This window comes from Phyllobates terribilis, unplaced genomic scaffold, assembly GCF_046119375.1.
Source record: "Phyllobates terribilis strain yellow unplaced genomic scaffold, ASM4611937v1 Scaffold_1__5_contigs__length_1240528914, whole genome shotgun sequence".
Lineage (NCBI taxonomy): Eukaryota > Metazoa > Chordata > Amphibia > Anura > Dendrobatidae > Phyllobates > Phyllobates terribilis.
The window spans coordinates 774,329,042-774,400,010 of NW_027362761.1; positions in this window are offsets into that span (position 1 = coordinate 774,329,042).

Consider the following 70,969-nt stretch of genomic DNA (forward strand, 5'->3'; position numbering starts at 1 on the left):
GGTTTTAATGCCCCTTGGAAAAGTGGTGGAGGTCACAGTAGCTTAACAAGACGGTTTTAATTCCCCTCGAAAGAGACGTGGAGGACACAGTAGCTTAACAAGATGGTTTTAATGCCCCTCGGAAGAGACGTGGAGGTCACAGTAGCTTAAAAAGACGGTTTTAATGCCCCTCGGAAGAGACGTGGAGGTCACAGTAGCTTAACAAGACGATTTTAATGCCCCTCGGAAGAGACGTGTAGGTCACAGTAGCTTAACAAGACGGTTTTAATGCCCCTCGGAAGAGACGTGGAGGTCACAGTAGCTTATCAAGATGGTTTGAATGCCCATCGGAAGAGACGTGGAGGTCCCAGTAGCTCAACAAGATGGTTTTAATGCCCCTTGGAAAAGTGGTGGTCACAGTAGCTTAACCAGACGGTTTTAATTCCCCTCGAAAGAGACGTGGAGGTCACAGTAGGTTAACAAGACGGTTTTAATGCCCCTCGGAAGAGACGTGTCGGTCACAGTAGCTTAACAAGATGGTTTTAATGCCCCTTGGAAAAGTGGTGGAGGTCACAGTAGCTTAACAAGATGGTTTTATTGCCCCTCAGAAGAGACGTGGAGGTCACAGTAGTTTAACAAAATGGTTTTAATGCCCCTTGAAAGAGACGTGGAGGTCACAGTAGCTTAACAAGACGGTTTTAATGCCCCTCGGAAGAGACGTGGAGGTCACAGTAGCTTAACAAGACGGCTTTAATGCCCCTCAAAATAGACGTGGAGGTCACAGTAGCTTAACAAGATGGTTTTAATGCCCCTCGGAAGAGACGTGGAGGTCACAGTAGCTTAGCAAAACGGTTTTACTGCCCCTCGGAAGAGACTTGGAGGTCACAGTAGCTTAACAAGACTGTTTTAATGCCCCTTGGTAAAGTGGTGGAGGTCGCAGAAGCTTAACAAGACGGTTTTAATGCCCCTTGGAAAAGTGGTGGAGGTCACAGTAGCTTAACAAGACGGTTTTAATGCCCCTCAGAAGAGACATCGAGGTCACAGTAGCTTAACAAGACGGTTTTAATGCCCCTCGGAAGAGACGTGGAGGACACAGTAGCTTAACAAGATGGTTTTAATGCCCCTCAGAAGAGACGTGGAGGTCACAGTAGTCTAACAAGATGGTTTTAATGCCCCTTGGAAGAGACGTGGAGGTCACAGTAGCTTAACAAGACGTTTTTAATGCCCCTCGGAAAAGACGTGGAGGTCACAGTAGCTTAACAAGACGGTTTTAATGCCCCTCGGAAGAAATGTGGAGGTCAAAGTAGCTTAACAAGACGGTTTTAATGCCCCTCGGAAGAGACGTGGAGGTCACAGTAGCTTAACAAGACGGCTTTAATGCCCCTCAAAATAGACGTGGAGGTCACAGTAGCTTAACAAGACGGTTTTAAAACCCCTCGGAAGAGACGTGGAGGTCACAGTAGCTTAGCAAAACGGTTTTACTGCCCCTCGGAAGAGACTTGGAGGTCACAGTAGCTTAACAAGACTGTTTTAATGCCCCTTGGAAAAGTGGTGGAGGTCACAGTAGCTTAACAAGACTGTTTTAATGCCCCTCAGAAGAGACATGGAGGTCACAGTAGCTTAACAAGACGGTTTTAATGCCCCTCGGAAGAGACGTGGAGGACACAGTAGCTTAACAAGATGGCTTTAATGCCCCTCAGAAGAGACGTGGAGGTCACAGTAGTCTAACAAGATGGTTTTAATGCCCCTTGGAAGAGACGTGGAGGTCACAGTAGCTTAACAAGACGTTTTTAATGCCCCTCGGAAGAGACGTGGAGGTCACAGTAGCTTAACAAGACGGTTTTAATGCCCCTCGGAAGAAATGTGGAGGTCAAAGTAGCTTAACAAGACGGTTTTAATGCCCCTCGGAAGAGACGTGGAGGTCACAGTAGCTTAACAAGACAGTTTTAATGCCCCTTGGTAAAGTGGTGGAGGTCGCAGAAGCTTAACAAGACGGTTTTAATGCCCCTTGGAAAAGTGGTAGAGGTCACAGTAGCTTAATAAGACTGTTTTAATGCCCGTCGAAAGAGACGTGGAGGTCACAGTAGCTTAACAAGATGGTTTTAATGCCCCTTGGAAAAGTGGTGGAGGTCACAGTAGCTTAACAAGACGGTTTTAATTCCCCTCGAAAGAGACGTGGAGGACACAGTAGCTTAACAAGATGGTTTTAATGCCCCTCGGAAGAGACGTGGAGGTCACAGTAGCTTAACAAGACGATTTTAATGCCCCTCGGAAGAGACGTGGAGGTCACAGTAGCTTAACAAGACGGTTTTAATGCCCCTCGGAAGAGACGTGGAGGTCACAGTAGCTTAACAAGACAGTTTTAATGCCCCTTGGTAAAGTGGTGGAGGTCGCAGAAGCTTAACAAGACGGTTTTAATGCCCCTTGGAAAAGTGGTAGAGGTCACAGTAGCTTAACAAGACTGTTTTAATGCCCGTCGAAAGAGACGTGGAGGTCACAGTAGCTTAACAAGATGGTTTTAATGCCCCTTGGAAAAGTGGTGGAGGTCACAGTAGCTTAACAAGACGGTTTTAATTCCCCTCGAAAGAGACGTGGAGGACACAGTAGCTTAACAAGATGGTTTTAATGCCCCTCGGAAGAGACGTGGAGGTCACAGTAGCTTAAAAAGACGGTTTTAATGCCCCTCGGAAGAGACGTGGAGGTCACAGTAGCTTAACAAGACGATTTTAATGCCCCTCGGAAGAGACGTGGAGGTCACAGTAGCTTAACAAGACGGTTTTAATGCCCCTCGGAAGAGACGTGGAGGTCACAGTAGCTTATCAAGATGGTTTGAATGCCCATCGGAAGAGACGTGGAGGTCCCAGTATCTCAACAAGATGGTTTTAATGCCCCTTGGAAAAGTGGTGGTCACAGTAGCTTAACCAGACGGTTTTAATGCCCCTCGAAAGAGACGTGGAGGTCACAGTAGCTTAACAAGATGGTTTTAATGCCCCTTGGAAAAGTGGTGGAGGTCACAGTAGCTTAACAAGATGGTTTTAATGCCCCTCAGAAGAGACGTGGAGGTCACAGTAGTTTAACAAAATGGTTTTAATGTCCCTTGGAAGAGACGTGGAGGTCACAGTAGCTTAACAAGACGGTTTTAATGCCCCTCGGAAGAGACGTGTAGGTCACAGTAGCTTAACAACACGGCTGTAATGCCCCTCAAAATAGACGTGGAGGTCACAGTATCTTAACAAGACGGTTTTAATGCCCCTCGGAAGAGACGTGGAGGTCACAGTAGCTTAGCAAAACGGTTTTACTGCCCCTCGGAAGAGACTTGGAGGTCACAGTAGCTTAACAAGACTGTTTTAATGCCCCTTGGTAAAGTGGTGGAGGTCGCAGAAGCTTAACAAGACGGTTTTAATGCCCCTTGGAAAAGTGGTGGAGGTCACAGTAGCTTAACAAGACGGTTTTAATGCCCCTCAGAAGAGACATGGAGGTCACAGTAGCTTAACAAGACGGTTTTAATGCCCCTCGGAAGAGACGTGGAGGACACAGTAGCTTAACAAAATGGTTTTAATGCCCCTCAGAAGAGACGTGGAGGTCACAGTAGTCTAACAAGATGGTTTTAATGCCTCTTGGAAGAGACGTGGAGGTCACAGTAGCTTAACAAGATGTTTTTAATGCCCCTCGGAAGAGACGTGGAGGTCAAGGTAGCTTAACAAGACGGTTTTAATGCCCCTCGGAAGAAATATGGAGGTCAAAGTAGCTTAACAAGACGGTTTTAATGCCCCTCGGAAGAGATGTGGAGGTCACAGTAGCTTAACAAGACAGTTTTAATGCCCCTTGGTAAAGTGGTGGAGGTCGCAGAAGCTTAACAAGACGGTTTTAATGCCCCTTGGAAAAGTGGTAGAGGTCACAGTAGCTTAACAAGACTGTTTTAATGCCCGTCGAAAGAGACGTGGAGGTCACAGTAGCTTAACAAGATGGTTTTAATGCCCCTTGGAAAAGTGGTGGAGGTCACAGTAGCTTAACAAGACGGTTTTAATTCCCCTCGAAAGAGACGTGGAGGACACAGTAGCTTAACAAGATGGTTTTAATGCCCCTCGGAAGAGACGTGGAGGTCACAGTAGCTTAAAAAGACGGTTTTAATGCCCCTCGGAAGAGACGTGGAGGTCACAGTAGCTTAACAAGACGATTTTAATGCCCCTCGGAAGAGACGTGTAGGTCACAGTAGCTTAACAAGACGGTTTTAATGCCCCTCGGAAGAGACGTGGAGGTCACAGTAGCTTATCAAGATGGTTTGAATGCCCATCGGAAGAGACGTGGAGGTCCCAGTAGCTCAACAAGATGGTTTTAATGCCCCTTGGAAAAGTGGTGGTCACAGTAGCTTAACCAGACGATTTTAATGCCCCTCGAAAGAGACGTGGAGGTCACAGTAGCTTAACAAGACGGTTTTAATGCCCCTCGGAAGAGACGTGTCGGTCACAGTAGCTTAACAAGATGGTTTTAATGCCCCTTGGAAAAGTGGTGGAGGTCACAGTAGCTTAACAAGATGGTTTTATTGCCCCTCAGAAGAGACGTGGAGGTCACAGTAGTTTAACAAAATGGTTTTAATGCCCCTTGAAAGAGACGTGGAGGTCACAGTAGCTTAACAAGACGGTTTTAATGCCCCTCGGAAGAGACGTGGAGGTCACAGTAGCTTAACAAGACGGCTTTAATGCCCCTCAAAATAGACGTGGAGGTCACAGTAGCTTAACAAGACGGTTTTAATGCCCCTCGGAAGAGACGTGGAGGTCACAGTAGCTTAGCAAAACGGTTTTACTGCCCCTCGGAAGAGACTTGGAGGTCACAGTAGCTTAACAAGACTGTTTTAATGCCCCTTGGTAAAGTGGTGGAGGTCGCAGAAGCTTAACAAGACGGTTTTAATGCCCCTTGGAAAAGTGGTGGAGGTCACAGTAGCTTAACAAGACGGTTTTAATGCCCCTCAGAAGAGACATCGAGGTCACAGTAGCTTAACAAGACGGTTTTAATGCCCCTCGGAAGAGACGTGGAGGACACAGTAGCTTAACAAGATGGTTTTAATGCCCCTCAGAAGAGACGTGGAGGTCACAGTAGTCTAACAAGATGGTTTTAATGCCCCTTGGAAGAGACGTGGAGGTCACAGTAGCTTAACAAGACGTTTTTAATGCCCCTCGGAAGAGACGTGGAGGTCACAGTAGCTTAACAAGACTGTTTTAATGCCCGTCGAAAGAGACGTGGAGGTCACAGTAGCTTAACAAGATGGTTTTAATGCCCCTTGGAAAAGTGGTGGAGGTCACAGTAGCTTAACAAGACGGTTTTAATTCCCCTCGAAAGAGACGTGGAGGACACAGTAGCTTAACAAGATGGTTTTAATGCCCCTCGGAAGAGACGTGGAGGTCACAGTAGCTTAAAAAGACGGTTTTAATGCCCCTCGGAAGAGACGTGGAGGTCACAGTAGCTTAACAAGACGATTTTAATGCCCCTCGGAAGAGACATGGAGGTCACAGTAGCTTAACAAGACGGTTTTAATGCCCCTCGGAAGAGACGTGGAGGTCACAGTAGCTTATCAAGATGGTTTGAATGCCCATCGAAGAGACGTGGAGGTCCCAGTAGCTCAACAAGATGGTTTTAATGCCCCTTGGAAAAGTGGTGGTCACAGTAGCTTAACCAGACGGTTTTAATGCCCCTCGAAAGAGACGTGGAGGTCACAGTAGCTTAACAAGACGGTTTTAATGCCCCTCGGAAGAGACGTGTCGGTCACAGTAGCTTAACAAGATGGTTTTAATGCACCTTGGAAAAGTGGTGGAGGTCACAGTAGCTTAACAAGATGGTTTTAATGCCCCTTGGAAGAGACGTGGAGGTCACAGTAGCTTAACAAGACGGTTTTAATGCCCCTCGGAAGAGACGTGGAGGTCACAGTAGCATAACAAGACGGCTTTAATGCCCCTCAAAATAGACGTGGAGGTCACAGTAGCTTAACAAGACGGATTTAATGCCCCTCGGAAGAGACGTGGAGGTCACAGTAGCTTAACAAAACGGTTTTACTGCCCCTCGGAAGAGACTTGGAGGTCACAGTAGCTTAACAAGACTGTTTTAATGCCCCTTGGTAAAGTGGTGGAGGTCGCAGAAGCTTAACAAGACGGTTTTAATGCCCCTTGGAAAAGTGGTGGAGGTCACAGTAGCTTAACAAGACGGTTTTAATGCCCCTCAGAAGAGACATGGAGGTCACAGTAGCTTAACAAGACGGTTTTAATTCCCCTCGGAAGAGACGTGGAGGACACAGTAGCTTAACAAGATGGTTTTAATGCCCCTCAGAAGAGACGTGGAGGTCACAGTAGTCTAACAAGATGGTTTTAATGCCCCTTGGAAGAGACGTGGAGGTCACAGTAGCTTAACAAGACGTTTTTAATGCCCCTCGGAAGAGACGTGGAGGTCACAGTAGCTTAACAAGACGGTTTTAATGCCCCTCGGAAGAAATGTGGAGGTCAAAGTAGCTTAACAAGACGGTTTTAATGCCCCTCGGAAGAGACGTGGAGGTCACAGTAGCTTAACAAGACAGTTTTAATGCCCCTTGGTAAAGTGATGGAGGTCGCAGAAGCTTAACAAGACGGTTTTAATGCCCCTTGGAAAAGTGGTAGAGGTCACAGTAGCTTAAAAAGACTGTTTTAATGCCCGTCGAAAGAGATGTGGAGGACACAGTAGCTTAACAAGACGGTTTTAATGCCCCTCGGAAGAGACGTGGAGGTCACAGTAGCTTAACAAGACGGCTTTGATGCCAGTCAAAATAGACGTGGAGTTCACAGTAGCTTAACAAGACGGTTTTAATGCCCCTCGGAAGAGACGTGGAGGTCACAGTAGCTTAACAAGACGGTTTTAATGCCCCTCGGAAGAGACGTGGAGGTCACAGTAGCTTAACAAGACGGTTTTAATGCCCCTCGGAAGAGACGTGGAGGTCACAGTAGCTTAACAAGACGGTTTTAATGCCCCTTGGTAAAGTGGTGGAGGTCGCAGAAGCTTAACAAGACGGTTTTAATGCCCCTTGGAAAAGTGGTGGAGGTCAAAGTAGCTTAAAAAGACGGTTTTAATGCCCCTCAGAAGAGACGTGGAGGTCACAGTAGCTTAACAAGACGGTTTTAATGCCCCTCGGAAGAGACGTGGAGGTCACAGTAGCTTAACAAGACGGTTTTAATGCCCCTCGGAAGAGACGTGGAGGTCATAGTAGCTTAACAAGACGATTTTAATGCCCCTCGGAAGAGACGTGGAGGTCACAGTAGCTTAGCAAAACGGTTTTAATGCCCCTCGGAAGAGACGCGGAGGTCACAGTAGCTTAACAAGACGGTTTTCTTGCCCCTTGGTAAAGTGGTGGAGGTCGCAGAAGCTTAACAAGACGGTTTTAATGCCCCTTGGAAATGTGGTGGAGGTCACAGTAGCTTAACAAGACGGTTTTAATGCCCCTTAGAAGAGACGTAGAGGTCACAGTAGCTTAACAAGACGGTTTTAATGCCCCTCGGAAGAGACGTGGAGGTCCCAGTAGCTCAACAAGACGGTTTTAATGCCCCTTGGAAGAGACGTGGAGGTCACAGTAGCTTAACAAGATGGTTTTAATGCCCCTCGAAAGAGACATGGAGGTCACAGTAGCTTAACAAGATGGTTTTAATGCCCCTCGGAAGAGACGTGGAGGTCAAAGTAGCTTAAAAAGACGGTTTTAATACCCCTCCGAAGAGACGTGGAGGTCACAGTAGATTAACAAAACGGTTTTAATGCCCCTCGGAAGAGACGTGTAGGTCACAGTAGCTTAAAAAGACAGTCTTAATGCCCCTTGGTAAAGAGGTGGAGGTCGCAGAAGCTTAACAAGACGGTTTTAATGCCCCTCGGAAAGTGATGGAGGTCACAGTAGCTTAACAAGACAGTTTTAATGCCCCTCGGAAGAAACTTGGAGGTCCCAGTAGCTTAACAAGACGGTTTTAATGCCCCTTGGAAAAGTGGTGGTCACAGTAGCTTAATAAGACGGTTTTAATGCACCTCGAAAGAGACGTGGAGGTCACAGTAGCTTAACAAGACGGTTTTAATGCCCCTCGGAAGAGACGTGGCGGTCACAGTAGCTTAACAAGATGGTTTTAATGCCCCTCGGAAGAGACGTGAAGGTCACAGTAGCTTAACAAGACGGTTTTAATGCCCCTGGGAAGAGACGTGGAGGTCACAGTAGCTTAACAAGACTATTTTAATGCTCCTTGGAAAAGTGGTGTAGGTCACAGTAGCTTAACAAGACGGTTTTAATTCCCCTCGAAAGAGACGTGGAGGTCACAGTAGCTTAACAGGACGGTTTTAGTGCCCCTCGGAAGAGACGTGGAGGTCACAGTAGCTTAACAAGACGGTTTTAATGCCCCTTGGAAAAGTGGTGGTCACAGTAGCTTAACAAGACGGTTTTAATGCCCCTCGAAAGAGACGTGGAGGTGACAGTAGCTTAACAAGACGGTTTTAATGCCCCTCGGAAGAGACGTGGCGGTCACAGTAGCTTAACAAGATGGTTTTAATGCCCCTCGGAAGAGAAGTGGAGGTCACAGTAGCTTAACAAGATGGTTTTAATGCCCCTTGGAAAAGTGGTGGAGGTCGCAGAAGCTTAACAAGACGGTTTTAATGCCCCTTGGAAAAGTGGTAGAGGTCACAGTAGCTTAATAAGACTGTTTTAATGCCCGTCGAAAGAGACGTGGAGGTCACAGTAGCTTAACAAGATGGTTTTAATGCCCCTTGGAAAAGTGGTGGAGGTCACAGTAGCTTAACAAGACGGTTTTAATTCCCCTCGAAAGAGACGTGGAGGACACAGTAGCTTAACAAGATGGTTTTAATGCCCCTCGGAAGAGACGTGGAGGTCACAGTAGCTTAAAAAGACGGTTTTAATGCCCCTCGGAAGAGACGTGGAGGTCACAGTAGCTTAACAAGACGATTTTAATGCCCCTCGGAAGAGACGTGGAGGTCACAGTAGCTTAACAAGACGGTTTTAATGCCCCTCGGAAGAGACGTGGAGGTCACAGTAGCTTATCAAGATGGTTTGAATGCCCATCGGAAGAGACGTGGAGGTCCCAGTATCTCAACAAGATGGTTTTAATGCCCCTTGGAAAAGTGGTGGTCACAGTAGCTTAACCAGACGGTTTTAATGCCCCTCGAAAGAGACGTGGAGGTCACAGTAGCTTAACAAGATGGTTTTAATGCCCCTTGGAAAAGTGGTGGAGGTCACAGTAGCTTAACAAGATGGTTTTAATGCCCCTCAGAAGAGACGTGGAGGTCACAGTAGTTTAACAAAATGGTTTTAATGTCCCTTGGAAGAGACGTGGAGGTCACAGTAGCTTAACAAGACGGTTTTAATGCCCCTCGGAAGAGACGTGTAGGTCACAGTAGCTTAACAACACGGCTGTAATGCCCCTCAAAATAGACGTGGAGGTCACAGTAGCTTAACAAGACGGTTTTAATGCCCCTCGGAAGAGACGTGGAGGTCACAGTAGCTTAGCAAAACGGTTTTACTGCCCCTCGGAAGAGACTTGGAGGTCACAGTAGCTTAACAAGACTGTTTTAATGCCCCTTGGTAAAGTGGTGGAGGTCGCAGAAGCTTAACAAGACGGTTTTAATGCCCCTTGGAAAAGTGGTGGAGGTCACAGTAGCTTAACAAGACGGTTTTAATGCCCCTCAGAAGAGACATGGAGGTCACAGTAGCTTAACAAGACGGTTTTAATGCCCCTCGGAAGAGACGTGGAGGACACAGTAGCTTAACAAGATGGTTTTAATGCCCCTCAGAAGAGACGTGGAGGTCACAGTAGTCTAACAAGATGGTTTTAATGCCCCTTGGAAGAGACGTGGAGGTCACAGTAGCTTAACAAGATGTTTTTAATGCCCCTCGGAAGAGACGTGGAGGTCAAGGTAGCTTAACAAGACGGTTTTAATGCCCCTCGGAAGAAATATGGAGGTCAAAGTAGCTTAACAAGACGGTTTTAATGCCCCTCGGAAGAGATGTGGAGGTCACAGTAGCTTAACAAGACAGTTTTAATGCCCCTTGGTAAAGTGGTGGAGGTCGCAGAAGCTTAACAAGACGGTTTTAATGCCCCTTGGAAAAGTGGTAGAGGTCACAGTAGCTTAACAAGACTGTTTTAATGCCCGTCGAAAGAGACGTGGAGGTCACAGTAGCTTAACAAGATGGTTTTAATGCCCCTTGGAAAAGTGGTGGAGGTCACAGTAGCTTAACAAGACGGTTTTAATTCCCCTCGAAAGAGACGTGGAGGACACAGTAGCTTAACAAGATGGTTTTAATGCCCCTCGGAAGAGACGTGGAGGTCACAGTAGCTTAAAAAGACGGTTTTAATGCCCCTCGGAAGAGACGTGGAGGTCACAGTAGCTTAACAAGACGATTTTAATGCCCCTCGGAAGAGACGTGTAGGTCACAGTAGCTTAACAAGACGGTTTTAATGCCCCTCGGAAGAGACGTGGAGGTCACAGTAGCTTATCAAGATGGTTTGAATGCCCATCGGAAGAGACGTGGAGGTCCCAGTAGCTCAACAAGATGGTTTTAATGCCCCTTGGAAAAGTGGTGGTCACAGTAGCTTAACCAGACGGTTTTAATTCCCCTCGAAAGAGACGTGGAGGTCACAGTAGGTTAACAAGACGGTTTTAATGCCCCTCGGAAGAGACGTGTCGGTCACAGTAGCTTAACAAGATGGTTTTAATGCCCCTTGGAAAAGTGGTGGAGGTCACAGTAGCTTAACAAGATGGTTTTATTGCCCCTCAGAAGAGACGTGGAGGTCACAGTAGTTTAACAAAATGGTTTTAATGCCCCTTGAAAGAGACGTGGAGGTCACAGTAGCTTAACAAGACGGTTTTAATGCCCCTCGGAAGAGACGTGGAGGTCACAGTAGCTTAACAAGACGGCTTTAATGCCCCTCAAAATAGACGTGGAGGTCACAGTAGCTTAACAAGATGGTTTTAATGCCCCTCGGAAGAGACGTGGAGGTCACAGTAGCTTAGCAAAACGGTTTTACTGCCCCTCGGAAGAGACTTGGAGGTCACAGTAGCTTAACAAGACTGTTTTAATGCCCCTTGGTAAAGTGGTGGAGGTCGCAGAAGCTTAACAAGACGGTTTTAATGCCCCTTGGAAAAGTGGTGGAGGTCACAGTAGCTTAACAAGACGGTTTTAATGCCCCTCAGAAGAGACATGGAGGTCACAGTAGCTTAACAAGACGGTTTTAATGCCCCTCGGAAGAGACGTGGAGGACACAGTAGCTTAACAAGATGGTTTTAATGCCCCTCAGAAGAGACGTGGAGGTCACAGTAGTCTAACAAGATGGTTTTAATGCCCCTTGGAAGAGACGTGGAGGTCACAGTAGCTTAACAAGACGTTTTTAATGCCCCTCGGAAGAGACGTGGAGGTCACAGTAGCTTAACAAGACGGTTTTAATGCCCCTCGGAAGAAATGTGGAGGTCAAAGTAGCTTAACAAGACGGTTTTAATGCCCCTCGGAAGAGACGTGGAGGTCACAGTAGCTTAACAAGACAGTTTTAATGCCCCTTGGTAAAGTGGTGGAGGTCGCAGAAGCTTAACAAGACGGTTTTAATGCCCCTTGGAAAAGTGGTAGAGGTCACAGTAGCTTAACAAGACTGTTTTAATGCCCGTCGAAAGAGACGTGGAGGTCACAGTAGCTTAACAAGATGGTTTTAATGCCCCTTGGAAAAGTGGTGGAGGTCACAGTAGCTTAACAAGACGGTTTTAATTCCCCTCGAAAGAGACGTGGAGGACACAGTAGCTTAACAAGATGGTTTTAATGCCCCTCGGAAGAGACGTGGAGGTCACAGTAGCTTAAAAAGACGGTTTTAATGCCCCTCGGAAGAGACGTGGAGGTCACAGTAGCTTAACAAGACGATTTTAATGCCCCTCGGAAGAGACGTGGAGGTCACAGTAGCTTAACAAGACGGTTTTAATGCCCCTCGGAAGAGACGTGGAGGTCACAGTAGCTTATCAAGATGGTTTGAATGCCCATCGAAGAGACGTGGAGGTCCCAGTAGCTCAACAAGATGGTTTTAATGCCCCTTGGAAAAGTGGTGGTCACAGTAGCTTAACCAGACGGTTTTAATGCCCCTCGAAAGAGACGTGGAGGTCACAGTAGCTTAACAAGACGGTTTTAATGCCCCTCGGAAGAGACGTGTCGGTCACAGTAGCTTAACAAGATGGTTTTAATGCACCTTGGAAAAGTGGTGGAGGTCACAGTAGCTTAACAAGATGGTTTTAATGCCCCTTGGAAGAGACGTGGAGGTCACAGTAGCTTAACAAGATGGTTTTAATGCCCCTCGGAAGAGACGTGGAGGTCACAGTAGCTTAACAAGACGGCTTTAATGCCCCTCAAAATAGACGTGGAGGTCACAGTAGCTTAACAAGACGGATTTAATGCCCCTCGGAAGAGACGTGGAGGTCACAGTAGCTTAACAAAACGGTTTTACTGCCCCTCGGAAGAGACTTGGAGGTCACAGTAGCTTAACAAGACTGTTTTAATGCCCCTTGGTAAAGTGGTGGAGGTCGCAGAAGCTTAACAAGACGGTTTTAATGCCCCTTGGAAAAGTGGTGGAGGTCACAGTAGCTTAACAAGACGGTTTTAATGCCCCTCAGAAGAGACATGGAGGTCACAGTAGCTTAACAAGACGGTTTTAATTCCCCTCGGAAGAGACGTGGAGGACACAGTAGCTTAACAAGATGGTTTTAATGCCCCTCAGAAGAGACGTGGAGGTCACAGTAGTCTAACAAGATGGTTTTAATGCCCCTTGGAAGAGACGTGGAGGTCACAGTAGCTTAACAAGACGTTTTTAATGCCCCTCGGAAGAGACGTGGAGGTCACAGTAGCTTAACAAGACGGTTTTAATGCCCCTCGGAAGAAATGTGGAGGTCAAAGTAGCTTAACAAGACGGTTTTAATGCCCCTCGGAAGAGACGTGGAGGTCACAGTAGCTTAACAAGACAGTTTTAATGCCCCTTGGTAAAGTGATGGAGGTCGCAGAAGCTTAACAAGACGGTTTTAATGCCCCTTGGAAAAGTGGTAGAGGTCACAGTAGCTTAAAAAGACTGTTTTAATGCCCGTCGAAAGAGATGTGGAGGACACAGTAGCTTAACAAGACGGTTTTAATGCCCCTCGGAAGAGACGTGGAGGTCACAGTAGCTTAACAAGACGGCTTTGATGCCAGTCAAAATAGACGTGGAGTTCACAGTAGCTTAACAAGACGGTTTTAATGCCCCTCGGAAGAGACGTGGAGGTCACAGTAGCTTAACAAGACGGTTTTAATGCCCCTCGGAAGAGACGTGGAGGTCACAGTAGCTTAACAAGACGGTTTTAATGCCCCTCGGAAGAGACGTGGAGGTCACAGTAGCTTAACAAGACGGTTTTAATGCCCCTTGGTAAAGTGGTGGAGGTCGCAGAAGCTTAACAAGACGGTTTTAATGCCCCTTGGAAAAGTGGTGGAGGTCAAAGTAGCTTAAAAAGACGGTTTTAATGCCCCTCAGAAGAGACGTGGAGGTCACAGTAGCTTAACAAGACGGTTTTAATGCCCCTCGGAAGAGACGTGGAGGTCACAGTAGCTTAACAAGACGGTTTTAATGCCCCTCGGAAGAGACGTGGAGGTCATAGTAGCTTAACAAGACGATTTTAATGCCCCTCGGAAGAGACGTGGAGGTCACAGTAGCTTAGCAAAACGGTTTTAATGCCCCTCGGAAGAGACGCGGAGGTCACAGTAGCTTAACAAGACGGTTTTCTTGCCCCTTGGTAAAGTGGTGGAGGTCGCAGAAGCTTAACAAGACGGTTTTAATGCCCCTTGGAAATGTGGTGGAGGTCACAGTAGCTTAACAAGACGGTTTTAATGCCCCTTAGAAGAGACGTAGAGGTCACAGTAGCTTAACAAGACGGTTTTAATGCCCCTCGGAAGAGACGTGGAGGTCCCAGTAGCTCAACAAGACGGTTTTAATGCCCCTTGGAAGAGACGTGGAGGTCACAGTAGCTTAACAAGATGGTTTTAATGCCCCTCGAAAGAGACATGGAGGTCACAGTAGCTTAACAAGATGGTTTTAATGCCCCTCGGAAGAGACGTGGAGGTCAAAGTAGCTTAAAAAGACGGTTTTAATACCCCTCCGAAGAGACGTGGAGGTCACAGTAGATTAACAAAACGGTTTTAATGCCCCTCGGAAGAGACGTGTAGGTCACAGTAGCTTAAAAAGACAGTCTTAATGCCCCTTGGTAAAGAGGTGGAGGTCGCAGAAGCTTAACAAGACGGTTTTAATGCCCCTCGGAAAGTGATGGAGGTCACAGTAGCTTAACAAGACAGTTTTAATGCCCCTCGGAAGAAACTTGGAGGTCCCAGTAGCTTAACAAGACGGTTTTAATGCCCCTTGGAAAAGTGGTGGTCACAGTAGCTTAATAAGACGGTTTTAATGCACCTCGAAAGAGACGTGGAGGTCACAGTAGCTTAACAAGACGGTTTTAATGCCCCTCGGAAGAGACGTGGCGGTCACAGTAGCTTAACAAGATGGTTTTAATGCCCCTCGGAAGAGACGTGAAGGTCACAGTAGCTTAACAAGACGGTTTTAATGCCCCTGGGAAGAGACGTGGAGGTCACAGTAGCTTAACAAGACTATTTTAATGCTCCTTGGAAAAGTGGTGTAGGTCACAGTAGCTTAACAAGACGGTTTTAATTCCCCTCGAAAGAGACGTGGAGGTCACAGTAGCTTAACAGGACGGTTTTAGTGCCCCTCGGAAGAGACGTGGAGGTCACAGTAGCTTAACAAGACGGTTTTAATGCCCCTTGGAAAAGTGGTGGTCACAGTAGCTTAACAAGACGGTTTTAATGCCCCTCGAAAGAGACGTGGAGGTGACAGTAGCTTAACAAGACGGTTTTAATGCCCCTCGGAAGAGACGTGGCGGTCACAGTAGCTTAACAAGATGGTTTTAATGCCCCTCGGAAGAGACGTGGAGGTCACAGTAGCTTAACAAGACGGCTTTAATGCCCCTCGGAAGAGAAGTGGAGGTCACAGTAGCTTAACAAGATGGTTTTAATGCCCCTTGGAAAAGTGGTGGAGGTCGCAGAAGCTTAACAAGACGGTTTTAATGCCCCTTGGAAAAGTGGTAGAGGTCACAGTAGCTTAATAAGACTGTTTTAATGCCCGTCGAAAGAGACGTGGAGGTCACAGTAGCTTAACAAGATGGTTTTAATGCCCCTTGGAAAAGTGGTGGAGGTCACAGTAGCTTAACAAGACGGTTTTAATTCCCCTCGAAAGAGACGTGGAGGACACAGTAGCTTAACAAGATGGTTTTAATGCCCCTCGGAAGAGACGTGGAGGTCACAGTAGCTTAAAAAGACGGTTTTAATGCCCCTCGGAAGAGACGTGGAGGTCACAGTAGCTTAACAAGACGATTTTAATGCCCCTCGGAAGAGACGTGGAGGTCACAGTAGCTTAACAAGACGGTTTTAATGCCCCTCGGAAGAGACGTGGAGGTCACAGTAGCTTATCAAGATGGTTTGAATGCCCATCGGAAGAGACGTGGAGGTCCCAGTATCTCAACAAGATGGTTTTAATGCCCCTTGGAAAAGTGGTGGTCACAGTAGCTTAACCAGACGGTTTTAATGCCCCTCGAAAGAGACGTGGAGGTCACAGTAGCTTAACAAGATGGTTTTAATGCCCCTTGGAAAAGTGGTGGAGGTCACAGTAGCTTAACAAGATGGTTTTAATGCCCCTCAGAAGAGACGTGGAGGTCACAGTAGTTTAACAAAATGGTTTTAATGTCCCTTGGAAGAGACGTGGAGGTCACAGTAGCTTAACAAGACGGTTTTAATGCCCCTCGGAAGAGACGTGTAGGTCACAGTAGCTTAACAACACGGCTGTAATGCCCCTCAAAATAGACGTGGAGGTCACAGTAGCTTAACAAGACGGTTATAATGCCCCTCGGAAGAGACGTGGAGGTCACAGTAGCTTAGCAAAACGGTTTTACTGCCCCTCGGAAGAGACTTGGAGGTCACAGTAGCTTAACAAGACTGTTTTAATGCCCCTTGGTAAAGTGGTGGAGGTCGCAGAAGCTTAACAAGACGGTTTTAATGCCCCTTGGAAAAGTGGTGGAGGTCACAGTAGCTTAACAAGACGGTTTTAATGCCCCTCAGAAGAGACATGGAGGTCACAGTAGCTTAACAAGACGGTTTTAATGCCCCTCGGAAGAGACGTGGAGGACACAGTAGCTTAACAAGATGGTTTTAATGCCCCTCAGAAGAGACGTGGAGGTCACAGTAGTCTAACAAGATGGTTTTAATGCCCCTTGGAAGAGACGTGGAGGTCACAGTAGCTTAACAAGATGTTTTTAATGCCCCTCGGAAGAGACGTGGAGGTCAAGGTAGCTTAACAAGACGGTTTTAATGCCCCTCGGAAGAAATATGGAGGTCAAAGTAGCTTAACAAGACGGTTTTAATGCCCCTCGGAAGAGATGTGGAGGTCACAGTAGCTTAACAAGACAGTTTTAATGCCCCTTGGTAAAGTGGTGGAGGTCGCAGAAGCTTAACAAGACGGTTTTAATGCCCCTTGGAAAAGTGGTAGAGGTCACAGTAGCTTAACAAGACTGTTTTAATGCCCGTCGAAAGAGACGTGGAGGTCACAGTAGCTTAACAAGATGGTTTTAATGCCCCTTGGAAAAGTGGTGGAGGTCACAGTAGCTTAACAAGACGGTTTTAATTCCCCTCGAAAGAGACGTGGAGGACACAGTAGCTTAACAAGATGGTTTTAATGCCCCTCGGAAGAGACGTGGAGGTCACAGTAGCTTAAAAAGACGGTTTTAATGCCCCTCGGAAGAGACGTGGAGGTCACAGTAGCTTAACAAGACGATTTTAATGCCCCTCGGAAGAGACGTGTAGGTCACAGTAGCTTAACAAGACGGTTTTAATGCCCCTCGGAAGAGACGTGGAGGTCACAGTAGCTTATCAAGATGGTTTGAATGCCCATCGGAAGAGACGTGGAGGTCCCAGTAGCTCAACAAGATGGTTTTAATGCCCCTTGGAAAAGTGGTGGTCACAGTAGCTTAACCAGACGGTTTTAATTCCCCTCGAAAGAGACGTGGAGGTCACAGTAGCTTAACAAGACGGTTTTGATGCCCCTCGGAAGAGACGTGTCGGTCACAGTAGCTTAACAAGATGGTTTTAATGCCCCTTGGAAAAGTGGTGGAGGTCACAGTAGCTTAACAAGATGGTTTTATTGCCCCTCAGAAGAGACGTGGAGGTCACAGTAGTTTAACAAAATGGTTTTAATGCCCCTTGAAAGAGACGTGGAGGTCACAGTAGCTTAACAAGACGGTTTTAATGCCCCTCGGAAGAGACGTGGAGGTCACAGTAGCTTAACAAGACGGCTTTAATGCCCCTCAAAATAGACGTGGAGGTCACAGTAGCTTAACAAGATGGTTTTAATGCCCCTCGGAAGAGACGTGGAGGTCACAGTAGCTTAGCAAAACGGTTTTACTGCCCCTCGGAAGAGACTTGGAGGTCACAGTAGCTTAACAAGACTGTTTTAATGCCCCTTGGTAAAGTGGTGGAGGTCGCAGAAGCTTAACAAGACGGTTTTAATGCCCCTTGGAAAAGTGGTGGAGGTCACAGTAGCTTAACAAGACGGTTTTAATGCCCCTCAGAAGAGACATCGAGGTCACAGTAGCTTAACAAGACGGTTTTAATGCCCCTCGGAAGAGACGTGGAGGACACAGTAGCTTAACAAGATGGTTTTAATGCCCCTCAGAAGAGACGTGGAGGTCACAGTAGTCTAACAAGATGGTTTTAATGCCCCTTGGAAGAGACGTGGAGGTCACAGTAGCTTAACAAGACGTTTTTAATGCCCCTCGGAAGAGACGTGGAGGTCACAGTAGCTTAACAAGACGGTTTTAATGCCCCTCGGAAGAAATGTGGAGGTCAAAGTAGCTTAACAAGACGGTTTTAATGCCCCTCGGAAGAGACGTGGAGGTCACAGTAGCTTAACAAGACAGTTTTAATGCCCCTTGGTAAAGTGGTGGAGGTCGCAGAAGCTTAACAAGACGGTTTTAATGCCCCTTGGAAAAGTGGTGGTCACAGTAGCTTAACCAGACGGTTTTAATGCCCCTCGAAAGAGACGTGGAGGTCACAGTAGCTTAACAAGATGGTTTTAATGCCCCTTGGAAAAGTGGTGGAGGTCACAGTAGCTTAACAAGATGGTTTTAATGCCCCTCAGAAGAGACGTGGAGGTCACAGTAGTTTAACAAAATGGTTTTAATGTCCCTTGGAAGAGACGTGGAGGTCACAGTAGCTTAACAAGACGGTTTTAATGCCCCTCGGAAGAGACGTGTAGGTCACAGTAGCTTAACAACACGGCTGTAATGCCCCTCAAAATAGACGTGGAGGTCACAGTAGCTTAACAAGACGGTTTTAATGCCCCTCGGAAGAGACGTGGAGGTCACAGTAGCTTAGCAAAACGGTTTTACTGCCCCTCGGAAGAGACTTGGAGGTCACAGTAGCTTAACATGACTGTTTTAATGCCCCTTGGTAAAGTGGTGGAGGTCGCAGAAGCTTAACAAGACGGTTTTAATGCCCCTTGGAAAAGTGGTGGAGGTCACAGTAGCTTAACAAGACGGTTTTAATGCCCCTCAGAAGAGACATGGAGGTCACAGTAGCTTAACAAGACGGTTTTAATGCCCCTCGGAAGAGACGTGGAGGACACAGTAGCTTAACAAGATGGTTTTAATGCCCCTCAGAAGAGACGTGGAGGTCACAGTAGTCTAACAAGATGGTTTTAATGCCCCTTGGAAGAGACGTGGAGGTCACAGTAGCTTAACAAGATGTTTTTAATGCCCCTCGGAAGAGACGTGGAGGTCAAGGTAGCTTAACAAGACGGTTTTAATGCCCCTCGGAAGAAATATGGAGGTCAAAGTAGCTTAACAAGACGGTTTTAATGCCCCTCGGAAGAGATGTGGAGGTCACAGTAGCTTAACAAGACAGTTTTAATGCCCCTTGGTAAAGTGGTGGAGGTCGCAGAAGCTTAACAAGACGGTTTTAATGCCCCTTGGAAAAGTGGTAGAGGTCACAGTAGCTTAACAAGACTGTTTTAATGCCCGTCGAAAGAGACGTGGAGGTCACAGTAGCTTAACAAGATGGTTTTAATGCCCCTTGGAAAAGTGGTGGAGGTCACAGTAGCTTAACAAGACGGTTTTAATTCCCCTCGAAAGAGACGTGGAGGACACAGTAGCTTAACAAGATGGTTTTAATGCCCCTCGGAAGAGACGTGGAGGTCACAGTAGCTTAAAAAGACGGTTTTAATGCCCCTCGGAAGAGACGTGGAGGTCACAGTAGCTTAACAAGACGATTTTAATGCCCCTCGGAAGAGACGTGTAGGTCACAGTAGCTTAACAAGACGGTTTTAATGCCCCTCGGAAGAGACGTGGAGGTCACAGTAGCTTATCAAGATGGTTTGAATGCCCATCGGAAGAGACGTGGAGGTCCCAGTAGCTCAACAAGATGGTTTTAATGCCCCTTGGAAAAGTGGTGGTCACAGTAGCTTAACCAGACGGTTTTAATGCCCCTCGAAAGAGACGTGGAGGTCACAGTAGCTTAACAAGACGGTTTTAATGCCCCTCGGAAGAGACGTGTCGGTCACAGTAGCTTAACAAGATGGTTTTAATGCCCCTTGGAAAAGTGGTGGAGGTCACAGTAGCTTAACAAGATGGTTTTATTGCCCCTCAGAAGAGACGTGGAGGTCACAGTAGTTTAACAAAATGGTTTTAATGCCCCTTGAAAGAGACGTGGAGGTCACAGTAGCTTAACAAGACGGTTTTAATGCCCCTCGGAAGAGACGTGGAGGTCACAGTAGCTTAACAAGACGGCTTTAATGCCCCTCAAAATAGACGTGGAGGTCACAGTAGCTTAACAAGACGGTTTTAATGCCCCTCGGAAGAGACGTGGAGGTCACAGTAGCTTAGCAAAACGGTTTTACTGCCCCTCGGAAGAGACTTGGAGGTCACAGTAGCTTAACAAGACTGTTTTAATGCCCCTTGGTAAAGTGGTGGAGGTCGCAGAAGCTTAACAAGACGGTTTTAATGCCCCTTGGAAAAGTGGTGGAGGTCACAGTAGCTTAACAAGACGGTTTTAATGCCCCTCAGAAGAGACATCGAGGTCACAGTAGCTTAACAAGACGGTTTTAATGCCCCTCGGAAGAGACGTGGAGGACACAGTAGCTTAACAAGATGGTTTTAATGCCCCTCAGAAGAGACGTGGAGGTCACAGTAGTCTAACAAGATGGTTTTAATGCCCCTTGGAAGAGACGTGGAGGTCACAGTAGCTTAACAAGACGTTTTTAATGCCCCTCGGAAGAGACGTGGAGGTCACAGTAGCTTAACAAGACGGTTTTAATGCCCCTCGGAAGAAATGTGGAGGTCAAAGTAGCTTAACAAGACGGTTTTAATGCCCCTCGGAAGAGACGTGGAGGTCACAGTAGCTTAACAAGACAGTTTTAATGCCCCTTGGTAAAGTGGTGGAGGTCGCAGAAGCTTAACAAGACGGTTTTAATGCCCCTTGGAAAAGTGGTAGAGGTCACAGTAGCTTAACAAGACTGTTTTAATGCCCGTCGAAAGAGACGTGGAGGTCACAGTAGCTTAACAAGATGGTTTTAATGCACCTTGGAAAAGTGGTGGAGGTCACAGTAGCTTAACAAGACGGTTTTAATTCCCCTCGAAAGAGACGTGGAGGACACAGTAGCTTAACAAGATGGTTTTAATGCCCCTCGGAAGAGACGTGGAGGTCACAGTAGCTTAAAAAGACGGTTTTAATGCCCCTCGGAAGAGACGTGGAGGTCACAGTAGCTTAACAAGACGATTTTAATGCCCCTCGGAAGAGACGTGTAGGTCACAGTAGCTTAACAAGACGGTTTTAATGCCCCTCGGAAGAGACGTGGAGGTCACAGTAGCTTATCAAGATGGTTTGAATGCCCATCGAAGAGACGTGGAGGTCCCAGTAGCTCAACAAGATGGTTTTAATGCCCCTTGGAAAAGTGGTGGTCACAGTAGCTTAACCAGACGGTTTTAATGCCCCTCGAAAGAGACGTGGAGGTCACAGTAGCTTAACAAGACAGTTTTAATGCCCCTCGGAAGAGACGTGTCGGTCACAGTCGCTTAACAAGATGGTTTTAATGCCCCTTGGAAAAGTGGTGGAGGTCACAGTAGCTTAACAAGATGGTTTTAATGCCCCTTGGAAGAGACGTGGAGGTCACAGTAGCTTAACAAGACGGTTTTAATGCCCCTCGGAAGAGACGTGGAGGTCACAGTAGCTTAACAAGACGGCTTTATTGCCCCTCAAAATAGACGTGGAGGTCACAGTAGCTTAACAAGACGGTTTTAATGCCCCTCGGAAGAGACGTGGAGGTCACAGTAGCTTAGCAAAACGGTTTTACTGCCCCTCGGAAGAGACTTGGAGGTCACAGTAGCTTAACAAGACTGTTTTAATGCCCCTTGGTAAAGTGGTGGAGGTCGCAGAAGCTTAACAAGACGGTTTTAATGCCCCTTGGAAAAGTGGTGGAGGTCACAGTAGCTTAACAAGACGGTTTTAATGCCCCTCAGAAGAGACATGGAGGTCACAGTAGCTTAACAAGACGGTTTTAATTCCCCTCGGAAGAGACGCGGAGGACACAGTAGCTTAACAAGATGGTTTTAATGCCCCTCAGAAGAGACGTGGAGGTCACAGTAGTCTAACAAGATGGTTTTAATGCCCCTTGGAAGAGACGTGGAGGTCACAGTAGCTTAACAAGACGTTTTTAATGCCCCTCGGAAGAGACGTGGAGGTCACAGTAGCTTAACAAGACGGTTTTAATGCCCCTCGGAAGAAATGTGGAGGTCAAAGTAGCTTAACAAGACGGTTTTAATGCCCCTCGGAAGAGACGTGGAGGTCACAGTAGCTTAACAAGACAGTTTTAATGCCCCTTGGTAAAGTGATGGAGGTCGCAGAAGCTTAACAAGACGGTTTTAATGCCCCTTGGAAAAGTGGTAGAGGTCACAGTAGCTTAAAAAGACTGTTTTAATGCCCGTCGAAAGAGATGTGGAGGACACAGTAGCTTAACAAGACGGTTTTAATGCCCCTCGGAAGAGACGTGGAGGTCACAGTAGCTTAACAAGACGGCTTTGATGCCAGTCAAAATAGACGTGGAGTTCACAGTAGCTTAACAAGACGGTTTTAATGCCCCTCGGAAGAGACGTGGAGGTCACAGTAGCTTAACAAGACGGTTTTAATGCCCCTCGGAAGAGACGTGGAGGTCACAGTAGCTTAACAAGACGGTTTTAATGCCCCTCGGAAGAGACGTGGAGGTCACAGTAGCTTAACAAGACGGTTTTAATGCCCCTTGGTAAAGTGGTGGAGGTCGCAGAAGCTTAACAAGACGGTTTTAATGCCCCTTGGAAAAGTGGTGGAGGTCAAAGTAGCTTAAAAAGACGGTTTAAATGCCCCTCAGAAGAGACGTGGAGGTCACAGTAGCTTAACAAGACGGTTTTAATGCCCCTCGGAAGAGACGTGGAGGTCACAGTAGCTTAACAAGACGGTTTTAATGCCCCTCGGAAGAGACGTGGAGGTCATAGTAGCTTAACAAGACGATTTTAATGCCCCTCGGAAGAGACGTGGAGGTCACAGTAGCTTAGCAAAACGGTTTTAATGCCCCTCGGAAGAGACGCGGAGGTCACAGTAGCTTAACAAGACTGTTTTAATGCCCCTTGGTAAAGTGGTGGAGGTCGCAGAAGCTTAACAAGACGGTTTTAATGCCCCTTGGAAAAGTGGTGGAGGTCACAGTAGCTTAACAAGACGGTTTTAATGCCCCTCAGAAGAGACATCGAGGTCACAGTAGCTTAACAAGACGGTTTTAATGCCCCTCGGAAGAGACGTGGAGGACACAGTAGCTTAACAAGATGGTTTTAATGCCCCTCAGAAGAGACGTGGAGGTCACAGTAGTCTAACAAGATGGTTTTAATGCCCCTTGGAAGAGACGTGGAGGTCACAGTAGCTTAACAAGACGTTTTTAATGCCCCTCGGAAGAGACGTGGAGGTCACAGTAGCTTAACAAGACGGTTTTAATGTCCCTCGGAAGAAATGTGGAGGTCAAAGTAGCTTAACAAGACGGTTTTAATGCCCCTCGGAAGAGACGTGGAGGTCACAGTAGCTTAACAAGACAGTTTTAATGCCCCTTGGTAAAGTGGTGGAGGTCGCAGAAGCTTAACAAGACGGTTTTAATGCCCCTTGGAAAAGTGGTAGAGGTCACAGTAGCTTAACAAGACTGTTTTAATGCCCGTCGAAAGAGACGTGGAGGTCACAGTAGCTTAACAAGATGGTTTTAATGCACCTTGGAAAAGTGGTGGAGGTCACAGTAGCTTAACAAGACGGTTTTAATTCCCCTCGAAAGAGACGTGGAGGACACAGTAGCTTAACAAGATGGTTTTAATGCCCCTCGGAAGAGACGTGGAGGTCACAGTAGCTTAAAAAGACGGTTTTAATGCCCCTCGGAAGAGACGTGGAGGTCACAGTAGCTTAACAAGACGATTTTAATGCCCCTCGGAAGAGACGTGTAGGTCACAGTAGCTTAACAAGACGGTTTTAATGCCCCTCGGAAGAGACGTGGAGGTCACAGTAGCTTATCAAGATGGTTTGAATGCCCATCGAAGAGACGTGGAGGTCCCAGTAGCTCAACAAGATGGTTTTAATGCCCCTTGGAAAAGTGGTGGTCACAGTAGCTTAACCAGACGGTTTTAATGCCCCTCGAAAGAGACGTGGAGGTCACAGTAGCTTAACAAGACGGTTTTAATGCCCCTCGGAAGAGACGTGTCGGTCACAGTCGCTTAACAAGATGGTTTTAATGCCCCTTGGAAAAGTGGTGGAGGTCACAGTAGCTTAACAAGATGGTTTTAATGCCCCTTGGAAGAGACGTGGAGGTCACAGTAGCTTAACAAGACGGTTTTAATGCCCCTCGGAAGAGACGTGGAGGTCACAGTAGCTTAACAAGACGGCTTTATTGCCCCTCAAAATAGACGTGGAGGTCACAGTAGCTTAACAAGACGGTTTTAATGCCCCTCGGAAGAGACGTGGAGGTCACAGTAGCTTAGCAAAACGGTTTTACTGCCCCTCGGAAGAGACTTGGAGGTCACAGTAGCTTAACAAGACTGTTTTAATGCCCCTTGGTAAAGTGGTGGAGGTCGCAGAAGCTTAACAAGACGGTTTTAATGCCCCTTGGAAAAGTGGTGGAGGTCACAGTAGCTTAACAAGACGGTTTTAATGCCCCTCAGAAGAGACATGGAGGTCACAGTAGCTTAACAAGACGGTTTTAATTCCCCTCGGAAGAGACGTGGAGGTCACAGTAGCTTAACAAGACGGTTTTAATGCCCCTCGGAAGAGACGTGTCGGTCACAGTCGCTTAACAAGATGGTTTTAATGCCCCTTGGAAAAGTGGTGGAGGTCACAGTAGCTTAACAAGATGGTTTTAATGCCCCTTGGAAGAGACGTGGAGGTCACAGTAGCTTAACAAGACGGTTTTAATGCCCCTCGGAAGAGACGTGGAGGTCACAGTAGCTTAACAAGACGGCTTTAATGCCCCTCAAAATAGACGTGGAGGTCACAGTAGCTTAACAAGACGGTTTTAATGCCCCTCGGAAGAGACGTGGAGGTCACAGTAGCTTAGCAAAACGGTTTTACTGCCCCTCAGAAGAGACTTGGAGGTCACAGTAGCTTAACAAGACTGTTTTAATGCCCCTTGGTAAAGTGGTGGAGGTCGCAGAAGCTTAACAAGACGGTTTTAATGCCCCTTGGAAAAGTGGTGGAGGTCACAGTAGCTTAACAAGACGGTTTTAATGCCCCTCAGAAGAGACATGGAGGTCACAGTAGCTTAACAAGACGGTTTTAATTCCCCTCGGAAGAGACGTGGAGGACACAGTAGCTTAACAAGATGGTTTTAATGCCCCTCAGAAGAGACGTGGAGGTCACAGTAGTCTAACAAGATGGTTTTAATGCCCCTTGGAAGAGACGTGGAGGTCACAGTAGCTTAACAAGACGTTTTTAATGCCCCTCGGAAGAGACGTGGAGGTCACAGTAGCTTAACAAGACGGTTTTAATGCCCCTCGGAAGAAATGTGGAGGTCAAAGTAGCTTAACAAGACGGTTTTAATGCCCCTCGGAAGAGACGTGGAGGTCACAGTAGCTTAACAAGACAGTTTTAATGCCCCTTGGTAAAGTGATGGAGGTCGCAGAAGCTTAACAAGACGGTTTTAATGCCCCTTGGAAAAGTGGTAGAGGTCACAGTAGCTTAAAAAGACTGTTGTAATGCCCGTCGAAAGAGATGTGGAGGACACAGTAGCTTAACAAGACGGTTTTAATGCCCCTCGGAAGAGACGTGGAGGTCACAGTAGCTTAACAAGACGGCTTTGATGCCAGTCAAAATAGACGTGGAGTTCACAGTAGCTTAACAAGACGGTTTTAATGCCCCTCGGAAGAGACGTGGAGGTCACAGTAGCTTAACAAGACGGTTTTAATGCCCCTCGGAAGAGACGTGGAGGTCACAGTAGCTTAACAAGACGGTTTTAATGCCCCTCGGAAGAGACGTGGAGGTCACAGTAGCTTAACAAGACGGTTTTAATGCCCCTTGGTAAAGTGGTGGAGGTCGCAGAAGCTTAACAAGACGGTTTTAATGCCCCTTGGAAAAGTGGTGGAGGTCAAAGTAGCTTAAAAAGACGGTTTTAATGCCCCTCAGAAGAGACGTGGAGGTCACAGTAGCTTAACAAGACGGTTTTAATGCCCCTCGGAAGAGACGTGGAGGTCACAGTAGCTTAACAAGACGGTTTTAATGCCCCTCGGAAGAGACGTGGAGGTCATAGTAGCTTAACAAGACGATTTTAATGCCCCTCGGAAGAGACGTGGAGGTCACAGTAGCTTAGCAAAATGGTTTTAATGCCCCTCGGAAGAGACGCGGAGGTCACAGTAGCTTAACAAGACGGTTTTCTTGCCCCTTGGTAAAGTGGTGGAGGTCGCAAAAGCTTAACAAGACGGTTTTAATCCCCCTTGGAAATGTGGTGGAGGTCACAGTAGCTTAACAAGACGGTTTTAATGCCCCTTAGAAGAGACGTAGAGGTCACAGTAGCTTAACAAGACGGTTTTAATGCCCCTCGGAAGAGACGTGGAGGTCCCAGTAGCTCAACAAGACGGTTTTAATGCCCCTTGGAAGAGACGTGGAGGTCACAGTAGCTTAACAAGATGGTTTTAATGCCCCTCGAAAGAGACATGGAGGTCACAGTAGCTTAACAAGATGGTTTTAATGCCCCTCGGAAGAGACGTGGAGGTCAAAGTAGCTTAAAAAGACGGTTTTAATACCCCTCCGAAGAGACGTGGAGGTCACAGTAGATTAACAAAACGGTTTTAATGCCCCTCGGAAGAGACGTGTAGGTCACAGTAGCTTAAAAAGACAGTCTTAATGCCCCTTGGTAAAGAGGTGGAGGTCGCAGAAGCTTAACAAGACGGTTTTAATGCCCCTCGGAAAGTGATGGAGGTCACAGTAGCTTAACAAGACAGTTTTAATGCCCCTCGGAAGAAACTTGGAGGTCCCAGTAGCTTAACAAGACGGTTTTAATGCCCCTTGGAAAAGTGGTGGTCACAGTAGCTTAATAAGACGGTTTTAATGCCCCTCGGAAAGTGATGGAGGTCACAGTAGCTTAACAAGACAGTTTTAATGCCCCTCGGAAGAAACTTGGAGGTCCCAGTAGCTTAACAAGATGGTTTTAATGCCCCTTGGAAAAGTGGTGGAGGTCACAGTAGCTTAACAAGATGGTTTTAATGCCCCTCAGAAGAGACGTGGAGGTCACAGTAGTTTAACAAAATGGTTTTAATGCCCCTTGGAAGAGACGTGGAGGTCACAGTAGCTTAACAAGACGGTTTTAATGCCCCTCGGAAGAGACGTGGAGGTCACAGTAGCTTAACAAGACGGCTTTAATGCCCCTCGGAAGAGACGTGGAGGTCACAGTAGCTTAAAAAGACGGTTTTAATGCCCCTCGGAAGAGACGTGGAGGTCACAGTAGCTTAACAAGACGATTTTAATGCCCCTCGGAAGAGACGTGGAGGTCACAGTAGCTTAACAAGACGGTTTTAATGCCCCTTGGAAGAGACGTGGAGGTCACAGTAGCTTATCAAGATGGTTTGAATGGCCATCGGAAGAGACGTGGAGGTCCCAGTTGCTCAACAAGATGGTTTTAATGCCCCTTGGAAAAGTGGTGGTCACAGTAGCTTAACCAGACGGTTTTAATGCCCCTCGAAAGAGACGTGGAGGTCACAGTAGTTTAACAAGACGGTTTTAATGCCCCTCGGAAGAGACGTGTCGGTCACAGTAGCTTAACAAGATGGTTTTAATGCCCCTTGGAAAAGTGGTGGAGGTCACAGTAGCTTAACAAGATGGTTTTAATGCCCCTCAGAAGAGACGTGGAGGTCACAGTAGTTTAACAAAATGGTTTTAATGCCCCTTGGAAGAGACGTGGAGGTCACAGTAGCTTAACAAGACGGTTTTAATAACCCCTCGGAAGAGACGTGGAGGTCACAGTAGCTTAACAAGACGGCTTTAATGCCCCTCAAAATAGACGTGGAGGTCACAGTAGCTTAACAAGACGGTTTTAATGCCCCTCGGAAGAGACGTGGAGGTCACAGTAGCTTAGCAAAACGGTTTTACTGCCCCTCGGAAGAGACTTGGAGGTCACAGTAGCTTAACAAGACTGTTTTAATGCCCCTTGGTAAAGTGGTGGAGGTCGCAGAAGCTTAACAAGACGGTTTTAATGCCCCTTGGAAAAGTGGTGGAGGTCACAGTAGCTTAACAAGACGGTTTTAATGCCCCTCAGAAGAGACATGGAGGTCACAGTAGCTTAACAAGACGGTTTTAATGCCCCTCGGAAGAGACGTGGAGGACACAGTAGCTTAACAAGATGGTTTTAATGCCCCTCAGAAGAGACGTGGAGGTCACAGTAGTCTAACAAGATGGTTTTAATGCCCCTTGGAAGAGACGTGGAGGTCACAGTAGCTTAACAAGACGTTTTTAATGCCCTTCGGAAGAGACGTGGAGGTCACAGTAGCTTAACAAGACGGTTTTAATGCCCCTCGGAAGAAATGTGGAGGTCAAAGTAGCTTAACAAGACGGTTTTAATGCCCCTCGGAAGAGACGTGGAGGTCACAGTAGCTTAACAAGACAGTTTTAATGCCCCTTGGTAAAGTGGTGGAGGTCGCAGAAGCTTAACAAGACGGTTTTAATGCCCCTTGGAAAAGTGGTAGAGGTCACAGTAGCTTAACAAGACTGTTTTAATGCCCGTCGAAAGAGATGTGGAGGACACAGTAGCTTAACAAGACGGTTTTAATGCCCCTCGGAAGAGACGTGGAGGTCACAGTAGCTTAACAAGACGGTTTTAATGCCCCTCGGAAGAGACGTGGAGGTCACAGTAGCTTAACAAGACGGTTTTAATGCCCCTCGGAAGAGACGTGGAGGTCACAGTAGCTTAACAAGACGGTTTTAATGCCCCTTGGTAAAGTGGTGGAGGTCGCAGAAGCTTAACAAGACGGTTTTAATGCCCCTTGGAAAAGTGGTGGAGGTCACAGTAGCTTAAAAAGACGGTTTTAATGCCCCTCAGAAGAGACGTGGAGGTCACAGTAGCTTAACAAGACGGTTTTAATGCCCCTCGGAAGAGACGTGGAGGTCACAGTTGCTTAACAAGACGATTTTAATGCCCCTCGGAAGAGACGTGGAGGTCACAGCAGCTTAGCAAAACGGTTTTAATGCCCCTCGGAAGAGACGCGGAGGTCACAGTAGCTTAACAAGACGGTTTTATTGCCCCTTGGTAAAATGGTGGAGGTCGCAGAAGCTTAACAAGATGGTTTTAATGCCCCTTGGAAATGTGGTGGAGGTCACAGTAGCTTAACAAGACGGTTTTAATGCCCCTTAGAAGAGACGTAGAGGTCACAGTAGCTTAACAAGACGGTTTTAATGCCCCTCGGAAGAGACGTGGAGGTCCCAGTAGCTCAACAAGACGGTTTTAATGCCCCTTGGAAGAGACGTGGAGGTCACAGTAGCTTAACAAGATGGTTTTAATGCCCCTCGAAAGAGACATGGAGGTCACAGTAGCTTAACAAGATGGTTTTAATGCCCCTCGGAAGAGACGTGGAGGTCAAAGTAGCTTAACAAGACGGTTTTAATACACCTCCGAAGAGACGTGGAGGTCACAGTAGATTAACAAAATGGTTTTAATGCCCCTCGGAAGAGACGTGTAGGTCACAGTAGCTTAAAAAGACAGTCTTAATGCCCCTTGGTAAAGAGGTGGAGGTCGCAGAAGCTTAACAAGACGGTTTTAATGCCCCTCGGAAAGTGATGGAGGTCACAGTAGCTTAACAAGACAGTTTTAATGCCCCTCGGAAGAATCTTGGAGGTCCCAGTAGCTTAACAAGACGGTTTTAATGCCCCTTGGAAAAGTGGTGGTCACAGTAGCTTAACAAGACGGTTTTAATGCACCTCGAAAGAGAAGTGGAGGTCACAGTAGCTTAACAAGACGGTTTTAATGCCCCTCGGAAGAGACGTGGTGGTCACAGTAGCTTAACAGGACGGTTTTAGTGCCCCTCGGAAGAGACGTGGAGGTCACAGTAGCTTAACAAGACGGTTTTAATGCCCCTTGGAAAAGTGGTGGTCACAGTAGCTTAACAAGACGGTTTTAATGCCCCTCGAAAGAGACGTGGAGGTGACAGTTGCTTAACAAGACGGTTTTAATGCCCCTCGGAAGAGATGTGGCGGTCACAGTAGCTTAACAAGACGGTTTTAATGCCCCTAAGAAGAGACGTGGAAGTCACAGTAGCTTAACAAGACGGTTTTAATGCCCCTCGGAAGAGATGTGGAGGTCACAGTAGCTTAACAAGACGGTTTTAATGCCCCTCGGAAGAGACGTGGAGGTCACAGTAGCTTAAGATGGTTTTAATGCCCCTTGGAAAAGTGGTGGAGTTCACAGTAGCTTAACAAGACAGTTTTAATTCCCCTCGAAAGAGACGTGGAGGTCACAGTAACTTAACAGGACGGTTTTAATGCCCCTTGGAAGAGACATGGAGGTCACAGTAGCTTAACAAGACGCTTTTAATGCCCCTCGGAAGAGACGTGGAGGTCACAGTAGCTTATCAAGATGGTTTGAATGCCCATCGGAAGAGACGTGGAGGTCCCAGTAGCTCAACAAGATGGTTTTAATGCCCCTTGGAAAAGTGGTGGTCACAGTAGCTTAACCAGACGGTTTTAATGCCCCTCGAAAGAGACGTGGAGGTCACAGTAGCTTAACAAGACGGTTTTAATGCCCCTCGGAAGAGACGTGTCGGTCACAGTAGCTTAACAAGATGGTTTTAATGCCCCTTGGAAAAGTGGTGGAGGTCACAGTAGCTTAACAAGATGGTTTTATTGCCCCTCAGAAGAGACGTGGAGGTCACAGTAGTTTAACAAAATGGTTTTAATGCCCCTTGAAAGAGACGTGGAGGTCACAGTAGCTTAACAAGACGGTTTTAATGCCCCTCGGAAGAGACGTGGAGGTCACAGTAGCTTAACAAGACGGCTTTAATGCCCCTCAAAATAGACGTGGAGGTCACAGTAGCTTAACAAGACGGTTTTAATGCCCCTCGGAAGAGACGTGGAGGTCACAGTAGCTTAGCAAAACGGTTTTACTGCCCCTCGGAAGAGACTTGGAGGTCACAGTAGCTTAACAAGACTGTTTTAATGCCCCTTGGTAAAGTGGTGGAGGTCGCAGAAGCTTAACAAGACGGTTTTAATGCCCCTTGGAAAAGTGGTGGAGGTCACAGTAGCTTAACAAGACGGTTTTAATGCCCCTCAGAAGAGACATCGAGGTCACAGTAGCTTAACAAGACGGTTTTAATGCCCCTCGGAAGAGACGTGGAGGACACAGTAGCTTAACAAGATGGTTTTAATGCCCCTCAGAAGAGACGTGGAGGTCACAGTAGTCTAACAAGATGGTTTTAATGCCCCTTGGAAGAGACGTGGAGGTCACAGTAGCTTAACAAGACGTTTTTAATGCCCCTCGGAAGAGACGTGGAGGTCACAGTAGCTTAACAAGACGGTTTTAATGCCCCTCGGAAGAAATGTGGAGGTCAAAGTAGCTTAACAAGACGGTTTTAATGCCCCTCGGAAGAGACGTGGAGGTCACAGTAGCTTAACAAGACAGTTTTAATGCCCCTTGGTAAAGTGGTGGAGGTCGCAGAAGCTTAACAAGACGGTTTTAATGCCCCTTGGAAAAGTGGTAGAGGTCACAGTAGCTTAACAAGACTGTTTTAATGCCCGTCGAAAGAGACGTGGAGGTCACAGTAGCTTAACAAGATGGTTTTAATGCACCTTGGAAAAGTGGTGGAGGTCACAGTAGCTTAACAAGACGGTTTTAATTCCCCTCGAAAGAGACGTGGAGGACACAGTAGCTTAACAAGATGGTTTTAATGCCCCTCGGAAGAGACGTGTAGGTCACAGTAGCTTAACAAGACGGTTTTAATGCCCCTCGGAAGAGACGTGGAGGTCACAGTAGCTTATCAAGATGGTTTGAATGCCCATCGAAGAGACGTGGAGGTCCCAGTAGCTCAACAAGATGGTTTTAATGCCCCTTGGAAAAGTGGTGGTCACAGTAGCTTAACCAGACGGTTTTAATGCCCCTCGAAAGAGACGTGGAGGTCACAGTAGCTTAACAAGACAGTTTTAATGCCCCTCGGAAGAGACGTGTCGGTCACAGTCGCTTAACAAGATGGTTTTAATGCCCCTTGGAAAAGTGGTGGAGGTCACAGTAGCTTAACAAGATGGTTTTAATGCCCCTTGGAAGAGACGTGGAGGTCACAGTAGCTTAACAAGACGGTTTTAATGCCCCTCGGAAGAGACGTGGAGGTCACAGTAGCTTAACAAGACGGCTTTATTGCCCCTCAAAATAGACGTGGAGGTCACAGTAGCTTAACAAGACGGTTTTAATGCCCCTCGGAAGAGACGTGGAGGTCACAGTAGCTTAGCAAAACGGTTTTACTGCCCCTCGGAAGAGACTTGGAGGTCACAGTAGCTTAACAAGACTGTTTTAATTCCCCTTGGTAAAGTGGTGGAGGTCGCAGAAGCTTAACAAGACGGTTTTAATGCCCCTTGGAAAAGTGGTGGAGGTCACAGTAGCTTAACAAGACGGTTTTAATGCCCCTCAGAAGAGACATGGAGGTCACAGTAGCTTAACAAGACGGTTTTAATTCCCCTCGGAAGAGACGTGGAGGACACAGTAGCTTAACAAGATGGTTTTAATGCCCCTCAGAAGAGACGTGGAGGTCACAGTAGTCTAACAAGATGGTTTTAATGCCCCTTGGAAGAGACGTGGAGGTCACAGTAGCTTAACAAGACGTTTTTAATGCCCCTCGGAAGAGACGTGGAGGTCACAGTAGCTTAACAAGACGGTTTTAATGCCCCTCGGAAGAAATGTGGAGGTCAAAGTAGCTTAACAAGACGGTTTTAATGCCCCTCGGAAGAGACGTGGAGGTCACAGTAGCTTAACAAGACAGTTTTAATGCCCCTTGGTAAAGTGATGGAGGTCGCAGAAGCTTAACAAGACGGTTTTAATGCCCCTTGGAAAAGTGGTAGAGGTCACAGTAGCTTAAAAAGACTGTTTTAATGCCCGTCGAAAGAGATGTGGAGGACACAGTAGCTTAACAAGACGGTTTTAATGCCCCTCGGAAGAGACGTGGAGGTCACAGTAGCTTAACAAGACGGCTTTGATGCCAGTCAAAATAGACGTGGAGTTCACAGTAGCTTAACAAGACGGTTTTAATGCCCCTCGGAAGAGACGTGGAGGTCACAGTAGCTTAACAAGACGGTTTTAATGCCCCTCGGAAGAGACGTGGAGGTCACAGTAGCTTAACAAGACGGTTTTAATGCCCCTCGGAAGAGACGTGGAGGTCACAGTAGCTTAACAAGACGGTTTTAATGCCCCTTGGTAAAGTGGTGGAGGTCGCAGAAGCTTAACAAGACGGTTTTAATGCCCCTTGGAAAAGTGGTGGAGGTCAAAGTAGCTTAAAAAGACGGTTTAAATGCCCCTCAGAAGAGACGTGGAGGTCACAGTAGCTTAACAAGACGGTTTTAATGCCCCTCGGAAGAGACGTGGAGGTCACAGTAGCTTAACAAGACGGTTTTAATGCCCCTCGGAAGAGACGTGGAGGTCATAGTAGCTTAACAAGACGATTTTAATGCCCCTCGGAAGAGACGTGGAGGTCACAGTAGCTTAGCAAAACGGTTTTAATGCCCCTCGGAAGAGACGCGGAGGTCACAGTAGCTTAACAAGACTGTTTTAATGCCCCTTGGTAAAGTGGTGGAGGTCGCAGAAGCTTAACAAGACGGTTTTAATGCCCCTTGGAAAAGTGGTGGAGGTCACAGTAGCTTAACAAGACGGTTTTAATGCCCCTCAGAAGAGACATCGAGGTCACAGTAGCTTAACAAGACGGTTTTAATGCCCCTCGGAAGAGACGTGGAGGACACAGTAGCTTAACAAGATGGTTTTAATGCCCCTCAGAAGAGACGTGGAGGTCACAGTAGTCTAACAAGATGGTTTTAATGCCCCTTGGAAGAGACGTGGAGGTCACAGTAGCTTAACAAGACGTTTTTAATGCCCCTCGGAAGAGACGTGGAGGTCACAGTAGCTTAACAAGACGGTTTTAATGTCCCTCGGAAGAGACGTGGAGGTCACAGTAGCTTAACAAGACAGTTTTAATGCCCCTTGGTAAAGTGGTGGAGGTCGCAGAAGCTTAACAAGACGGTTTTAATGCCCCTTGGAAAAGTGGTAGAGGTCACAGTAGCTTAACAAGACTGTTTTAATGCCCGTCAAAAGAGACGTGGAGGTCACAGTAGCTTAACAAGATGGTTTTAATGCACCTTGGAAAAGTGGTGGAGGTCACAGTAGCTTAACAAGACGGTTTTAATTCCCCTCGAAAGAGACGTGGAGGACACAGTAGCTTAACAAGATGGTTTTAATGCCCCTCGGAAGAGACGTGGAGGTCACAGTAGCTTAAAAAGACGGTTTTAATGCCCCTCGGAAGAGACGTGGAGGTCACAGTAGCTTAACAAGACGATTTTAATGCCCCTCGGAAGAGACGTGTAGGTCACAGTAGCTTAACAAGACGGTTTTAATGCCCCTCGGAAGAGACGTGGAGGTCACAGTAGCTTATCAAGATGGTTTGAATGCCCATCGAAGAGACGTGGAGGTCCCAGTAGCTCAACAAGATGGTTTTAATGCCCCTTGGAAAAGTGGTGGTCACAGTAGCTTAACCAGACGGTTTTAATGCCCCTCGAAAGAGACGTGGAGGTCACAGTAGCTTAACAAGACGGTTTTAATGCCCCTCGGAAGAGACGTGTCGGTCACAGTCGCTTAACAAGATGGTTTTAATGCCCCTTGGAAAAGTGGTGGAGGTCACAGTAGCTTAACAAGATGGTTTTAATGCCCCTTGGAAGAGACGTGGAGGTCACAGTAGCTTAACAAGACGGTTTTAATGCCCCTCGGAAGAGACGTGGAGGTCACAGTAGCTTAACAAGACGGCTTTATTGCCCCTCAAAATAGACGTGGAGGTCACAGTAGCTTAACAAGACGGTTTTAATGCCCCTCGGAAGAGACGTGGAGGTCACAGTAGCTTAGCAAAACGGTTTTACTGCCCCTCGGAAGAGACTTGGAGGTCACAGTAGCTTAACAAGACTGTTTTAATGCCCCTTGGTAAAGTGGTGGAGGTCGCAGAAGCTTAACAAGACGGTTTTAATGCCCCTTGGAAAAGTGGTGGAGGTCACAGTAGCTTAACAAGACGGTTTTAATGCCCCTCAGAAGAGACATGGAGGTCACAGTAGCTTAACAAGACGGTTTTAATTCCCCTCGGAAGAGACGTGGAGGTCACAGTAGCTTAACAAGACGGTTTTAATGCCCCTCGGAAGAGACGTGTCGGTCACAGTCGCTTAACAAGATGGTTTTAATGCCCCTTGGAAAAGTGGTGGAGGTCACAGTAGCTTAACAAGATGGTTTTAATGCCCCTTGGAAGAGACGTGGAGGTCACAGTAGCTTAACAAGACGGTTTTAATGCCCCTCGGAAGAGACGTGGAGGTCACAGTAGCTTAACAAGACGGCTTTATTGCCCCTCAAAATAGACGTGGAGGTCACAGTAGCTTAACAAGACGGTTTTAATGCCCCTCGGAAGAGACGTGGAGGTCACAGTAGCTTAGCAAAATGGTTTTACTGCCCCTCGGAAGAGACTTGGAGGTCACAGTAGCTTAACAAGACTGTTTTAATGCCCCTTGGTAAAGTGGTGGAGGTCGCAGAAGCTTAACAAGACGGTTTTAATGCCCCTTGGAAAAGTGGTGGAGGTCACAGTAGCTTAACAAGACGGTTTTAATGCCCCTCAGAAGAGACATGGAGGTCACAGTAGCTTAACAAGACGGTTTTAATTCCCCTCGGAAGAGACGTGGAGGACACAGTAGCTTAACAAGATGGTTTTAATGCCCCTCAGAAGAGACGTGGAGGTCACAGTAGTCTAACAAGATGGTTTTAATGCCCCTTGGAAGAGACGTGGAGGTCACAGTAGCTTAACAAGACGTTTTTAATGCCCCTCGGAAGAGACGTGGAGGTCACAGTAGCTTAACAAGACGGTTTTAATGCCCCTCGGAAGAAATGTGGAGGTCAAAGTAGCTTAACAAGACGGTTTTAATGCCCCTCGGAAGAGACGTGGAGGTCACAGTAGCTTAACAAGACAGTTTTAATGCCCCTTGGTAAAGTGATGGAGGTCGCAGAAGCTTAACAAGACGGTTTTAATGCCCCTTGGAAAAGTGGTAGAGGTCACAGTAGCTTAAAAAGACTGTTGTAATGCCCGTCGAAAGAGATGTGGAGGACACAGTAGCTTAACAAGACGGTTTTAATGCCCCTCGGAAGAGACGTGGAGGTCACAGTAGCTTAACAAGACGGCTTTGATGCCAGTCAAAATAGACGTGGAGTTCACAGTAGCTTAACAAGACGGTTTTAATGCCCCTCGGAAGAGACGTGGAGGTCACAGTAGCTTAACAAGACGGTTTTAATGCCCCTCGGAAGAGACGTGGAGGTCACAGTAGCTTAACAAGACGGTTTTAATGCCCCTCGGAAGAGACGTGGAGGTCACAGTAGCTTAACAAGACGGTTTTAATGCCCCTTGGTAAAGTGGTGGAGGTCGCAGAAGCTTAACAAGACGGTTTTAATGCCCCTTGGAAAAGTGGTGGAGGTCAAAGTAGCTTAAAAAGACGGTTTTAATGCCCCTCAGAAGAGACGTGGAGGTCACAGTAGCTTAACAAGACGGTTTTAATGCCCCTCGGAAGAGACGTGGAGGTCACAGTAGCTTAACAAGACGGTTTTAATGCCCCTCGGAAGAGACGTGGAGGTCATAGTAGCTTAACAAGACGATTTTAATGCCCCTCGGAAGAGACGTGGAGGTCACAGTAGCTTAGCAAAATGGTTTTAATGCCCCTCGGAAGAGACGCGGAGGTCACAGTAGCTTAACAAGACGGTTTTCTTGCCCCTTGGTAAAGTGGTGGAGGTCGCAAAAGCTTAACAAGACGGTTTTAATCCCCCTTGGAAATGTGGTGGAGGTCACAGTAGCTTAACAAGACGGTTTTAATGCCCCTTAGAAGAGACGTAGAGGTCACAGTAGCTTAACAAGACGGTTTTAATGCCCCTCGGAAGAGACGTGGAGGTCCCAGTAGCTCAACAAGACGGTTTTAATGCCCCTTGGAAGAGACGTGGAGGTCACAGTAGCTTAACAAGATGGTTTTAATGCCCCTCGAAAGAGACATGGAGGTCACAGTAGCTTAACAAGATGGTTTTAATGCCCCTCGGAAGAGACGTGGAGGTCAAAGTAGCTTAAAAAGACGGTTTTAATACCCCTCCGAAGAGACGTGGAGGTCACAGTAGATTAACAAAACGGTTTTAATGCCCCTCGGAAGAGACGTGTAGGTCACAGTAGCTTAAAAAGACAGTCTTAATGCCCCTTGGTAAAGAGGTGGAGGTCGCAGAAGCTTAACAAGACGGTTTTAATGCCCCTCGGAAAGTGATGGAGGTCACAGTAGCTTAACAAGACAGTTTTAATGCCCCTCGGAAGAAACTTGGAGGTCCCAGTAGCTTAACAAGACGGTTTTAATGCCCCTTGGAAAAGTGGTGGTCACAGTAGCTTAATAAGACGGTTTTAATGCCCCTCGGAAAGTGATGGAGGTCACAGTAGCTTAACAAGACAGTTTTAATGCCCCTCGGAAGAAACTTGGAGGTCCCAGTAGCTTAACAAGATGGTTTTAATGCCCCTTGGAAAAGTGGTGGAGGTCACAGTAGCTTAACAAGATGGTTTTAATGCCCCTCAGAAGAGACGTGGAGGTCACAGTAGTTTAACAAAATGGTTTTAATGCCCCTTGGAAGAGACGTGGAGGTCACAGTAGCTTAACAAGACGGTTTTAATGCCCCTCGGAAGAGACGTGGAGGTCACAGTAGCTTAACAAGACGGCTTTAATGCCCCTCAAAATAGACGTGGAGGTCACAGTAGCTTAACAAGACGGTTTTAATGCCCCTCGGAAGAGACGTGGAGGTCACAGTAGCTTAGCAAAACGGTTTTACTGCCCCTCGGAAGAGACTTGGAGGTCACAGTAGCTTAACAAGATTGTTTTAATGCCCCTTGGTAAAGTGGTGGAGGTCGTAGAAGCTTAACAAGACGGTTTTAATGCCCCTTGGAAAAGTGGTGGAGGTCACAGTAGCTTAACAAGACGGTTTTAATGCCCCTCAGAAGAGACATGGAGGTCACAGTAGCTTAACAAGACGGTTTCAATGCCCCTCGGAAGAGACGTGGAGGACACAGTAGCTTAACAAGATGGTTTTAATGCCCCTCAGAAGAGACGTGGAGGTCACAGTAGCTTAACAAGACGTTTTTAATGCCCCTCGGAAGAGACGTGGAGGTCACAGTAGCTTAACAAGACGGTTTTAATGCCCCTCGGAAGAAATGTGGAGGTCAAAGTAGCTTAACAAGACGGTTTTAATGCCCCTCGGAAGAGACGTGGAGGTCACAGTAGCTTAACAAGACAGTTTTAATCCCCCTTGGTAAAGTGGTGGAGGTCACAGAAGCTTAACAAGACGGTTTTAATGTCCCTTGGAAAAGTGGTAGAGGTCACAGTAGCTTAACAAGACTGTTTTAATGCCCGTCGAAAGAGACGTGGAGGTCACAGTAGCTTAACAAGATGGTTTTAATGCCCCTTGGAAAAGTGGTGGAGGTCACAGTAGCTTAACAAGACGGTTTTAATTCCCCTCGAAAGAGACGTGGAGGACACAGTAGCTTAACAAGATGGTTTTAATGCCCCTCGGAAGAGACGTGGAGGTCACAGTAGCTTAAAAAGACGGTTTTAATGCCCCTCGGAAGAGACGTGGAGGTCACAGTAGCTTAACAAGACGATTTTAATGCCCCTCGGAAGAGACGTGGAGGTCACAGTAGCTTAACAAGACGGTTTTAATGCCCCTTGGAAGAGACGTGGAGGTCACAGTAGCTTATCAAGTTGGTTTGAATGGCCATCGGAAGAGACGTGGAGGTCCCAGTTGCTCAACAAGATGGTTTTAATGCCCCTTGGAAAAGTGGTGGTCACAGTAGCTTAACCAGACGGTTTTAATGCCCCTCGAAAGAGACGTGGAGGTCACAGTAGTTTAACAAGACGGTTTTAATGCCCCTCGGAAGAGACGTGTCGGTCACAGTAGCTTAACAAGATGGTTTTAATGCCCCTTGGAAAAGTGGTGGAGGTCACAGTAGCTTAACAAGATGGTTTTAATGCCCCTCAGAAGAGACGTGGAGGTCACAGTAGTTTAACAAAATGGTTTTAATGCCCCTTGGAAGAGACGTGGAGGTCACAGTAGCTTAACAAGACGGTTTTAATAACCCCTCGGAAGAGACGTGGAGGTCACAGTAGCTTAACAAGACGGCTTTAATGCCCCTCAAAATAGACGTGGAGGTCACAGTAGCTTAACAAGACGGTTTTAATGCCCCTCGGAAGAGACGTGGAGGTCACAGTAGCTTAGCAAAACGGTTTTACTGCCCCTCGGAAGAGACTTGGAGGTCACAGTAGCTTAACAAGACTGTTTTAATGCCCCTTGGTAAAGTGGTGGAGGTCGCAGAAGCTTAACAAGACGGTTTTAATGCCCCTTGGAAAAGTGGTGGAGGTCACAGTAGCTTAACAAGACGGTTTTAATGCCCCTCAGAAGAGACATGGAGGTCACAGTAGCTTAACAAGACGGTTTTAATGCCCCTCGGAAGAGACGTGGAGGACACAGTAGCTTAACAAGATGGTTTTAATGCCCCTCAGAAGAGACGTGGAGGTCACAGTAGTCTAACAAGATGGTTTTAATGCCCCTTGGAAGAGACGTGGAGGTCACAGTAGCTTAACAAGACGTTTTTAATGCCCTTCGGAAGAGACGTGGAGGTCACAGTAGCTTAACAAGACGGTTTTAATGCCCCTCGGAAGAAATGTGGAGGTCAAAGTAGCTTAACAAGACGGTTTTAATGCCCCTCGGAAGAGACGTGGAGGTCACAGTAGCTTAACAAGACAGTTTTAATGCCCCTTGGTAAAGTGGTGGAGGTCGCAGAAGCTTAACAAGACGGTTTTAATGCCCCTTGGAAAAGTGGTAGAGGTCACAGTAGCTTAACAAGACTGTTTTAATGCCCGTCGAAAGAGATGTGGAGGACACAGTAGCTTAACAAGACGGTTTTAATGCCCCTCGGAAGAGACGTGGAGGTCACAGTAGCTTAACAAGACGGTTTTAATGCCCCTCGGAAGAGACGTGGAGGTCACAGTAGCTTAACAAGACGGTTTTAATGCCCCTCGGAAGAGACGTGGAGGTCACAGTAGCTTAACAAGACGGTTTTAATGCCCCTTGGTAAAGTGGTGGAGGTCGCAGAAGCTTAACAAGACGGTTTTAATGCCCCTTGGAAAAGTGGTGGAGGTCACAGTAGCTTAAAAAGACGGTTTTAATGCCCCTCAGAAGAGACGTGGAGGTCACAGTAGCTTAACAAGACGGTTTTAATGCCCCTCGGAAGAGACGTGGAGGTCACAGTTGCTTAACAAGACGATTTTAATGCCCCTCGGAAGAGACGTGGAGGTCACAGCAGCTTAGCAAAACGGTTTTAATGCCCCTCGGAAGAGACGCGGAGGTCACAGTAGCTTAACAAGACGGTTTTATTGCCCCTTGGTAAAATGGTGGAGGTCGCAGAAGCTTAACAAGATGGTTTTAATGCCCCTTGGAAATGTGGTGGAGGTCACAGTAGCTTAACAAGACGGTTTTAATGCCCCTTAGAAGAGACGTAGAGGTCACAGTAGCTTAACAAGACGGTTTTAATGCCCCTCGGAAGAGACGTGGAGGTCCCAGTAGCTCAACAAGACGGTTTTAATGCCCCTTGGAAGAGACGTGGAGGTCACAGTAGCTTAACAAGATGGTTTTAATGCCCCTCGAAAGAGACATGGAGGTCACAGTAGCTTAACAAGATGGTTTTAATGCCCCTCGGAAGAGACGTGGAGGTCAAAGTAGCTTAACAAGACGGTTTTAATACACCTCCGAAGAGACGTGGAGGTCACAGTAGATTAACAAAATGGTTTTAATGCCCCTCGGAAGAGACGTGTAGGTCACAGTAGCTTAAAAAGACAGTCTTAATGCCCCTTGGTAAAGAGGTGGAGGTCGCAGAAGCTTAACAAGACGGTTTTAATGCCCCTCGGAAAGTGATGGAGGTCACAGTAGCTTAACAAGACAGTTTTAATGCCCCTCGGAAGAATCTTGGAGGTCCCAGTAGCTTAACAAGACGGTTTTAATGCCCCTTGGAAAAGTGGTGGTCACAGTAGCTTAACAAGACGGTTTTAATGCACCTCGAAAGAGAAGTGGAGGTCACAGTAGCTTAACAAGACGGTTTTAATGCCCCTCGGAAGAGACGTGGTGGTCACAGTAGCTTAACAGGACGGTTTTAGTGCCCCTCGGAAGAGACGTGGAGGTCACAGTAGCTTAACAAGACGGTTTTAATGCCCCTTGGAAAAGTGGTGGTCACAGTAGCTTAACAAGACGGTTTTAATGCCCCTCGAAAGAGACGTGGAGGTGACAGTTGCTTAACAAGACGGTTTTAATGCCCCTCGGAAGAGATGTGGCGGTCACAGTAGCTTAACAAGACGGTTTTAATGCCCCTAAGAAGAGACGTGGAAGTCACAGTAGCTTAACAAGACGGTTTTAATGCCCCTCGGAAGAGATGTGGAGGTCACAGTAGCTTAACAAGACGGTTTTAATGCCCCTCGGAAGAGACGTGGAGGTCACAGTAGCTTAAGATGGTTTTAATGCCCCTTGGAAAAGTGGTGGAGTTCACAGTAGCTTAACAAGACAGTTTTAATTCCCCTCGAAAGAGACGTGGAGGTCACAGTAACTTAACAGGACGGTTTTAATGCCCCTTGGAAGAGACATGGAGGTCACAGTAGCTTAAAAAGACGCTTTTAATGCCCCTCGGAAGAGACGTGGAGGTCACAGTAGCTTAAAAAGACGGTTTTAATGCCCCTCGGAAGAGATGTGGAGCTCACAGTAGCATAACAAGACGGTTTTAATGCCCCTCGGAAGAGACGTGGAGGTCACAGTAGCTGAAAAAGACGGTTTTAATGACCCTTGGTAAAGTGGTGGTGGTCGCAGAAGCTTAACAAGACGGTTTTAATGCCCTTGGAAAAGTGGTAGAGGTCACAGTAGCTTAACAAGACTGTTTTAATGCCCCTCGAAAGAGATATGGAGGACACAGTAGCTTAACAAGACGGTTTTAATGCCCCTCGGAAGAGACGTGGAGGTCACAGTAGCTTAACAAGACGGCTTTAATGCCCCTCAAAATAGACGTGGAGGTCACAGTAGCTTAACAAGACAGTTTTAATGCCCCTCGGAAGAGACGTGGATGTCACAGTAGCTTAACAAGACGGTTTTAATGCCCCTCGGAAGAGACGTGGAGGTCACAGTAGCTTCACAAGACAATTTTAATGCCACTCGGAAGAGACGTGGAGGTCATAGTAGCTTAACAAGACGGTTTTGATGCCCCTCGGAAGAGACGTGGAGGTCACAGTAGCTTAACAAGACGATTTTAATGCCCCTGGGAAGAGACGTGGAGGTCACAGTAGCTTAACAAGATGGTTTTAATGCCCCTTGGAAAAGTGGTGGAGGTCACAGTAGCTTAAAAAGACGGTTTTAATTCCCCTCGAAAGAGACGTGGAGGTCACAGTAGCTTAACAGGACGGTTTTAGTGCCCCTCGGAAGAGAAGTGGAGGTCACAGTAGCTTAACAAGACGGTTTTAATGCCCCTCGGAAGAGACGTGGAGGTCACAATAGCTTAACAAGATGGTTTTAATGCCCCTTGGAAAAGTGGTGGAGGTCAAAGTAGCTTAAAAAGACGGTTTTAATGCCCCTCAGAAGAGACGTGGAGGTCACAGTAGCTTAACAAGACGGTTTTAATGCCCCTCGGAAGAGACGTGGAGGTCACAGTAGCTTAACAAGACGGTTTTAATGCCCCTCGGAAGAGACGTGGAGGTCATAGTAGCTTAACAAGACGATTTTAATGCCCCTCGGAAGAGACGTGGAGGTCACAGTAGCTTAGCAAAACGGTTTTAATGCCCCTCGGAAGAGACGCGGAGGTCACAGTAGCTTAACAAGACGGTTTTCTTGCCCCTTGGTAAAGTGGTGGAGGTCGCAGAAGCTTAACAAGACGGTTTTAATGCCCCTTGGAAAAGTGGTGGAGGTCACAGTAGCTTAACAAGACGGTTTTAATGCCCCTCAGAAGAGACATCGAGGTCACAGTAGCTTAACAAGACGGTTTTAATGCCCCTCGGAAGAGACGTGGAGGACACAGTAGCTTAACAAGATGGTTTTAATGCCCCTCAGAAGAGACGTGGAGGTCACAGTAGTCTAACAAGATGGTTTTAATGCCCCTTGGAAGAGACGTGGAGGTCACAGTAGCTTAACAAGACGTTTTTAATGCCCCTCGGAAGAGACGTGGAGGTCACAGTAGCTTAACAAGACGGTTTTAATGTCCCTCGGAAGAAATGTGGAGGTCAAAGTAGCTTAACAAGACGGTTTTAATGCCCCTCGGAAGAGACGTGGAGGTCACAGTAGCTTAACAAGACAGTTTTAATGCCCCTTGGTAAAGTGGTGGAGGTCGCAGAAGCTTAACAAGACGGTTTTAATGCCCCTTGGAAAAGTGGTAGAGGTCACAGTAGCTTAACAAGACTGTTTTAATGCCCGTCGAAAGAGACGTGGAGGTCACAGTAGCTTAACAAGATGGTTTTAATGCACCTTGGAAAAGTGGTGGAGGTCACAGTAGCTTAACAAGACGGTTTTAATTCCCCTCGAAAGAGACGTGGAGGACACAGTAGCTTAACAAGATGGTTTTAATGCCCCTCGGAAGAGACGTGGAGGTCACAGTAGCTTAAAAAGACGGTTTTAATGCCCCTCGGAAGAGACGTGGAGGTCACAGTAGCTTAACAAGACGATTTTAATGCCCCTCGGAAGAGACGTGTAGGTCACAGTAGCTTAACAAGACGGTTTTAATGCCCCTCGGAAGAGACGTGGAGGTCACAGTAGCTTATCAAGATGGTTTGAATGCCCATCGAAGAGACGTGGAGGTCCCAGTAGCTCAACAAGATGGTTTTAATGCCCCTTGGAAAAGTGGTGGTCACAGTAGCTTAACCAGACGGTTTTAATGCCCCTCGAAAGAGACGTGGAGGTCACAGTAGCTTAACAAGACGGTTTTAATGCCCCTCGGAAGAGACGTGTCGGTCACAGTCGCTTAACAAGATGGTTTTAATGCCCCTTGGAAAAGTGGTGGAGGTCACAGTAGCTTAACAAGATGGTTTTAATGCCCCTTGGAAGAGACGTGGAGGTCACAGTAGCTTAACAAGACGGTTTTAATGCCCCTCGGAAGAGACGTGGAGGTCACAGTAGCTTAACAAGACGGCTTTATTGCCCCTCAAAATAGACGTGGAGGTCACAGTAGCTTAACAAGACGGTTTTAATGCCCCTCGGAAGAGACGTGGAGGTCACAGTAGCTTAGCAAAACGGTTTTACTGCCCCTCGGAAGAGACTTGGAGGTCACAGTAGCTTAACAAGACTGTTTTAATGCCCCTTGGTAAAGTGGTGGAGGTCGCAGAAGCTTAACAAGACGGTTTTAATGCCCCTTGGAAAAGTGGTGGAGGTCACAGTAGCTTAACAAGACGGTTTTAATGCCCCTCAGAAGAGACATGGAGGTCACAGTAGCTTAACAAGACGGTTTTAATTCCCCTCGGAAGAGACGTGGAGGTCACAGTAGCTTAACAAGACGGTTTTAATGCCCCTCGGAAGAGACGTGTCGGTCACAGTCGCTTAACAAGATGGTTTTAATGCCCCTTGGAAAAGTGGTGGAGGTCACAGTAGCTTAACAAGATGGTTTTAATGCCCCTTGGAAGAGACGTGGAGGTCACAGTAGCTTAACAAGACGGTTTTAATGCCCCTCGGAAGAGACGTGGAGGTCACAGTAGCTTAACAAGACGGCTTTATTGCCCCTCAAAATAGACGTGGAGGTCACAGTAGCTTAACAAGACGGTTTTAATGCCCCTCGGAAGAGACGTGGAGGTCACAGTAGCTTAGCAAAACGGTTTTACTGCCCCTCGGAAGAGACTTGGAGGTCACAGTAGCTTAACAAGACTGTTTTAATGCCCCTTGGTAAAGTGGTGGAGGTCGCAGAAGCTTAACAAGACGGTTTTAATGCCCCTTGGAAAAGTGGTGGAGGTCACAGTAGCTTAACAAGACGGTTTTAATGCCCCTCAGAAGAGACATGGAGGTCACAGTAGCTTAACAAGACGGTTTTAATTCCCCTCGGAAGAGACGTGGAGGACACAGTAGCTTAACAAGATGGTTTTAATGCCCCTCAGAAGAGACGTGGAGGTCACAGTAGTCTAACAAGATGGTTTTAATGCCCCTTGGAAGAGACGTGGAGGTCACAGTAGCTTAACAAGACGTTTTTAATGCCCCTCGGAAGAGACGTGGAGGTCACAGTAGCTTAACAAGACGGTTTTAATGCCCCTCGGAAGAAATGTGGAGGTCAAAGTAGCTTAACAAGACGGTTTTAATGCCCCTCGGAAGAGACGTGGAGGTCACAGTAGCTTAACAAGACAGTTTTAATGCCCCTTGGTAAAGTGATGGAGGTCGCAGAAGCTTAACAAGACGGTTTTAATGCCCCTTGGAAAAGTGGTAGAGGTCACAGTAGCTTAAAAAGACTGTTGTAATGCCCGTCGAAAGAGATGTGGAGGACACAGTAGCTTAACAAGACGGTTTTAATGCCCCTCGGAAGAGACGTGGAGGTCACAGTAGCTTAACAAGACGGCTTTGATGCCAGTCAAAATAGACGTGGAGTTCACAGTAGCTTAACAAGACGGTTTTAATGCCCCTCGGAAGAGACGTGGAGGTCACAGTAGCTTAACAAGACGGTTTTAATGCCCCTCGGAAGAGACGTGGAGGTCACAGTAGCTTAACAAGACGGTTTTAATGCCCCTCGGAAGAGACGTGGAGGTCACAGTAGCTTAACAAGACGGTTTTAATGCCCCTTGGTAAAGTGGTGGAGGTCGCAGAAGCTTAACAAGACGGTTTTAATGCCCCTTGGAAAAGTGGTGGAGGTCAAAGTAGCTTAAAAAGACGGTTTTAATGCCCCTCAGAAGAGACGTGGAGGTCACAGTAGCTTAACAAGACGGTTTTAATGCCCCTCGGAAGAGACGTGGAGGTCACAGTAGCTTAACAAGACGGTTTTAATGCCCCTCGGAAGAGACGTGGAGGTCATAGTAGCTTAACAAGACGATTTTAATGCCCCTCGGAAGAGACGTGGAGGTCACAGTAGCTTAGCAAAATGGTTTTAATGCCCCTCGGAAGAGACGCGGAGGTCACAGTAGCTTAACAAGACGGTTTTCTTGCCCCTTGGTAAAGTGGTGGAGGTCGCAAAAGCTTAACAAGACGGTTTTAATCCCCCTTGGAAATGTGGTGGAGGTCACAGTAGCTTAACAAGACGGTTTTAATGCCCCTTAGAAGAGACGTAGAGGTCACAGTAGCTTAACAAGACGGTTTTAATGCCCCTCGGAAGAGACGTGGAGGTCCCAGTAGCTCAACAAGACGGTTTTAATGCCCCTTGGAAGAGACGTGGAGGTCACAGTAGCTTAACAAGATGGTTTTAATGCCCCTCGAAAGAGACATGGAGGTCACAGTAGCTTAACAAGATGGTTTTAATGCCCCTCGGAAGAGACGTGGAGGTCAAAGTAGCTTAAAAAGACGGTTTTAATACCCCTCCGAAGAGACGTGGAGGTCACAGTAGATTAACAAAACGGTTTTAATGCCCCTCGGAAGAGACGTGTAGGTCACAGTAGCTTAAAAAGACAGTCTTAATGCCCCTTGGTAAAGAGGTGGAGGTCGCAGAAGCTTAACAAGACGGTTTTAATGCCCCTCGGAAAGTGATGGAGGTCACAGTAGCTTAACAAGACAGTTTTAATGCCCCTCGGAAGAAACTTGGAGGTCCCAGTAGCTTAACAAGACGGTTTTAATGCCCCTTGGAAAAGTGGTGGTCACAGTAGCTTAATAAGACGGTTTTAATGCCCCTCGGAAAGTGATGGAGGTCACAGTAGCTTAACAAGACAGTTTTAATGCCCCTCGGAAGAAACTTGGAGGTCCCAGTAGCTTAACAAGATGGTTTTAATGCCCCTTGGAAAAGTGGTGGAGGTCACAGTAGCTTAACAAGATGGTTTTAATGCCCCTCAGAAGAGACGTGGAGGTCACAGTAGTTTAACAAAATGGTTTTAATGCCCCTTGGAAGAGACGTGGAGGTCACAGTAGCTTAACAAGACGGTTTCAATGCCCCTCGGAAGAGACGTGGAGGTCACAGTAGCTTAACAAGACGGCTTTAATGCCCCTCAAAATAGACGTGGAGGTCACAGTAGCTTAACAAGACGGTTTTAATGCCCCTCGGAAGAGACGTGGAGGTCACAGTAGCTTAGCAAAACGGTTTTACTGCCCCTCGGAAGAGACTTGGAGGTCACAGTAGCTTAACAAGATTGTTTTAATGCCCCTTGGTAAAGTGGTGGAGGTCGTAGAAGCTTAACAAGACGGTTTTAATGCCCCTTGGAAAAGTGGTGGAGGTCACAGTAGCTTAACAAGACGGTTTTAATGCCCCTCAGAAGAGACATGGAGGTCACAGTAGCTTAACAAGACGGTTTCAATGCCCCTCGGAAGAGACGTGGAGGACACAGTAGCTTAACAAGATGGTTTTAATGCCCCTCAGAAGAGACGTGGAGGTCACAGTAGCTTAACAAGACGTTTTTAATGCCCCTCGGAAGAGACGTGGAGGTCACAGTAGCTTAACAAGACGGTTTTAATGCCCCTCGGAAGAAATGTGGAGGTCAAAGTAGCTTAACAAGACGGTTTTAATGCCCCTCGGAAGAGACGTGGAGGTCACAGTAGCTTAACAAGACAGTTTTAATCCCCCTTGGTAAAGTGGTGGAGGTCACTGAAGCTTAACAAGACGGTTTTAATGTCCCTTGGAAAAGTGGTAGAGGTCACAGTAGCTTAACAAGACTGTTTTAATGCCCGTCGAAAGAGACGTGGAGGTCACAGTAGCTTAACAAGATGGTTTTAATGCCCCTTGGAAAAGTGGTGGAGGTCACAGTAGCTTAACAAGACGGTTTTAATTCCCCTCGAAAGAGACGTGGAGGACACAGTAGCTTAACAAGATGGTTTTAATGCCCCTCGGAAGAGACGTGGAGGTCACAGTAGCTTAAAAAGACGGTTTTAATGCCCCTCGGAAGAGACGTGGAGGTCACAGTAGCTTAACAAGACGATTTTAATGCCCCTCGGAAGAGACGTGGAGGTCACAGTAGCTTAACAAGACGGTTTTAATGCCCCTTGGAAGAGACGTGGAGGTCACAGTAGCTTATCAAGATGGTTTGAATGGCCATCGGAAGAGACGTGGAGGTCCCAGTTGCTCAACAAGATGGTTTTAATGCCCCTTGGAAAAGTGGTGGTCACAGTAGCTTAACCAGACGGTTTTTAAGCCCCTCGAAAGAGACGTGGAGGTCACAGTAGTTTAACAAGACGGTTTTAATGCCCCTCGGAAGAGACGTGTCGGTCACAGTAGCTTAACAAGATGGTTTTAATGCCCCTTGGAAAAGTGGTGGAGGTCACAGTAGCTTAACAAGATGGTTTTAATGCCCCTCAGAAGAGACGTGGAGGTCACAGTAGTTTAACAAAATGGTTTTAATGCCCCTTGGAAGAGACGTGGAGGTCACAGTAGCTTAACAAGACGGTTTTAATAACCCCTCGGAAGAGACGTGGAGGTCACAGTAGCTTAACAAGACGGCTTTAATGCCCCTCAAAATAGACGTGGAGGTCACAGTAGCTTAACAAGACGGTTTTAATGCCCCTCGGAAGAGACGTGGAGGTCACAGTAGCTTAGCAAAACGGTTTTACTGCCCCTCGGAAGAGACTTGGAGGTCACAGTAGCTTAACAAGACTGTTTTAATGCCCCTTGGTAAAGTGGTGGAGGTCGCAGAAGCTTAACAAGACGGTTTTAATGCCCCTTGGAAAAGTGGTGGAGGTCACAGTAGCTTAACAAGACGGTTTTAATGCCCCTCAGAAGAGACATGGAGGTCACAGTAGCTTAACAAGACGGTTTTAATGCCCCTCGGAAGAGACGTGGAGGACACAGTAGCTTAACAAGATGGTTTTAATGCCCCTCAGAAGAGACGTGGAGGTCACAGTAGTCTAACAAGATGGTTTTAATGCCCCTTGGAAGAGACGTGGAGGTCACAGTAGCTTAACAAGACGTTTTTAATGCCCTTCGGAAGAGACGTGGAGGTCACAGTAGCTTAACAAGACGGTTTTAATGCCCCTCGGAAGAAATGTGGAGGTCAAAGTAGCTTAACAAGACGGTTTTAATGCCCCTCGGAAGAGACGTGGAGGTCACAGTAGCTTAACAAGACAGTTTTAATGCCCCTTGGTAAAGTGGTGGAGGTCGCAGAAGCTTAACAAGACGGTTTTAATGCCCCTTGGAAAAGTGGTAGAGGTCACAGTAGCTTAACAAGACTGTTTTAATGCCCGTCGAAAGAGATGTGGAGGACACAGTAGCTTAACAAGACGGTTTTAATGCCCCTCGGAAGAGACGTGGAGGTCACAGTAGCTTAACAAGACGGTTTTAATGCCCCTCGGAAGAGACGTGGAGGTCACAGTAGCTTAACAAGACGGTTTTAATGCCCCTCGGAAGAGACGTGGAGGTCACAGTAGCTTAACAAGACGGTTTTAATGCCCCTTGGTAAAGTGGTGGAGGTCGCAGAAGCTTAACAAGACGGTTTTAATGCCCCTTGGAAAAGTGGTGGAGGTCACAGTAGCTTAAAAAGACGGTTTTAATGCCCCTCAGAAGAGACGTGGAGGTCACAGTAGCTTAACAAGACGGTTTTAATGCCCCTCGGAAGAGACGTGGAGGTCACAGTTGCTTAACAAGACGATTTTAATGCCCCTCGGAAGAGACGTGGAGGTCACAGCAGCTTAGCAAAACGGTTTTAATGCCCCTCGGAAGAGACGCGGAGGTCACAGTAGCTTAACAAGACGGTTTTATTGCCCCTTGGTAAAATGGTGGAGGTCGCAGAAGCTTAACAAGATGGTTTTAATGCCCCTTGGAAATGTGGTGGAGGTCACAGTAGCTTAACAAGACGGTTTTAATGCCCCTTAGAAGAGACGTAGAGGTCACAGTAGCTTAACAAGACGGTTTTAATGCCCCTCGGAAGAGACGTGGAGGTCCCAGTAGCTCAACAAGACGGTTTTAATGCCCCTTGGAAGAGACGTGGAGGTCACAGTAGCTTAACAAGATGGTTTTAATGCCCCTCGAAAGAGACATGGAGGTCACAGTAGCTTAACAAGATGGTTTTAATGCCCCTCGGAAGAGACGTGGAGGTCAAAGTAGCTTAACAAGACGGTTTTAATACACCTCCGAAGAGACGTGGAGGTCACAGTAGATTAACAAAATGGTTTTAATGCCCCTCGGAAGAGACGTGTAGGTCACAGTAGCTTAAAAAGACAGTCTTAATGCCCCTTGGTAAAGAGGTGGAGGTCGCAGAAGCTTAACAAGACGGTTTTAATGCCCCTCGGAAAGTGATGGAGGTCACAGTAGCTTAACAAGACAGTTTTAATGCCCCTCGGAAGAATCTTGGAGGTCCCAGTAGCTTAACAAGACGGTTTTAATGCCCCTTGGAAAAGTGGTGGTCACAGTAGCTTAACAAGACGGTTTTAATGCACCTCGAAAGAGAAGTGGAGGTCACAGTAGCTTAACAAGACGGTTTTAATGCCCCTCGGAAGAGACGTGGTGGTCACAGTAGCTTAACAGGACGGTTTTAGTGCCCCTCGGAAGAGACGTGGAGGTCACAGTAGCTTAACAAGACGGTTTTAATGCCCCTTGGAAAAGTGGTGGTCACAGTAGCTTAACAAGACGGTTTTAATGCCCCTCGAAAGAGACGTGGAGGTGACAGTTGCTTAACAAGACGGTTTTAATGCCCCTCGGAAGAGATGTGGCGGTCACAGTAGCTTAACAAGACGGTTTTAATGCCCCTAAGAAGAGACGTGGAAGTCACAGTAGCTTAACAAGACGGTTTTAATGCCCCTCGGAAGAGATGTGGAGGTCACAGTAGCTTAACAAGACGGTTTTAATGCCCCTCGGAAGAGACGTGGAGGTCACAGTAGCTTAAGATGGTTTTAATGCCCCTTGGAAAAGTGGTGGAGTTCACAGTAGCTTAACAAGACAGTTTTAATTCCCCTCGAAAGAGACGTGGAGGTCACAGTAACTTAACAGGACGGTTTTAATGCCCCTTGGAAGAGACATGGAGGTCACAGTAGCTTAACAAGACGCTTTTAATGCCCCTCGGAAGAGACGTGGAGGTCACAGTAGCTTAAAAAGACGGTTTTAATGCCCCTCGGAAGAGATGTGGAGCTCACAGTAGCATAACAAGACGGTTTTAATGCCCCTCGGAAGAGACGTGGAGGTCACAGTAGCTGAAAAAGACGGTTTTAATGACCCTTGGTAAAGTGGTGGTGGTCGCAGAAGCTTAACAAGACGGTTTTAATGCCCTTGGAAAAGTGGTAGAGGTCACAGTAGCTTAACAAGACTGTTTTAATGCCCCTCGAAAGAGATATGGAGGACACAGTAGCTTAACAAGACGGTTTTAATGCCCCTCGGAAGAGACGTGGAGGTCACAGTAGCTTAACAAGACGGCTTTAATGCCCCTCAAAATAGACGTGGAGGTCACAGTAGCTTAACAAGACAGTTTTAATGCCCCTCGGAAGAGACGTGGATGTCACAGTAGCTTAACAAGACGGTTTTAATGCCCCTCGGAAGAGACGTGGAGGTCACAGTAGCTTAACAAGACAATTTTAATGCCACTCGGAAGAGACGTGGAGGTCATAGTAGCTTAACAAGACGGTTTTGATGCCCCTCGGAAGAGACGTGGAGGTCACAGTAGCTTAACAAGACGATTTTAATGCCCCTGGGAAGAGACGTGGAGGTCACAGTAGCTTAACAAGATGGTTTTAATGCCCCTTGGAAAAGTGGTGGAGGTCACAGTAGCTTAAAAAGACGGTTTTAATTCCCCTCGAAAGAGACGTGGAGGTCACAGTAGCTTAACAGGACGGTTTTAGTGCCCCTCGGAAGAGAAGTGGAGGTCACAGTAGCTTAACAAGACGGTTTTAATGCCCCTCGGAAGAGACGTGGAGGTCACAATAGCTTAACAAGATGGTTTTAATGCCCCTTGGAAAAGTGGTGGAGGTCAAAGTAGCTTAAAAAGACGGTTTTAATGCCCCTCAGAAGAGACGTGGAGGTCACAGTAGCTTAACAAGACGGTTTTAATGCCCCTCGGAAGAGACGTGGAGGTCACAGTAGCTTAACAAGACGGTTTTAATGCCCCTCGGAAGAGACGTGGAGGTCATAGTAGCTTAACAAGACGATTTTAATGCCCCTCGGAAGAGACGTGGAGGTCACAGTAGCTTAGCAAAACGGTTTTAATGCCCCTCGGAAGAGACGCGGAGGTCACAGTAGCTTAACAAGACGGTTTTCTTGCCCCTTGGTAAAGTGGTGGAGGTCGCAGAAGCTTAACAAGACGGTTTTAATGCCCCTTGGAAAAGTGGTGGAGGTCACAGTAGCTTAACAAGACGGTTTTGATGCCCCTCAGAAGAGACATCGAGGTCACAGTAGCTTAACAAGACGGTTTTAATGCCCCTCGGAAGAGACGTGGAGGACACAGTAGCTTAACAAGATGGTTTTAATGCCCCTCAGAAGAGACGTGGAGGTCACAGTAGTCTAACAAGATGGTTTTAATGCCCCTTGGAAGAGACGTGGAGGTCACAGTAGCTTAACAAGACGTTTTTAATGCCCCTCGGAAGAGACGTGGAGGTCACAGTAGCTTAACAAGACGGTTTTAATGTCCCTCGGAAGAAATGTGGAGGTCAAAGTAGCTTAACAAGACGGTTTTAATGCCCCTCGGAAGAGACGTGGAGGTCACAGTAGCTTAACAAGACAGTTTTAATGCCCCTTGGTAAAGTGGTGGAGGTCGCAGAAGCTTAACAAGACGGTTTTAATGCCCCTTGGAAAAGTGGTAGAGGTCACAGTAGCTTAACAAGACTGTTTTAATGCCCGTCGAAAGAGACGTGGAGGTCACAGTAGCTTAACAAGATGGTTTTAATGCACCTTGGAAAAGTGGTGGAGGTCACAGTAGCTTAACAAGACGGTTTTAATTCCCCTCGAAAGAGACGTGGAGGACACAGTAGCTTAACAAGATGGTTTTAATGCCCCTCGGAAGAGACGTGGAGGTCACAGTAGCTTAAAAAGACGGTTTTAATGCCCCTCGGAAGAGACGTGGAGGTCACAGTAGCTTAACAAGACGATTTTAATGCCCCTCGGAAGAGACGTGTAGGTCACAGTAGCTTAACAAGACGGTTTTAATGCCCCTCGGAAGAGACGTGGAGGTCACAGTAGCTTATCAAGATGGTTTGAATGCCCATCGAAGAGACGTGGAGGTCCCAGTAGCTCAACAAGATGGTTTTAATGCCCCTTGGAAAAGTGGTGGTCACAGTAGCTTAACCAGACGGTTTTAATGCCCCTCGAAAGAGACGTGGAGGTCACAGTAGCTTAACAAGACGGTTTTAATGCCCCTCGGAAGAGACGTGTCGGTCACAGTCGCTTAACAAGATGGTTTTAATGCCCCTTGGAAAAGTGGTGGAGGTCACAGTAGCTTAACAAGATGGTTTTAATGCCCCTTGGAAGAGACGTGGAGGTCACAGTAGCTTAACAAGACGGTTTTAATGCCCCTCGGAAGAGACGTGGAGGTCACAGTAGCTTAACAAGACGGCTTTATTGCCCCTCAAAATAGACGTGGAGGTCACAGTAGCTTAACAAGACGGTTTTAATGCCCCTCGGAAGAGACGTGGAGGTCACAGTAGCTTAGCAAAACGGTTTTACTGCCCCTCGGAAGAGACTTGGAGGTCACAGTAGCTTAACAAGACTGTTTTAATGCCCCTTGGTAAAGTGGTGGAGGTCGCAGAAGCTTAACAAGACGGTTTTAATGCCCCTTGGAAAAGTGGTGGAGGTCACAGTAGCTTAACAAGACGGTTTTAATGCCCCTCAGAAGAGACATGGAGGTCACAGTAGCTTAACAAGACGGTTTTAATTCCCCTCGGAAGAGACGTGGAGGTCACAGTAGCTTAACAAGACGGTTTTAATGCCCCTCGGAAGAGACGTGTCGGTCACAGTCGCTTAACAAGATGGTTTTAATGCCCCTTGGAAAAGTGGTGGAGGTCACAGTAGCTTAACAAGATGGTTTTAATGCCCCTTGGAAGAGACGTGGAGGTCACAGTAGCTTAACAAGACGGTTTTAATGCCCCTCGGAAGAGACGTGGAGGTCACAGTAGCTTAACAAGACGGCTTTATTGCCCCTCAAAATAGACGTGGAGGTCACAGTAGCTTAACAAGACGGTTTTAATGCCCCTCGGAAGAGACGTGGAGGTCACAGTAGCTTAGCAAAACGGTTTTACTGCCCCTCGGAAGAGACTTGGAGGTCACAGTAGCTTAACAAGACTGTTTTAATGCCCCTTGGTAAAGTGGTGGAGGTCGCAGAAGCTTAACAAGACGGTTTTAATGCCCCTTGGAAAAGTGGTGGAGGTCACAGTAGCTTAACAAGGCGGTTTTAATGCCCCTCAGAAGAGACATGGAGGTCACAGTAGCTTAACAAGACGGTTTTAATTCCCCTCGGAAGAGACGTGGAGGACACAGTAGCTTAACAAGATGGTTTTAATGCCCCTCAGAAGAGACGTGGAGGTCACAGTAGTCTAACAAGATGGTTTTAATGCCCCTTGGAAGAGACGTGGAGGTCACAGTAGCTTAACAAGACGTTTTTAATGCCCCTCGGAAGAGACGTGGAGGTCACAGTAGCTTAACAAGACGGTTTTAATGCCCCTCGGAAGAAATGTGGAGGTCAAAGTAGCTTAACAAGACGGTTTTAATGCCCCTCGGAAGAGACGTGGAGGTCACAGTAGCTTAACAAGACAGTTTTAATGCCCCTTGGTAAAGTGATGGAGGTCGCAGAAGCTTAACAAGACGGTTTTAATGCCCCTTGGAAAAGTGGTAGAGGTCACAGTAGCTTAAAAAGACTGTTGTAATGCCCGTCGAAAGAGATGTGGAGGACACAGTAGCTTAACAAGACGGTTTTAATGCCCCTCGGAAGAGACGTGGAGGTCACAGTAGCTTAACAAGACGGCTTTGATGCCAGTCAAAATAGACGTGGAGTTCACAGTAGCTTAACAAGACGGTTTTAATGCCCCTCGGAAGAGACGTGGAGGTCACAGTAGCTTAACAAGACGGTTTTAATGCCCCTCGGAAGAGACGTGGAGGTCACAGTAGCTTAACAAGACGGTTTTAATGCCCCTCGGAAGAGACGTGGAGGTCACAGTAGCTTAACAAGACGGTTTTAATGCCCCTTGGTAAAGTGGTGGAGGTCGCAGAAGCTTAACAAGACGGTTTTAATGCCCCTTGGAAAAGTGGTGGAGGTCAAAGTAGCTTAAAAAGACGGTTTTAATGCCCCTCAGAAGAGACGTGGAGGTCACAGTAGCTTAACAAGACGGTTTTAATGCCCCTCGGAAGAGACGTGGAGGTCACAGTAGCTTAACAAGACGGTTTTAATGCCCCTCGGAAGAGACGTGGAGGTCATAGTAGCTTAACAAGACGATTTTAATGCCCCTCGGAAGAGACGTGGAGGTCACAGTAGCTTAGCAAAATGGTTTTAATGCCCCTCGGAAGAGACGCGGAGGTCACAGTAGCTTAACAAGACGGTTTTCTTGCCCCTTGGTAAAGTGGTGGAGGTCGCAAAAGCTTAACAAGACGGTTTTAATCCCCCTTGGAAATGTGGTGGAGGTCACAGTAGCTTAACAAGACGGTTTTAATGCCCCTTAGAAGAGACGTAGAGGTCACAGTAGCTTAACAAGACGGTTTTAATGCCCCTCGGAAGAGACGTGGAGGTCCCAGTAGCTCAACAAGACGGTTTTAATGCCCCTTGGAAGAGACGTGGAGGTCACAGTAGCTTAACAAGATGGTTATAATGCCCCTCGAAAGAGACATGGAGGTCACAGTAGCTTAACAAGATGGTTTTAATGCCCCTCGGAAGAGACGTGGAGGTCAAAGTAGCTTAAAAAGACGGTTTTAATACCCCTCCGAAGAGACGTGGAGGTCACAGTAGATTAACAAAACGGTTTTAATGCCCCTCGGAAGAGACGTGTAGGTCACAGTAGCTTAAAAAGACAGTCTTAATGCCCCTTGGTAAAGAGGTGGAGGTCGCAGAAGCTTAACAAGACGGTTTTAATGCCCCTCGGAAAGTGATGGAGGTCACAGTAGCTTAACAAGACAGTTTTAATGCCCCTCGGAAGAAACTTGGAGGTCCCAGTAGCTTAACAAGACGGTTTTAATGCCCCTTGGAAAAGTGGTGGTCACAGTAGCTTAATAAGACGGTTTTAATGCCCCTCGGAAAGTGATGGAGGTCACAGTAGCTTAACAAGACAGTTTTAATGCCCCTCGGAAGAAACTTGGAGTTCCCAGTAGCTTAACAAGATGGTTTTAATGCCCCTTGGAAAAGTGGTGGAGGTCACAGTAGCTTAACAAGATGGTTTTAATGCCCCTCAGAAGAGACGTGGAGGTCACAGTAGTTTAACAAAATGGTTTTAATGCCCCTTGGAAGAGACGTGGAGGTCACAGTAGCTTAACAAGACGGTTTTAATGCCCCTCGGAAGAGACGTGGAGGTCACAGTAGCTTAACAAGACGGCTTTAATGCCCCTCAAAATAGACGTGGAGGTCACAGTAGCTTAACAAGACGGTTTTAATGCCCCTCGGAAGAGACGTGGAGGTCACAGTAGCTTAGCAAAACGGTTTTACTGCCCCTCGGAAGAGACTTGGAGGTCACAGTAGCTTAACAAGATTGTTTTAATGCCCCTTGGTAAAGTGGTGGAGGTCGTAGAAGCTTAACAAGACGGTTTTAATGCCCCTTGGAAAAGTGGTGGAGGTCACAGTAGCTTAACAAGACGGTTTTAATGCCCCTCAGAAGAGACATGGAGGTCACAGTAGCTTAACAAGACGGTTTCAATGCCCCTCGGAAGAGACGTGGAGGACACAGTAGCTTAACAAGATGGTTTTAATGCCCCTCAGAAGAGACGTGGAGGTCACAGTAGCTTAACAAGACGTTTTTAATGCCCCTCGGAAGAGACGTGGAGGTCACAGTAGCTTAACAAGACGGTTTTAATGCCCCTCGGAAGAAATGTGGAGGTCAAAGTAGCTTAACAAGACGGTTTTAATGCCCCTCGGAAGAGACGTGGAGGTCACAGTAGCTTAACAAGACAGTTTTAATCCCCCTTGGTAAAGTGGTGGAGGTCACAGAAGCTTAACAAGACGGTTTTAATGTCCCTTGGAAAAGTGGTAGAGGTCACAGTAGCTTAACAAGACTGTTTTAATGCCCGTCGAAAGAGACGTGGAGGTCACAGTAGCTTAACAAGATGGTTTTAATGCCCCTTGGAAAAGTGGTGGAGGTCACAGTAGCTTAACAAGACGGTTTTAATTCCCCTCGAAAGAGACGTGGAGGACACAGTAGCTTAACAAGATGGTTTTAATGCCCCTCGGAAGAGACGTGGAGGTCACAGTAGCTTAAAAAGACGGTTTTAATGCCCCTCGGAAGAGACGTGGAGGTCACAGTAGCTTAACAAGACGATTTTAATGCCCCTCGGAAGAGACGTGGAGGTCACAGTAGCTTAACAAGACGGTTTTAATGCCCCTTGGAAGAGACGTGGAGGTCACAGTAGCTTATCAAGATGGTTTGAATGGCCATCGGAAGAGACGTGGAGGTCCCAGTTGCTCAACAAGATGGTTTTAATGCCCCTTGGAAAAGTGGTGGTCACAGTAGCTTAACCAGACGGTTTTAATGCCCCTCGAAAGAGACGTGGAGGTCACAGTAGTTTAACAAGACGGTTTTAATGCCCCTCGGAAGAGACGTGTCGGTCACAGTAGCTTAACAAGATGGTTTTAATGCCCCTTGGAAAAGTGGTGGAGGTCACAGTAGCTTAACAAGATGGTTTTAATGCCCCTCAGAAGAGACGTGGAGGTCACAGTAGTTTAACAAAATGGTTTTAATGCCCCTTGGAAGAGACGTGGAGGTCACAGTAGCTTAACAAGACGGTTTTAATAACCCCTCGGAAGAGACGTGGAGGTCACAGTAGCTTAACAAGACGGCTTTAATGCCCCTCAAAATAGACGTGGAGGTCACAGTAGCTTAACAAGACGGTTTTAATGCCCCTCGGAAGAGACGTGGAGGTCACAGTAGCTTAGCAAAACGGTTTTACTGCCCCTCGGAAGAGACTTGGAGGTCACAGTAGCTTAACAAGACTGTTTTAATGCCCCTTGGTAAAGTGGTGGAGGTCGCAGAAGCTTAACAAGACGGTTTTAATGCCCCTTGGAAAAGTGGTGGAGGTCACAGTAGCTTAACAAGACGGTTTTAATGCCCCTCAGAAGAGACATGGAGGTCACAGTAGCTTAACAAGACGGTTTTAATGCCCCTCGGAAGAGACGTGGAGGACACAGTAGCTTAACAAGATGGTTTTAATGCCCCTCAGAAGAGACGTGGAGGTCACAGTAGTCTAACAAGATGGTTTTAATGCCCCTTGGAAGAGACGTGGAGGTCACAGTAGCTTAACAAGACGTTTTTAATGCCCTTCGGAAGAGACGTGGAGGTCACAGTAGCTTAACAAGACGGTTTTAATGCCCCTCGGAAGAAATGTGGAGGTCAAAGTAGCTTAACAAGACGGTTTTAATGCCCCTCGGAAGAGACGTGGAGGTCACAGTAGCTTAACAAGACAGTTTTAATGCCCCTTGGTAAAGTGGTGGAGGTCGCAGAAGCTTAACAAGACGGTTTTAATGCCCCTTGGAAAAGTGGTAGAGGTCACAGTAGCTTAACAAGACTGTTTTAATGCCCGTCGAAAGAGATGTGGAGGACACAGTAGCTTAACAAGACGGTTTTAATGCCCCTCGGAAGAGACGTGGAGGTCACAGTAGCTTAACAAGACGGTTTTAATGCCCCTCGGAAGAGACGTGGAGGTCACAGTAGCTTAACAAGACGGTTTTAATGCCCCTCGGAAGAGACGTGGAGGTCACAGTAGCTTAACAAGACGGTTTTAATGCCCCTTGGTAAAGTGGTGGAGGTCGCAGAAGCTTAACAAGACGGTTTTAATGCCCCTTGGAAAAGTGGTGGAGGTCACAGTAGCTTAAAAAGACGGTTTTAATGCCCCTCAGAAGAGACGTGGAGGTCACAGTAGCTTAACAAGACGGTTTTAATGCCCCTCGGAAGAGACGTGGAGGTCACAGTTGCTTAACAAGACGATTTTAATGCCCCTCGGAAGAGACGTGGAGGTCACAGCAGCTTAGCAAAACGGTTTTAATGCCCCTCGGAAGAGACGCGGAGGTCACAGTAGCTTAACAAGACGGTTTTATTGCCCCTTGGTAAAATGGTGGAGGTCGCAGAAGCTTAACAAGATGGTTTTAATGCCCCTTGGAAATGTGGTGGAGGTCACAGTACCTTAACAAGACGGTTTTAATGCCCCTTAGAAGAGACGTAGAGGTCACAGTAGCTTAACAAGACGGTTTTAATGCCCCTCGGAAGAGACGTGGAGGTCCCAGTAGCTCAACAAGACGGTTTTAATGCCCCTTGGAAGAGACGTGGAGGTCACAGTAGCTTAACAAGATGGTTTTAATGCCCCTCGAAAGAGACATGGAGGTCACAGTAGCTTAACAAGATGGTTTTAATGCCCCTCGGAAGAGACGTGGAGGTCAAAGTAGCTTAACAAGACGGTTTTAATACACCTCCGAAGAGACGTGGAGGTCACAGTAGATTAACAAAATGGTTTTAATGCCCCTCGGAAGAGACGTGTAGGTCACAGTAGCTTAAAAAGACAGTCTTAATGCCCCTTGGTAAAGAGGTGGAGGTCGCAGAAGCTTAACAAGACGGTTTTAATGCCCCTCGGAAAGTGATGGAGGTCACAGTAGCTTAACAAGACAGTTTTAATGCCCCTCGGAAGAATCTTGGAGGTCCCAGTAGCTTAACAAGACGGTTTTAATGCCCCTTGGAAAAGTGGTGGTCACAGTAGCTTAACAAGACGGTTTTAATGCACCTCGAAAGAGAAGTGGAGGTCACAGTAGCTTAACAAGACGGTTTTAATGCCCCTCGGAAGAGACGTGGTGGTCACAGTAGCTTAACAGGACGGTTTTAGTGCCCCTCGGAAGAGACGTGGAGGTCACAGTAGCTTAACAAGACGGTTTTAATGCCCCTTGGAAAAGTGGTGGTCACAGTAGCTTAACAAGACGGTTTTAATGCCCCTCGAAAGAGACGTGGAGGTGACAGTTGCTTAACAAGACGGTTTTAATGCCCCTCGGAAGAGATGTGGCGGTCACAGTAGCTTAACAAGACGGTTTTAATGCCCCTAAGAAGAGACGTGGAAGTCACAGTAGCTTAACAAGACGGTTTTAATGCCCCTCGGAAGAGATGTGGAGGTCACAGTAGCTTAACAAGACGGTTTTAATGCCCCTCGGAAGAGACGTGGAGGTCACAGTAGCTTAAGATGGTTTTAATGCCCCTTGGAAAAGTGGTGGAGTTCACAGTAGCTTAACAAGACAGTTTTAATTCCCCTCGAAAGAGACGTGGAGGTCACAGTAACTTAACAGGACGGTTTTAATGCCCCTTGGAAGAGACATGGAGGTCACAGTAGCTTAACAAGACGCTTTTAATGCCCCTCGGAAGAGACGTGGAGGTCACAGTAGCTTAAAAAGACGGTTTTAATGCCCCTCGGAAGAGATGTGGAGCTCACAGTAGCATAACAAGACGGTTTTAATGCCCCTCGGAAGAGACGTGGAGGTCACAGTAGCTGAAAAAGACGGTTTTAATGACCCTTGGTAAAGTGGTGGTGGTCGCAGAAGCTTAACAAGACGGTTTTAATGCCCTTGGAAAAGTGGTAGAGGTCACAGTAGCTTAACAAGACTGTTTTAATGCCCCTCGAAAGAGATATGGAGGACACAGTAGCTTAACAAGACGGTTTTAATGCCCCTCGGAAGAGACGTGGAGGTCACAGTAGCTTAACAAGACGGCTTTAATGCCCCTCAAAATAGACGTGGAGGTCACAGTAGCTTAACAAGACAGTTTTAATGCCCCTCGGAAGAGACGTGGATGTCACAGTAGCTTAACAAGACGGTTTTAATGCCCCTCGGAAGAGACGTGGAGGTCACAGTAGCTTAACAAGACAATTTTAATGCCACTCGGAAGAGACGTGGAGGTCATAGTAGCTTAACAAGACGGTTTTGATGCCCCTCGGAAGAGACGTGGAGGTCACAGTAGCTTAACAAGACGATTTTAATGCCCCTGGGAAGAGACGTGGAGGTCACAGTAGCTTAACAAGATGGTTTTAATGCCCCTTGGAAAAGTGGTGGAGGTCACAGTAGCTTAAAAAGACGGTTTTAATTCCCCTCGAAAGAGACGTGGAGGTCACAGTAGCTTAACAGGACGGTTTTAGTGCCCCTCGGAAGAGAAGTGGAGGTCACAGTAGCTTAACAAGACGGTTTTAATGCCCCTCGGAAGAGACGTGGAGGTCACAATAGCTTAACAAGATGGTTTTAATGCCCCTTGGAAAAGTGGTGGAGGTCAAAGTAGCTTAAAAAGACGGTTTTAATGCCCCTCAGAAGAGACGTGGAGGTCACAGTAGCTTAACAAGACGGTTTTAATGCCCCTCGGAAGAGACGTGGAGGTCACAGTAGCTTAACAAGACGGTTTTAATGCCCCTCGGAAGAGACGTGGAGGTCATAGTAGCTTAACAAGACGATTTTAATGCCCCTCGGAAGAGACGTGGAGGTCACAGTAGCTTAGCAAAACGGTTTTAATGCCCCTCGGAAGAGACGCGGAGGTCACAGTAGCTTAACAAGACGGTTTTCTTGCCCCTTGGTAAAGTGGTGGAGGTCGCAAAAGCTTAACAAGACGGTTTTAATCCCCCTTGGAAATGTGGTGGAGGTCACAGTAGCTTAACAAGACGGTTTTAATGCCCCTTAGAAGAGACGTAGAGGTCACAGTAGCTTAACAAGACGGTTTTAATGCCCCTCGGAAGAGACGTGGAGGTCCCAGTAGCTCAACAAGACGGTTTTAATGCCCCTTGGAAGAGACGTGGAGGTCACAGTAGCTTAACAAGATGGTTTTAATGCCCCTCGAAAGAGACATGGAGGTCACAGTAGCTTAACAAGATGGTTTTAATGCCCCTCGGAAGAGACGTGGAGGTCAAAGTAGCTTAAAAAGACGGTTTTAATACCCCTCCGAAGAGACGTGGAGGTCACAGTAGATTAACAAAACGGTTTTAATGCCCCTCGGAAGAGACGTGTAGGTCACAGTAGCTTAAAAAGACAGTCTTAATGCCCCTTGGTAAAGAGGTGGAGGTCGCAGAAGCTTAACAAGACGGTTTTAATGCCCCTCGGAAAGTGATGGAGGTCACAGTAGCTTAACAAGACAGTTTTAATGCCCCTCGGAAGAAACTTGGAGGTCCCAGTAGCTTAACAAGACGGTTTTAATGCCCCTTGGAAAAGTGGTGGTCACAGTAGCTTAATAAGACGGTTTTAATGCACCTCGAAAGAGACGTGGAGGTCACAGTAGCTTAACAAGACGGTTTTAATGCCCCTCGGAAGAGACGTGGCGGTCACAGTAGCTTAACAAGATGGTTTTAATGCCCCTCGGAAGAGACGTGAAGGTCACAGTAGCTTAACAAGACGGTTTTAATGCCCCTGGGAAGAGACGTGGAGGTCACAGTAGCTTAACAAGACTATTTTAATGCTCCTTGGAAAAGTGGTGTAGGTCACAGTAGCTTAACAAGATGGTTTTAATTCCCCTCGAAAGAGACGTGGAGGTCACAGTAGCTTAACAGGACGGTTTTAGTGCCCCTCGGAAGAGACGTGGAGGTCACAGTAGCTTAACAAGACGGTTTTAATGCCCCTTGGAAAAGTGGTGGTCACAGTAGCTTAGCAAGACGGTTTTAATGCCCCTCGAAAGAGACGTGGAGGTGACAGTAGCTTAACAAGACGGTTTTAATGCCCCTCGGAAGAGACGTGGCGGTCACAGTAGCTTAACAAGATGGTTTTAATGCCCCTCGGAAGAGACGTGGAGGTCACAGTAGCTTAACAAGACGGCTTTAATGCCCCTCGGAAGAGAAGTGGAGGTCACAGTAGCTTAACAAGATGGTTTTAATGCCCCTTGGAAAAGTGGTGGAGGTCACAGTAGCTTAACAAGATGGTTTAATTCCCCTCGAAAGAGACGTGGAGGTCACAGTAGCTTAACAGGACGGTTTTAATGCCCCTCGGAAGAGACGTGGAGATCACAGTAGCTTAACAAGACGGTTTTAATGCCCCTCGGAAGAGACGTGGAGGTCACAGTAGCTTAATAAGATGGTTTTAATGCCCCTTTGAAAAGTGGTGGAGGTCACAGTAGCTTAACAATACGGTTTTAATTCCCCTCGAAAGAGACGTGGAGGACACAGTAGCTTAACAAGATGGTTTTAATGCCCCTCAGAAGAGACATGGAGGTTACAGTAGTTTAACAAGATGGTTTTAATGCCCCTTGGAAGAGATGTGGAGGTCACAGTAGCTTAACAAGACGGTTTTAATGCCCCTAAGAAGAGACGTAGAAGTCACAGTAGCTTAACAAGACGGTTTTAATGCCCCTCGGAAGAGATGTGGAGGTCACAGTAGCTTAACAAGATGGTTTTAATGCCCCTCGGAAGAGACGTGGAGGTCACAGTAGCTTAACAAGATGGTTTTAATGCCCCTTGGAAAAGTTGTGGAGTTCACAGTAGCTTAACAAGACAGTTTTAATTCCCCTCGAAAGAGACGTGGAGGTCACAGTAATTTAACAGGACGGTTTTAATGCCCCTTGGAAGAGACATGGAAGTCACAGTGGCTTAACAAGACACTTTTAATGCCCCTCGGAAGAGATGTGGAGGTCACAGTAGCTTATCAAGATGGTTTGAATGCCCATCGGAAGAGACGCGGAGGTCCCAGTAGCTCAACAAGATGGTTTTAATTCCCCTTGGAAAAGTGGTGGTCACAGTAGCTTAACCAGACGGTTTTAATGCCCCTCGAAAGAGACGTGGAGGTCACAGTAGCTTAACAAGACGGTTTTAATGCCCCTCGGAAGAGACGTGTCGGTCACAGTAGCTTAACAAGATGGTTTTAATGCCCCTTGGAAAAGTGGTGGAGGTCACAGTAGCTTAACAAGATGGTTTTAATGCCCCTCAGAAGAGACGTGGAGGTCACAGTAGTTTAACAAAATGGTTTTAATGCCCCTTGGAAGAGACGTGGAGGTCACAGTAGCTTAACAAGACGGTTTTAATGCCCCTCGGAAGAGACGTGGAGGTCACAGTAGCTTAACAAGACGGCTTTAATGCCCCTCAAAATAGACGTGGAGGTCACAGTAGCTTAACAAGACGGTTTTAATGCCCCTCGGAAGAGACGTGGAGGTCACAGTAGCTTAGCAAAACGGTTTTACTGCCCCTCGGAAGAGACTTGGAGGTCACAGTAGCTTAACAAGATTGTTTTAATGCCCCTTGGTAAAGTGGTGGAGGTCGTAGAAGCTTAACAAGACGGTTTTAATGCCCCTTGGAAAAGTGGTGGAGGTCACAGTAGCTTAACAAGACGGTTTTAATGCCCCTCAGAAGAGACATGGAGGTCACAGTAGCTTAACAAGACGGTTTCAATGCCCCTCGGAAGAGACGTGGAGGACACAGTAGCTTAACAAGATGGTTTTAATGCCCCTCAGAAGAGACGTGGAGGTCACAGTAGCTTAACAAGACGTTTTTAATGCCCCTCGGAAGAGACGTGGAGGTCACAGTAGCTTAACAAGACGGTTTTAATGCCCCTCGGAAGAAATGTGGAGGTCAAAGTAGCTTAACAAGACGGTTTTAATGCCCCTCGGAAGAGACGTGGAGGTCACAGTAGCTTAACAAGACAGTTTTAATCCCCCTTGGTAAAGTGGTGGAGGTCACAGAAGCTTAACAAGACGGTTTTAATGTCCCTTGGAAAAGTGGTAGAGGTCACAGTAGCTTAACAAGACTGTTTTAATGCCCGTCGAAAGAGACGTGGAGGTCACAGTAGCTTAACAAGACGGTTTTAATTCCCCTCGAAAGAGACGTGGAGGACACAGTAGCTTAACAAGATGGTTTTAATGCCCCTCGGAAGAGACGTGGAGGTCACAGTAGCTTAAAAAGACGGTTTTAATGCCCCTCGGAAGAGACGTGGAGGTCACAGTAGCTTAACAAGACGATTTTAATGCCCCTCGGAAGAGACGTGGAGGTCACAGTAGCTTAACAAGACGGTTTTAATGCCCCTTGGAAGAGACGTGGAGGTCACAGTAGCTTATCAAGATGGTTTGAATGGCCATCGGAAGAGACGTGGAGGTCCCAGTTGCTCAACAAGATGGTTTTAATGCCCCTTGGAAAAGTGGTGGTCACAGTAGCTTAACCAGACGGTTTTAATGCCCCTCGAAAGAGACGTGGAGGTCACAGTAGTTTAACAAGACGGTTTTAATGCCCCTCGGAAGAGACGTGTCGGTCACAGTAGCTTAACAAGATGGTTTTAATGCCCCTTGGAAAAGTGGTGGAGGTCACAGTAGCTTAACAAGATGGTTTTAATGCCCCTCAGAAGAGACGTGGAGGTCACAGTAGTTTAACAAAATGGTTTTAATGCCCCTTGGAAGAGACGTGGAGGTCACAGTAGCTTAACAAGACGGTTTTAATAACCCCTCGGAAGAGACGTGGAGGTCACAGTAGCTTAACAAGACGGCTTTAATGCCCCTCAAAATAGACGTGGAGGTCACAGTAGCTTAACAAGACGGTTTTAATGCCCCTCGGAAGAGACGTGGAGGTCACAGTAGCTTAGCAAAACGGTTTTACTGCCCCTCGGAAGAGACTTGGAGGTCACAGTAGCTTAACAAGACTGTTTTAATGCCCCTTGGTAAAGTGGTGGAGGTCGCAGAAGCTTAACAAGACGGTTTTAATGCCCCTTGGAAAAGTGGTGGAGGTCACAGTAGCTTAACAAGACGGTTTTAATGCCCCTCAGAAGAGACATGGAGGTCACAGTAGCTTAACAAGACGGTTTTAATGCCCCTCGGAAGAGACGTGGAGGACACAGTAGCTTAACAAGATGGTTTTAATACCCCTCAGAAGAGACGTGGAGGTCACAGTAGTCTAACAAGATGGTTTTAATGCCCCTTGGAAGAGACGTGGAGGTCACAGTAGCTTAACAAGACGTTTTTAATGCCCTTCGGAAGAGACGTGGAGGTCACAGTAGCTTAACAAGACGGTTTTAATGCCCCTCGGAAGAAATGTGGAGGTCAAAGTAGCTTAACAAGACGGTTTTAATGCCCCTCGGAAGAGACGTGGAGGTCACAGTAGCTTAACAAGACAGTTTTAATGCCCCTTGGTAAAGTGGTGGAGGTCGCAGAAGCTTAACAAGACGGTTTTAATGCCCCTTGGAAAAGTGGTAGAGGTCACAGTAGCTTAACAAGACTGTTTTAATGCCCGTCGAAAGAGATGTGGAGGACACAGTAGCTTAACAAGACGGTTTTAATGCCCCTCGGAAGAGACGTGGAGGTCACAGTAGCTTAACAAGACGGTTTTAATGCCCCTCGGAAGAGACGTGGAGGTCACAGTAGCTTAACAAGACGGTTTTAATGCCCCTCGGAAGAGACGTGGAGGTCACAGTAGCTTAACAAGACGGTTTTAATGCCCCTTGGTAAAGTGGTGGAGGTCGCAGAAGCTTAACAAGACGGTTTTAATGCCCCTTGGAAAAGTGGTGGAGGTCACAGTAGCTTAAAAAGACGGTTTTAATGCCCCTCAGAAGAGACGTGGAGGTCACAGTAGCTTAACAAGACGGTTTTAATGCCCCTCGGAAGAGACGTGGAGGTCACAGTTGCTTAACAAGACGATTTTAATGCCCCTCGGAAGAGACGTGGAGGTCACAGCAGCTTAGCAAAACGGTTTTAATGCCCCTCGGAAGAGACGCGGAGGTCACAGTAGCTTAACAAGACGGTTTTATTGCCCCTTGGTAAAATGGTGGAGGTCGCAGAAGCTTAACAAGATGGTTTTAATGGCCCTTGGAAATGTGGTGGAGGTCACAGTAGCTTAACAAGACGGTTTTAATGCCCCTTAGAAGAGACGTAGAGGTCACAGTAGCTTAACAAGACGGTTTTAATGCCCCTCGGAAGAGACGTGGAGGTCCCAGTAGCTCAACAAGACGGTTTTAATGCCCCTTGGAAGAGACGTGGAGGTCACAGTAGCTTAACAAGATGGTTTTAATGCCCCTCGAAAGAGACATGGAGGTCACAGTAGCTTAACAAGATGGTTTTAATGCCCCTCGGAAGAGACGTGGAGGTCAAAGTAGCTTAACAAGACGGTTTTAATACACCTCCGAAGAGACGTGGAGGTCACAGTAGATTAACAAAATGGTTTTAATGCCCCTCGGAAGAGACGTGTAGGTCACAGTAGCTTAAAAAGACAGTCTTAATGCCCCTTGGTAAAGAGGTGGAGGTCGCAGAAGCTTAACAAGACGGTTTTAATGCCCCTCGGAAAGTGATGGAGGTCACAGTAGCTTAACAAGACAGTTTTAATGCCCCTCGGAAGAATCTTGGAGGTCCCAGTAGCTTAACAAGACGGTTTTAATGCCCCTTGGAAAAGTGGTGGTCACAGTAGCTTAACAAGACGGTTTTAATGCACCTCGAAAGAGAAGTGGAGGTCACAGTAGCTTAACAAGACGGTTTTAATGCCCCTCGGAAGAGACGTGGTGGTCACAGTAGCTTAACAGGACGGTTTTAGTGCCCCTCGGAAGAGACGTGGAGGTCACAGTAGCTTAACAAGACGGTTTTAATGCCCCTTGGAAAAGTGGTGGTCACAGTAGCTTAACAAGACGGTTTTAATGCCCCTCGAAAGAGACGTGGAGGTGACAGTTGCTTAACAAGACGGTTTTAATGCCCCTCGGAAGAGATGTGGCGGTCACAGTAGCTTAACAAGACGGTTTTAATGCCCCTAAGAAGAGACGTGGAAGTCACAGTAGCTTAACAAGACGGTTTTAATGCCCCTCGGAAGAGATGTGGAGGTCACAGTAGCTTAACAAGACGGTTTTAATGCCCCTCGGAAGAGACGTGGAGGTCACAGTAGCTTAAGATGGTTTTAATGCCCCTTGGAAAAGTGGTGGAGTTCACAGAAGCTTAACAAGACAGTTTTAATTCCCCTCGAAAGAGACGTGGAGGTCACAGTAACTTAACAGGACGGTTTTAATGCCCCTTGGAAGAGACATGGAGGTCACAGTAGCTTAACAAGACGCTTTTAATGCCCCTCGGAAGAGACGTGGAGGTCACAGTAGCTTAAAAAGACGGTTTTAATGCCCCTCGGAAGAGATGTGGAGCTCACAGTAGCATAACAAGACGGTTTTAATGCCCCTCGGAAGAGACGTGGAGGTCACAGTAGCTGAAAAAGACGGTTTTAATGACCCTTGGTAAAGTGGTGGTGGTCGCAGAAGCTTAACAAGACGGTTTTAATGCCCTTGGAAAAGTGGTAGAGGTCACAGTAGCTTAACAAGACTGTTTTAATGCCCCTCGAAAGAGATATGGAGGACACAGTAGCTTAACAAGACGGTTTTAATGCCCCTCGGAAGAGACGTGGAGGTCACAGTAGCTTAACAAGACGGCTTTAATGCCCCTCAAAATAGACGTGGAGGTCACAGTAGCTTAACAAGACAGTTTTAATGCCCCTCGGAAGAGACGTGGATGTCACAGTAGCTTAACAAGACGGTTTTAATGCCCCTCGAAAGAGACATGGAGGTCACAGTAGCTTAACAAGATGGTTTTAATGCCCCTCGGAAGAGACGTGGAGGTCAAAGTAGCTTAACAAGACGGTTTTAATACACCTCCGAAGAGACGTGGAGGTCACAGTAGATTAACAAAATGGTTTTAATGCCCCTCGGAAGAGACGTGTAGGTCACAGTAGCTTAAAAAGACAGTCTTAATGCCCCTTGGTAAAGAGGTGGAGGTCGCAGAAGCTTAACAAGACGGTTTTAATGCCCCTCGGAAAGTGATGGAGGTCACAGTAGCTTAACAAGACAGTTTTAATGCCCCTCGGAAGAATCTTGGAGGTCCCAGTAGCTTAACAAGACGGTTTTAATGCCCCTTGGAAAAGTGGTGGTCACAGTAGCTTAACAAGACGGTTTTAATGCACCTCGAAAGAGAAGTGGAGGTCACAGTAGCTTAACAAGACGGTTTTAATGCCCCTCGGAAGAGACGTGGTGGTCACAGTAGCTTAACAGGACGGTTTTAGTGCCCCTCGGAAGAGACGTGGAGGTCACAGTAGCTTAACAAGACGGTTTTAATGCCCCTTGGAAAAGTGGTGGTCACAGTAGCTTAACAAGACGGTTTTAATGCCCCTCGAAAGAGACGTGGAGGTGACAGTTGCTTAACAAGACGGTTTTAATGCCCCTCGGAAGAGATGTGGCGGTCACAGTAGCTTAACAAGACGGTTTTAATGCCCCTAAGAAGAGACGTGGAAGTCACAGTAGCTTAACAAGACGGTTTTAATGCCCCTCGGAAGAGATGTGGAGGTCACAGTAGCTTAACAAGACGGTTTTAATGCCCCTCGGAAGAGACGTGGAGGTCACAGTAGCTTAAGATGGTTTTAATGCCCCTTGGAAAAGTGGTGGAGTTCACAGTAGCTTAACAAGACAGTTTTAATTCCCCTCGAAAGAGACGTGGAGGTCACAGTAACTTAACAGGACGGTTTTAATGCCCCTTGGAAGAGACATGGAGGTCACAGTAGCTTAACAAGACGCTTTTAATGCCCCTCGGAAGAGACGTGGAGGTCACAGTAGCTTAAAAAGACGGTTTTAATGCCCCTCGGAAGAGATGTGGAGCTCACAGTAGCATAACAAGACGGTTTTAATGCCCCTCGGAAGAGACGTGGAGGTCACAGTAGCTGAAAAAGACGGTTTTAATGACCCTTGGTAAAGTGGTGGTGGTCGCAGAAGCTTAACAAGACGGTTTTAATGCCCTTGGAAAAGTGGTAGAGGTCACAGTAGCTTAACAAGACTGTTTTAATGCCCCTCGAAAGAGATATGGAGGACACAGTAGCTTAACAAGACGGTTTTAATGCCCCTCGGAAGAGACGTGGAGGTCACAGTAGCTTAACAAGACGGCTTTAATGCCCCTCAAAATAGACGTGGAGGTCACAGTAGCTTAACAAGACAGTTTTAATGCACTCGGAAGAGACGTGGATGTCACAGTAGCTTAACAAGACGGTTTTAATGCCCCTCGGAAGAGACGTGGAGGTCACAGTAGCTTAACAAGACAATTTTAATGCCACTCGGAAGAGACGTGGAGGTCATAGTAGCTTAACAAGACGGTTTTGATGCCCCTCGGAAGAGACGTGGAGGTCACAGTAGCTTAACAAGACGATTTTAATGCCCCTGGGAAGAGACGTGGAGGTCACAGTAGCTTAACAAGATGGTTTTAATGCCCCTTGGAAAAGTGGTGGAGGTCACAGTAGCTTAAAAAGACGGTTTTAATTCCCCTCGAAAGAGACGTGGAGGTCACAGTAGCTTAACAGGACGGTTTTAGTGCCCCTCGGAAGAGAAGTGGAGGTCACAGTAGCTTAACAAGACGGTTTTAATGCCCCTCGGAAGAGACGTGGAGGTCACAATAGCTTAACAAGATGGTTTTAATGCCCCTTGGAAAAGTGGTGGAGGTCACAGTAGCTTAACAAGACAGTTTTAATGCCCCTCGGAAGAGACGATTTAGGTCACAGTAGCTTAACAAGATGGTTTTAATGCCCCTTGGAAAAGTGGTGGAGGTCACAGTAGCTTAACAAAACTGTTTTAATGCCCCTCGGAAGAGACGTGGAGGTCACAGTAGCTTAACAAGATGGTTTTAATGCCCCTTGAAAAAGTGGTGGAGGTCACAGTAGCTTAACAAGACGGTTTAATTCCCCTCGAAAGAGACGTGGAGGTCACAGTAGCTTAACAGGACGGTTTTAATGCCCCTTGGAAGAGACGTGGAGGTCACAGTAGCTTAACAAGACGGTTTTAATGCCCCTCGGAAAAGACGTGGAGGTCACAGTAGCTTAACAAGATGGTTTTAATGCCCCTTTGAAAAGTGGTGGAGGTCACAGTAGATTAACAAGACGGTTTTAATTCCCCTCGAAAGAGACGTGGAGGACACAGTAGCTTAACAAGATGGTTTTAATGCCCCTC